Below are 72089 nucleotides of genomic sequence, written 5' to 3'. Positions count from 1 at the left end.
AGTACATACCATAGTTAGTATAGATGTTGTTTTATGGAAATAAGACTTGTGATAAGTCTATTTCCTATATTTGATTTCATGATCCTATATTCATGTATATGCATATGTTATGATTATAATAAGTACATGCATAACTTACACAAGCTTTAATACGATATGATATATGATGTACGCGAACATAAGAGAACAAATCTAAGCTATATGTTATAAGATAAATGATTATAGGTGTATATGTGAAATATGAGATGTGGTTACATGAGAAATAATAGAAGAGATATGAATATATGGAACACATCAATATTTAAGCCCATATTATGTGATATGAGATTTGTAGGTATAATTGGGATGCCAAGAGTCGAGGGTTCTATGTGGTCCTACGGGATATATATGCAATCCTTTGGAACATATATGCGGTTCTTCAGGACACATATTTAGTCATTTGGAATATATATGTGATCCTTAAGGAGTGGTCCTTCAGGACATATGTATGGTCCTTCAGGACATCTATGTGGTTCTCAGTAATGTACAGGGGCACACAAAAGATAAACCGAATTAAACACCTCATATGATATGTATTATTTGTGTATTCCATGATTATGCATGTTATGGTTGAGTAAATATATAGAGATTGTAAATTTCATGTTAGAATTATAGGATCGCATGTTTCATGAATTCATTATTACATGTTTATATTATAACTCACTAAGTCTGTGACTTAGCGTGTGAGTGTTTCACACGTAGATACCAAAAATTCGGAGGGTCAGAATTAGGAGTTACAGAGATAACCTACCTCTACCAGCAAATAAGATTAGAAGTAATTCGTAAAGTATGTATTTTGTTGTATCAAGTGTGTTGACATGTAGACAAAGTTGTGAATTACATATACTCTGATCTATTTTGTATTATTTTGGTCAAACTTATGTAACTTAGCTAATTTTATTTTAATGAAAGTTTAGATTTTCATGATTTTGTAGGAGTCAAAGTTTTGAAAAGTCAATGTGACACCACAAATTCATATCCCTAGTGTATTTAAAGGTATACATGCTAACAAAATAGTGAGAACTTCTAATCTGATAGAGTAACGAGTATACTGTTTTGATAATATAACTATATGGTTATGTCTTATTAGATGTCCGGACACGATAGCTCCCGAAGTGAAGCGGGAGATGATAGACCTGTTGAGAGTAGTAATTCACCTGCCCTGGCAAGGCAAGGTGAAGAACATGCCCCTTATGGAGTGCCTGTACAAGATCAAGATGTTTTCTTCAGGACGTTGGACGCTATCTTGACGCTTTTCCAACCTCATTCTTCTTTAACTCCGAGAATGAATGTAGCAAAAAAGTTGAAAGGACTAGGAGCTCTTGAATTCAAGGGTAAAGTCGATGAAGGTCTGATACTGTGGACCTTTGGCTCAATGATGTGAAGATAATGTTAGATGGACTCCACTGCTCTGAGGTGGAGAAGCTAGATGGAGTGATCTCCTTGCTCCGAGGGTAAGCGAGAATATGGTGGAAAAATGTCACCCTGAGGATGACAAGTGATCAAGTGACCTGGTCATTGTTTTTAGAGGAATTCAAGTACAAGTATATAAGAGATTAGTTTATCCGGTAGATGAAGCAAGAGTATATGAATTTGAAGCAATGGAATCGCACGGTGTATGAATATGAGTGTGAGTTCAACAAGTTAAGTCGCTATGCTGCCGAACTTATTTCGACGGAAAAGGATACTTGTGAGAGGTTTGTGGATGGCTTACATCCTCGATTGAAAGAGATGTTGGTTGTATTGAATCTGTCCTCATTCCAAGAAGTAATTAATTGTACTAAAGCTCTGGAAAGAGCCCATAATGAAAGGTTTGGAGATCAAAGAGCCCAGACATAAAAAAGAACGAATACTTCTTCGAGTTCCGCACCATCAAAAAGGGGCAGAGATGCTGGTTTTTAACCCTAGGTGATATCTAAGTCAGTTGCATCCTCTGCTAGGGGATCAAATACGATGAGAGCCAGATAGACTCAATCTGTAGGATATGGAACTGGGAGATATAACCAGGGTCAAGCTAGACAGTGTCAACATTATGGAAAGAATCATCTTGGGGTATGTAGAATGATTTCTAGAGCTTGTTTCAGATGTGGGGACACCGAACATTTTATTTGTGATTGTCCAATGATGGGTGGAGAGTCTGCACCGTCAGAGTGATCTGCTTCAATGTCTTAGAGAGGAAGGGGAAGAGGTAGAGGAAGAAGTCAACCTGAATCCTCTACTCAACGAGATACGCTCGATTGCTTGGGTTTATAATTTAAAGTCTAATGCCGATCGAGATGACCATGAGATTATTGCACGTATTTTTCAATTGTATGATACACGTGTTTTAGTATTGATTTATACGGGTTCTACATATTCATATATTAGTAGTAAATTGGTGAGAGAATTGAAAATTCAGTTAGAAGCCACTAGTAGTGATGTGATAGTGACAAATCCATTAGGGTACGGTGCTCGAGTAAATAGAGTGTGTCGAGGGTGTCCCATACAGATTTAGGGAATTGAATTCCCTGCTAATCTGATGGAATTACCCTTTGAGGAATTTGAAGTGATATTGGAAATTGACTTGTTATATCATTATCATGCTAATGTCGATTGTAGACTGAAGAGAGTAACTTTGATCAGTTCAAAAGGATTGAAAATTATAGTGTTTAGTGAAAGATGAAATCCATTGGCAAATGTAATATTAATGATGTCAGCCAAGAAGTTATTGTTACAAGGATGACAGAGTTTCATTGCTAATGTGATGGATATTAGAATCAAGTAGAAAGGGACGAGATTCCCATAGTCAGAGAGTTTAGAGAAGTGGAATTTCAGATTGAGGTAATGCCTGGAACAGTGCCCATTGCAATGGCACCATACAGAATGGCTTTGAAAGAGTTGCAGGAATTAAAGATTCAGTTACAAGAATTATTGGATAAAGGATTTATTAGACCAAGTGTATCGCTCTGGGGAGCTCTAGTGTTGTTTGTTAAGAAGAAAGATGGTTCAATACGTCTCTGTATTGATTATAGGCAACTCAACAATGTGACTATCAAGAATAAGTATCCCCTCCCTAGAATTGAAGATTTATTTGATCAGTTGAAGGGAGCTTTAGTTTTCTCTAAGATGGATTTGCGATATGGATATCATCAGTTGAAGATTCAGGAGAAAGATATTCCAAAAATGACTTTTAAAACGAGATATGGTCACTATGAGTTCATTGTTATATCGTTTGGGGTTATGAATAAACCTATTTCTTTTATGGACCTGATGAATAGAATAGTTCAACCCTATCTGGTCTAATTCGTAGTGGTATTCATTGACGATATATTGGTGTATTTGAAGTCAAAAGAAAAACATAGTACACATCTGAAGATAGTTTTGCAGATTTTACGAGATAAGAAACTATATGCAAAATTTTCTAAATGTGAGTTCTGGTTGAATGAAGTGACATTCGTTGGACATGTAATTTCTACAGAAGGAATTCGGGTTGATCCCCAAAAGATAAAATCCATTTTAGAATGGGAAGTTTCAAAGAATGCATCGGAAGTTCAAAGTTTTCTAGGGCTAGAAGGTTATTATCGAAGGTTCGTTAAGAACTTTTAAATGATAGCTTTACCCTTAACTAGGTTGATGAGAAAAGATGTAAAACTTTCTTGGACTCCTGAATTCCAAGAAAGTTTTTGAAACGTTGAAGAAAATTTTGACAGAAGCTCCAGTATTAGTTCAACCTGAGTCTGGCAAGAACTACGTAGTTTATAGTGACGCGTCCCATAATGGCTTGGGATGTGTACTGATGCAAGAAGGAAAGGTGGTGGCCTATACGTCTAGACAATGAAAACCACATGAAAAGAATTATTCAATTCATGACTTGGAGTTGGCTGTAGTAGTGTTCACTTTTAAAATTTGGCGTCACTACTTATATGGTGAACGTTGTTACTTATACACATATCATAAGAGCTTAATGTATCTGATAACCCAGAAAGAGTTGAATTTAAGGCATAGAATATGGGTTGAATTTCTAAAGGATTATGATGTGATAATCGATTTCCATCCTGGAAAAGCAAATGTGGTAGCAAATTCCTTAAATTGAAAAACGTTTGCAGCCTTACGAGCTCTAGATGCCAGGTTGTTAGTAGATGGAGAGGGTGTAATATGTGCAGAATTAAAGCTTAAGCTAACATGGTTGGATCAAATTAAAAAATTGCAAACCAAAGATAAAGGGTATTTGAAGAGGTTGCGACAAGTAAAGAATGGAGAGATTAAAGATTATGAGATTAAGTCTGATGGGAATCTATATTATTGAGGGAGATTGGTAACTCCTGATGATGAGGAATTGAAGAATGAACTGTTAACAGAAGCTCATTGTAGCCCATTAACGATGCACCCGGGTGGAAACAAGATGTATATGGATATCAAGAGTCGGTATTGGTGGCCGACAATGAAGATAAGTATTACAGAATTTGTGTCCAAGTGTTTAACTTGCCAGCAAGTTAAGGCTGAGCATTAGGTTCCGTCAGGACTATTGTAACCAATGTCTATTCCTCAATGAAAATGGGAGAATGTGACGATGAATTTTGTGGCGGGGTTACCCTTGACTCCAAACGAAAGAGATTCAATTTGGGTGATCGTTGATTGATTCACTAAGTCAGTCCATTTCATTCCTGTAAGAACTGATTTCCCTATGGATAAGTATGCAAAATTATACATCAGGGAGATTATTCGATTGCACAGTGTACCTGTTTCAATTATTTTTGACCGAGATCCTAGATTTACATTGAGATTTTGGAAAACCTTACATGGAGCGTTAGGAACTCGATTGAACTTTAGCACAATATTTATCCTCAGACAGATGGAAAGTCCAAGAGGACTATCCAAATTCTAGAAGATATGTTGAGAGCCTGTGTAATAGAGTTCAAGGGATTGTAGGAAAAATACTTGCCACTTACCGAATTTGCTCATAACAATAGCTACCAATCAAGCATCAAAATGGCTCATTATGAGGCTTTATAGGGGAGAAAGTGTTGTATGCCCTTAAATTTGTACGAGCTTAAGGATCGAGAAGTTCTAGGTCCTGAGTTAATTAAGGAAGTGGAAGTAAAAGTTCAAGTGATTCAGAACAATCTTAAAGCAACAGCTCACAGACATAAATCATATGTTGATCTTAAGAGGAAAGAGATTGAGTTTCAAGTTGGAGATAAAGTGTTTCTAAAGGTGTCTCCTTGGAAGAAAGTGTTGAGGTTTGGGCGAAAATGAAAGCTTCGCCCTCATTTATTGGACCCTATGAGATCATTAAGAGAGTAGTACCAGTGGCATATCAATTGGCTTTGCCACCGAAAAAGGAGCAAATTCATGATGTTTCCACGTTTTCATGCTTTGGAGGTATAGATCCGATCCCTCCCATATTGTTACACCAGAAGAGATAGAAGTTTAGCCTAATCTAACCTAAGAGGAATAACCGGTACAAATATTGGCTCATGAGGTTAAACAGTTACGAAACAAAAATATTCCATTAGTTAATGTGTTATGGAGGAATCAAAAGTTAGAGGAAGCAACGTGGGAGCGTGAAAAGGACATGAGGAATTCGTACCCTCATTTATTTGTGCACTGAAAATTCGAGGATGAATTTTTTAGGGGTAGATTTGTAACATCCCAAATACCGGGTTAGTGACCAAATTATAAAATTTTAGAATTTATTGGCTAAAGTAGATAAATTGAAAAGTTCATAGACTTATATGGAAAATTTTATGTATGACTGAATATCAAAGAAAGATGATTGGAAGGGTAAAATGGTCCTCTGATCAATAAATGAATTAAAAAAATGGGAATGAGTTAGGATATATACACGTGGAGATTGAAAGAAAAGGCAAATGAAATATCCAGAGTTCTCTTCAGCTTATTTCCTCATTCAGCCGTGAAACTCAAATTGTCAATGTGAGTTCTTGCTAGCTGGTTACTCATTAAATTTAAGCTTGGCGTATGTTCTTTGGGTAATATTTAAGCTTAAGGAAAGCTAAAGTTTTCTTAAAACCATAAAATGAGAAGTTAAGAAGGATTAAAGATAAGAGGTCTCTAAATGAAATCTTGGGAGAGAGTTAGCAAGTAGTGTTTAAGACTAAAATTGACTTGTCATCAGATAAATTAAGAATTATGAAGTGTTAGAATTGAATTTGGAGTATGTTGGAAAATTTGTAGGATTTTTGGTTTCAAGATTTAGGATGAAATATTGAAGATGAGGATGTGTTATATGAATATATGATAGGTTAAGTAAGTTGAGTTAAGTTTAGTAGTATGAAAGGAGTTCAAAATGGAAGGCATATATAAGTATGGGTGAATTTTTGAGCTAAAAATAAAAATTTTGGGCATTGGGTATCGGTACTTTTCATCCAGTACTGATACTTCCAAAAGATAAGGGTCAAAATTTGAGAGAGTATCAATATTATATGAATAAGTATCGATACCATAAACTAAAATTGGACAAATTATGCAAGGGGGTATCGATACCTAAAGGGTAGTATCGATACCAAGAGTACTGATACCCTAAGGCATGTATATATACCATTTTGAAATAAGGATTCCAGAACCGAGAAAGGGTATCGATACTCAGGCTCGGTATCGATACCACAATTAGGGAAGTATCGGTACCATACCTTGGGTACCGATTCTATTCAAAGTGGAAAATTGTATTAAGCCTTTCTTTTAGCTTGAGTTATTAAGGATTAAATTATAATACTTAGAATTCTTATATGCATATCAAACATATGATTGTGTAGATATTGAGCATAAGCTAGTTCTAGAACGATCGAAGAGTTAGAAACGATCAAGAGAAAGATAAAGTCATAGAAGTGGATTTAGATTAAGTGAGGCTAAGATGAGTGCATACCATAATTAGTATATATGTTGTTTTATGGAAATAAGACTTATGATAAGTCTATTTCCTATATTTGATTTCATGATCCCGTATTCATGTATATGCATATGTTATGATTATAATAAGTACATACATAACTTACACATGCTTTAATATGATATGATATATGATGTATGCGAACATAAGAGAACAAATCTAAGTTATATGTTATAAGATAAATAATTATATGTGTACATGTGAAATATGAGATGTGGTTACATGAGAAATGATAAAAAAGATATGAATATATGGAACAAATCAATATTTAAGCCCATGTTATGTGATATGAGAGTTGTAGGTATAATTGGCATGCCAAGAGTCGAGGGTTCTATGTGGTCCTTCGGGATTATATGTAATACTTTGGAACATATATGCGGTTCTTCGGGACACATATTTGGTCCTTTAGAATATATATGTAATCCTTAAGGAGTGGTCCTTCGGGACATATGTGTGGTTCTCTGGGATATCTATGTGGTCCTTCAGGACATATAAGTGGCCTTTCGGGATAAATTCTATGTGCTCCTAGTGGGAATTTATACGAGCTGTGGTGACAACATATGTGCACAACCTCAATGTACTCACATACCTCAAGTTCTCAATAATGTACATGGGCATATAAAAGATAAACCGAATTAAACACATCATAAGATGATATATATTATTTGTACATTCCATGATTATGTATGTTATGGTTGAGTAAATATATGGAGATTGTAAATTTCATGTTAGAATTATAGGATCACATATTTCATGAATTCATTATTGCATGTTTATATTATGCTTCACTAAGTCTGTGACTTAGCTTGTCAGTATTTCACACGTAGGTACCAAAAAGCAGGAGGGTCAGAATTAGGAGTTGCAGAGACAACATACCTCTACCAGTAGATAAGATCAGAAGTAATTCAAAACGTATGTATTTTGTTGTATCAAGTGTGTTGGCAAGTAGACAAAGTTGTGAATTACATATACTCTGATCTATTTTGTATTATTTTGGTCAAACTTATGTAACATAACTAATTTTATTTTAATGAAAGTTTAGATTTTCATAATTTTGTAAGATTCAAAGTTTTGAAAAGTCAATATGACATCTCGAATTCGTACCCGGGTTGGGTACGAGTTGGGGGTGTTACATAACATATACCACAAAGATAACAGATACCCATATTCTTACAAAACTCTCCCCTTTGTCAATTTCCACAATACTCACAATTCGGTATCGGAGTGAAACCTGAAGAATCTTCTCGACTAACTACTAGAGGTGGAGGTGACACAGGCCTCAAACCAGTATGGTTCCTTTGATGGGCAGCAATACGAGTTCTCTTATCATGGTGTGCAGAAGGCTCAGACTGACCAAAAGATCTCCTAGATCGCTCTTGATCTACGCTATCTCTATCAGAAGCAAAAGCCCTGACTTCTTCAGTGTCTTTTGGTCTCCCTTATACAACATAGAACACCTCATCCTGATGAGTAACACCTGCCGTTGCAACTCGTATATGAGTCCCTGAGCAAACTTTCTACACTTATCCCTCTCGGACGATGCCAAACTAGAACACATATCTCCCTGAACCAGGTCCAAAAAATATTGTTGTCTCTGCGCTAAATATCGCTCTTCAATAAAACAACTCCTAAAACGCTCCCTAAAGAAGTCCTAGGTTAAACGATCAGTTCGAGCACTATTCACCGTATACTCTCACCTCGGTATAGATCTAAACCTAGCTGATCAATATGTCACTCGGTATCACAAAGCTAATCCTCAGCCTCATTCAGAGTTCCACCAGTAGGGTCTTCAAAAGTCCTGACTCCATTAGCAAGCAGAGTCTGAAAGATAGAAACTATGGGTGTAACGCCAGCAGATTGAACCACTCCCTTAACCAACTAAAGGAATTGCCTACCGAGATTTTTATCTAATACTACCCTTCTAGACTCAGACTCAGAACCGGTCACTACTCTAACCGGATTAGTCAAACCTATACCATGGGCAGGCGATAGATCCAAGGGGTCGTAGGGGCATAATTATCTACCGGAGGCGGGGGATCTACACGAGTCTCATCTATGGGGTCTGCAAATCTAGTCGCTCGACCTCGCCCACGGCCAGGTCAACGACCACGCCTAGCACTCATCTTGGAAAACCTCTAGTTCACTACAGAAGTGTAAAACCTAGGATTAGATTTGGCACTTGGAGTTCCGTACTACAGAGGGGTAAAACCTAGGATTATATTTGGCACTTGAAAAACCTCTAACGGTATGAATTTTACTGAAAATGAACTAAAAGTTCGGTGACTGTATTACAAATTTTAAAAGTTAGATTACCAAAATACAAGTGCCCTAAAAATTTGGAAACTATTTATATACCTTACCCTAAAATTATTTTACTGGAAGACCAATGAAGTCATTAATTTTGATCATAGTAAATTATTAATGAAAACTGTAAACATATGGGAAAAATGGTTATTTCATTTTTGATGTGTTTGGTTGGAGAAATTATTTCATAGATCATTTTCATCTTGTCATCAATGGTCCTAATCAATTAAATAAATTCACATCAATTTTTTAATATCATTTACACATATGAAATTTATTTTTCAAATCAATTTCTTCATTGATACATATCAAAATTAAACTTAAATTTATGAATTATTTTTAGGATTTTCATGCATGCTCTTTTTCGCCGCTCATAAAACAATCTTAACTTTTGTCAGTGACAATCTGTTTAAAACAGGGGCTAATTGCCATTGCATAGAACTGCATAAATTTGATTGCTTTGAGCATAGAATCTTGCCCAAAGATTGGTAATAAAGGCCTCTAAGTTATTGGAAAGTTTGCCCCTAGCTACAAGCCATATCTATCAAGGATCGCCCACTTGTTGGGGATCATGGAATTTCAAGTCTGTTGTCATCAACTTCTTCTCTCCCTTCAAAGGTTAAGCTTCAGGGTTTATGCATCACATATTTTTCTATTGATGTGATACACATTAAGGTTGTTATGGACGATAAACCGTATCGTTTAGCTTAAATGGTCGGTTAATTGTTGTATCGATTACGAGATTTTTCTAACTGTAATCTAATCCTTAAGAAACGATTAACCGTTACGATTAACTGTTATTAACGGTTCATGTTGAACTATGTTTTGATATAACAATTTAAGGCAAAATGGTTTTTGGACTTGAATTTACAAAATGGTTTTTGGACTTAATTGTATTTATTCAAAGTTTTAAAAGGTTTCAAAAATAATTCAAAGTCCATTAAATTCATATTTGAGCCAAAATGCTAAAGGGTGTCAAAGTGCATCCATGCACCCCTGCAATGCATCCATGCACCCCTACAGTGTATCCATGCACCTGCACTAGTGCATTCATGCACTCTATTTCGAATGCACTTAGTGCATCGATGTATCCTGATGTGCATCGATGCATCCTGATGTGCATCGATGCATCCTGCTGTGCATCCATACACGAAGGCTGCAACGGCTAGTAACATCAAGTTTATTTGAATTTAATGAAGGGGTATCAATGCACCATGATATTGCACCGATGCATTATGTTATGGGCAGCCTTTATTAGTAGAAAAATAATCCCCAAATGGCTCCAAAACATCCCCAACGGCTATATACAACATCAAAAACATTCCAAGCTATAAATACAAGCTAAGGACACTTGAAGAAGTAAGATAACAACTATCCAAACAATCAAACACAAGAGAAGAGTTTTTCATTCTTATTTCATCTTTCTCTTGTAAATATTTTGTTCTTGTGAGCTCAATCTTGTAAACACCTACCTTAGAGAGGTTTTCTTGTTTACTTATTTTATCCTTTTGTAAAGGGTAAAGGTTCTAGCTTATCCCGTGTAAAAGCTAAGGAAAGGTTATAGTTTAGCTCGGAAAAACTAGGGAGTTGTAAGGTTATCTCTTTGTCCTCAAAAGAAAGAACAAATTAGTGAATTTGTTGGAAAATCCTTGGTGAGGAGCTAAGGTAGTGGACGAAGACTTTGGTTTAGAAAGTCAAACCACTCTAAATCGCTGTGCAATTTTCTATCTTTCAATCTCCTTGCTCCCTAAACTCAAAAATCATTCCGACCCCTCTTTGCAAACCATTCCGACCCCTCTTTGCAAACCATTCCGGTTGTTGATTCGAGCTTCCGAAAATCCCAACAATTGGCATCAGAGCCTAACTCGTTAAGAAGGTTTAACCACCTTGAGACGATCCTCGAAGAAGCTCTACCAATTTCTGATGCAACCGACAAAGAAATGACTTTTTCCTTCGGTGCTTATTATCTTGAAGAGTATCCCATTATGGATTCACAACTGGTCAACAAGCCACCCTTCTTCAATGGAGCAAATTATGCACATTGGAAGAATAAGATGATGTACTTTATTCAATCCTACAATCTAGGAGCTTGGAACTCAATCATGGACGGTTACTCCTCTCCACCTGGCAAGTATAGCGATTGGAGTAGAGAAGAGCAAAAAAATTTCCAACTTAACTCTAAGGCTATACATATTCTATTATGTGCTTTAGGCCCAAATGAATATGGAAGAATCTCATCTTGTTCCAGTGCCAAAGAGATTTGGGATAAGCTCTAAGTCACTCATGAAGGAACCGACGAAGTAAGGGAATCAAAGAAAAGTCTTCTCAACCATAGCTACGAGAACTTCAAGATGAAACCCGATGAAGATATCAAAGCTATGGCGGATAGATTTTCTGTGATTGTCAACGGTCTCAAGGGATATGGAAAAGTAATCCCTAATGAGAAGCTTGTGAGGAAGATGATCTATTATCTTCCAAAGGAGTGGCAATCGAAGAAGACAACCATTATCGAAGCAAGAAACTTAAAGTCTCTCACTCTCGACGAGCTAATTGGTTCCCTTCTCACTCATGAGATGATGGTGAATGAAGATGATGAAAGGGAAGATAAGAAAAACAAGAAGAAGAAGGAGGTAGGCATTGCCTTCAAATCCACCAATGAAAGCTATCAAGGTTCAAGTGATGAGGTGGATGAAGATGATGATGAACAAGAAGAAGAGATGGTCAAGCTCTTGAAAGAACTCAAGAGATTCATGATTTCTAATGAAGTGAAACATGAATCGACCAAGAAGAAGAGTCCCCCGATATGTTTCAATTTTCAAAGAAAGGGTCATGTCAAGTATGAATGTCCTCTTCTAAAGAAAAAGGGGAAGAATACATTTGTTGCATCTTGGAGTGATGAAGATGATTCCAATGATGAAGATGAAGTAGTCAACCTATGCCTCATGACCACTCAAGAAGAATTCGAGGTATCTTCTAACTCAAATGAATTTAATTCATTTACTTTTGATGAGTTACAAGATACTTATAATAGGTTGTATTTGGGATTTGAGACCATGAATTCCAAATATACGAAATTAATTTCAAAACTCAAAATTAAAGATAATTTGATTTTGAAAGCAAAAGTTGATTTTGAAAATCAAAATGAAATTTTGAAAAATGATTTAGAGTTTTCAAAAATCAAAATCAATAATTTAGAAAAAGAAAATTTAGATTTGAAAGTTAAGCTTGAGAGCTTAACAAAAGAAAAAGAATTAATTTCTCAAAACAACTCATTATGTTTAAAAATGGCAAAATGCTCACATTGCCATTTTCATGGTCATTTGGAACATGCTTGTCCTATAAAGAAAAGAAAATGTTTTAAAATTAGACAAGTATGGGTTCCTAAAGGAACAAGGGACATTGAACCTAACGTCCAAGGATCCAAAGCAATTTGGATACCAAAATCAAAATAAATGTCTCTTGTAGGTGTGTGGGAGCAATGGTGATGAAAGTGATGATATTCAAGATGCTCTAGCCACACATGAAAAAGGAATGGGTAACCTCTAAGCTTAATGTTTTTAATTTTGGTTATTTGGTTGCTCATTTGATTTTAAACATGCATGAGTTTTGGTTTTAAATGGTTATGCATTATTGTTTTAATCTCATGTATGTTGAAAAAATGTTTATGATGAACAATTTTAAAGTTTTAATAATTTTTCATAATTTTTAGTTCATCATAATAAAATTTTGGTCAAAATTGGTTTTAATGCAAATGATATCTTCTAACAATTGATATCAAATTTTAAAATTCTTTGATTTTACAAATTTTAATTTTTGACCTAAATTTGAATGTTTATGCATATGGTTTAAATGAAAATGATATCTCTCTAACAATTGATATCAAATTTTTCAAAATGCATAACATTTTTGGAAAACTTTATGCATATGCACTTAATTTCAATAATTAATATTACATAAAGTATTTTAGACTTGGATATATTGAATTTCATTTACTACTAACATGTTTGTTATACTTTGTTGAAATACAATTTTGTTTAAGTGCCAAGTTCTTAAAGCTAAATTTTGTTTGGAATGCATTTATTGAGGGAGAACTTTGATTTTTCAAATGATTTTTAAAATTTCAAAATTACTACTTACTCTCCAAAGTTATTTTGAACTTCAACGATTGAATTATTTTTGATATAACAAAAAGGGGGAGAAGTTTTGGTTTGAAAAATTCAATTTCTTAATGAAAAAGTCAATTTCTTAATGAAAAAGGGGGAGCTTAGCATTTTCATATATTTTTAAACAATTGGTAACAATTGATATCTTTTTGTTAACAATTGATATCTTTTTCATTAAACAATTTATTAAGGGGGAGTTTTGCCAAAAAACAATTTTCAAATGTTTTGTTATATAAAAAAGGGGGAGATTGTTGAACTATGTTTTGATATAAAAATTTAAGGCAAAATGGTTTTTGGACTTGAATTTACAAAATGGTTTTTGGACTTAATTGAATTTATTCAAAGTTTTAAAAGGTTTCAAAAATAATTCAAAGTCCATTAAATTCGGATTTGAGTCAAAGTGCATCCACGCACCCCTACAGTGCATCCATGCACCCCTGCAGTGCATCCATGCACCTGTACTAGTGCATCGATGCACCATGCAGTGCATCCATGCACTCCATTTCGAATGTACTTAGTGCATCGATGCATCCTGATGTGCATCGATGCATCTTGTTGTGTATCGATGCATCCTGCTGTGCATCATGCATCCTGCTGTGCATCGATGCATCATGCTGTGCATCGATGCATCCTACTGTGCATCGATGCATCCTGCTGTGCATCCTTGCACGAAGGCTACAACGGCTAGTAACAGCTAGTTTATATGAATTTAATGAAAGGGTATCGATGCACCATGATAGTTCACCGATGCACCATGTTATGGGCATCCTTTTTTAGTAGAAAAAATCATCCACAAACGGCTCCAAAACATCCCCAACGGCTATATACAACATCAAACACATTTCAGGATATAAATACAAGCTAAGAACACTTGAAGAAGTAAGAGAACAACTATCCAAGCAATCAAACATAAGAGAAGAGTTTTTCATTCTTATTTCATCTTTCTCTTGTAAATATTTTGTTCTTGTGAGCTCAATCTTGTAAACACCTACCTTAGAGAGGTTTTCTTGTTTACTTATTTTATCCTTTTGTAAAGGGGAAAGGTTCTAGCTTATCCCGTGTAAAAGCTAAGGAAAGATTCTAGTATAGCCCGGAAAAACTAGGGAGTTGTAAGGTTATCTCTTTGTCCACAAAAGAAAGAACAAATTAGTGAATTTGTTGGAAAATCCTTGGTGAGGAGCTAAGGTAGTGGACGTAGACTTTGGTTTAGAAAGTCGAACCACTCTAAATCGCTGTGCTATTTTCTATCTTTCAATCTTCTTACACCCTAAACTCAAAAATCATTCCGACCCCTCTTTGCAAACCGTTCCGGTTGTCGATTCGAGCTTCCGAAAATCCCAACAGCTTGGTTACAAATTAACCTATCACAATTATTTTTCGAAAATAACACAACATGAACGTTTGAAAGTTTCATAATTCATACTATAAAAATGCATCACTTAACACATACATACACTGGTGTAAGTATGTACATCTCCCAAAAAGTGTAGCATTTAACACATACTTACACCGGTGTGAGTATGTTCATCTCCCAGTATAATTATAAATTTAACTTATTAACGGTTAACCGTTTATCAAAATTCATAACCGTAATTTTAACTGTTAACCATCATTTTTAGTGGTTCGGTTAACCAAAATCATTTAACATTAACAGTTCGGTTAGTTAACCTGTTAAATATAACTATTATACCAATTAATGATTACAATTTCTTTTAACACCCTAATACGCATGGGGTTCCATTCCATGTTGAAGGTTAAATTTAAAGGGGCTACTAACCTATAACAATACAAATCAACTATCAAAATTGTACGCATACGCCAGAAAACAACTAATAATGACTACAAACACAAAAAACTGATCAAATTGATATATAACGTATTTTCAATTTTGAACTGTCTTCCCCTCCAAATGGAGCATTCGGGTAAGTCATAGTCGAAGGTCGTCTATTAGATTGATAAGGTTTTCTTCCAAAGTCGTAAGTGCTTCCTTAAGATTCTTTTCGGACTCATAAAACCAGAAAAGAGGAAAAAAGTAAAAGTAAAATAAACTTTTATCCCACCGAAACGACGGTAACATCCTACATTCGGCCTCACATTATAACCACAAGATGACTGAAGCAACTAAGAGGAAGTAAGAGAAAAAAGATTGTTTTGTGAGTGGAGAAGAAAATAACATTAATGAAGATCCTAAAAGTAATATCTAAATTTAATTTTAATTTTAATATGTATTAATGAAAAAAAATTAATTTGGAAAATAAATCCATGTGTATAAATAACATAGAAAAAAATTGACATAGATTTATTTAATTGATTGAGGTCATCGATAATATGACAGAAATGGTCCAATTTATCAGTTGAAAAGTCAAAGAGTGTTATTTTCATATTAAGGCGGTTGTTTGTTTAGTGATTGCTGTAGAGATTAGTTTTTTGCCCATTTTTTATTTTTATTTTTATTATTATTATTATATTATTATTATTAATAAATAAATTATTATTACTATTGCAGGCCCAAAATACAACAACCCAACCCAATTACAAATACCGAAAGCCCAACAGTGATCCAAAAGCTCAACCCAGTCCAGACAACCCGAACCGGTCCAAGTTTGTAACCCTAAACCTGATTAGGGTTTTCATCTCATGCACCAGCCGCCAACACCATCAGTCATTGGATCTGGAGATATCCAACGGCCACAGATAAGGCAGAAGAAACCCTAGGGTTATGATACCCTAGGGACTACGCCGGTCGCCGCCTCTGACACCTCACTCCAGCCGCTGCCACGCCTTAACCGAAGGCTCCATAAGTCCCAACGCCAATCGCACACGTCGTCACACTCTTCGGTGAGTCACCACCATAGGTTCAGTGACTCACTGAAGTCTATTCTATTACCTGGTCCAAGAACCGTATCATGGTGGCTATAAAAGCCATCGATCCCTCAAAGAACAACACATACAACAAGCAAAAATAAAAAATACAACCACCAAATATTAAACAAAAAAAGAGAAAAGCTTATCGACGAAGACCGCACGGTGACCAGAGACTCAACGCGCCACCACCCGCCACCAAAGAAGTCAAAATATCGAAGGTATTTCTTTAGATCTACTAGAATCTGAGGCTTTTTAAGGGAAAATAAGGTCGGATTCGACCTTAGAACACTCGGATCTTTAATTTAAGGGGAGTTTTTAATTTTCAGTGGCCGGCGACGGTGCTGGCGGCGGCGTAAGACGGTCGGCCGACGACTGGTTTCAATCCGGCGAGGAAAACCTAGAGAGATGGCAGAGCATTTTTTCATCTCTCTCTTTTAGAGATAGAGTGAAAAATGAAAAATGAAAGAAAATTGGCATATAGGGTCGATTTTGGGGTTTATATACCCCTCCCCGAACGACGTCGTTTTGGGAAGGGTGTATTGTAATTTTGAAAGATGGGTAAATTATACCTGCAATCCCTCTAAATTTGTAACTTTGCATTATAGTCACTTAAATCAATTTTTGAGCCTTTAATTTGATCTTTTAATTTTGTTTAATTTATAATTTAGTCCGTGCCATACTTATATATATTTTAGGGTAAATATCATGATTAATCCTTTTAATTTTATTTGTTTATATTTTAACCTCGAATAATTAATTATGGTTAAACTACACTATTAATCCCTAGACTTCATAATATTTAAAATTAGGTTCTTTAGCTTTAATATTTTATAATTTAATCCATGAAGTTTTAAATATTTTTATTTCTAATAGTAAATTTTATTACTTTTTAATTTAATCATATAATTTTATATTTTTAAGTATAATTTGATATATTTAATAATTTAAGGATAATATTTATTTATTTTTTTAATATTAAGAAAGGGCCAGTCTTAAAGTAACTAGATGTCCTTTTCTGATATTTTTAAATAAATAAATATCTTACTTATAAAAAATATATATTTACTTTAATTTTTTTTAAATGATTTTATTAGGAAAAATTATCATATTTTTATTATTATTTATTTTTTTTAATATTAAGAAAGGGGTTGTCTTAAAGTAACTAGATGTCATTTTTTTATATTTTTAAATAAATAAATATCCTATTTATAAAAACCTAAAACTATATATATATTTACTTTAGTTTTATAAAAGTTATTTTAATATATATTTTCTTAGAATTATCCTAGTAAATTTGAAATAACAGGATCATAAATTAAATTTATATTCGAATTCTTAAACTTCCATTAATATAGACAATTTATAATCGATGGGTACCAATTTTAGGCGTTATAGGGGTGCTAATCCTTCCCTAAACGTAACCGACCACGAATCCCTTTTTTTACTAAAAAGAATGATTTTTTTGGTTAAACGCATATTCCAACACCTTGATATGATGCCAATTAGAATGCAAGTGTATGAAATTCTAACACCTTGCTACAGTGTAGAAGAAGAGGCAGATGGTAATCCATGGTATTATGATATCTTGTAATATATCAAGTATCAAAGTTATCCACAAAATGCATCTGAGATTGATAAAAGAACACTAAGAAGAATGGTTGTTGAATACTTTCTCGATGGTGAGACTTTGTATAGAAGGGGTAATGATAAAATGCTATTGAGATGTGTAAATATTAGGGAAGCAAGAAGTATCATTGAGGAGGTACATAATGGGATATGTGGAACACATGAAAATGGTATTTCTATGGCTAGAAAAATAATGAGATATGGGTATTATTGGGCTACCATGCATACAGATTGCATTGATTATGCAAGAAAATGTCATAAATGCCAAATATACGTAGATAAGATTCATGCACCTCCATCTCCCTTACATGTAATGACATCACCTTCGCCATTTTCTATGTGGGGAATAGACGTAATTGGGGCAATCACACCAAAAGAATCAAATGGACATCGTTCAATCCTAGTGACAATCGACTATTTCATTAAGTGGGTTGAAGCTGCTATATATGCCAATATTAAGAGGTCTATAGTTTGCAAATTTATAAAGAAATAAATAATATGCCGATATAGGCTACCAGAGAGAATCATTACGTATAATGCTCTGAACTTGAATAACAAAATGATGACTGAACTTTGCGCACAGTTCAAGATAAAGCACGCAAATTCAGTGACATATCTCTCAAAGATGAATGAGGCAGTTGAAGCAGGAAATAAGAACATTAAGAGGATCATTACAAAAACCACTGAAACTTACAAGGATTGGCACGAAAAGTTACCTTTTACCTTATATGCATATAGAACTATTGTGCGAAAATCTACTGGGGCAACACCTTTTTCTTTAGTCTATGGGATGAAAGTAGTCTTACCAATTGAAGTTGAGATCCCATCACTTCGAATCTTGAAGGAGATAAAATTAGATTAGATTGAATGGGTCCAAGCTCGGTTTGATCAATTGAACCTCATTGAGGATAAGAGATTGAAAGCTATTTTCCATGACAAATGTATCAGAAATGGATGATGAAGGCTCATGACAAAAAAGTACATCCGAGAGAATTCCAAAAGGGTGATCTAGTGCTGAAGAACATCTTGCTTATACATAAAGATTTTCTTGGAAAATGGATGCCTAATTGAGATTGGCCATATGTTGTAAAAAAGGCTTTTTCCGAAGGAGCATTGATTTTGGCATAAATGGATGGAAAAGTTCTGAGAAACCCAATAAACTCAGATTCTGTCAAGAAATATTATGCTTGAAGAAAAAAAAAGAAAAAGAAAAAGAAAAATAAAAAATAAAAATGAGGGTCAAGATGAAAATCCGCAAAGGACGTCTTGTAACCAAATGAAGGATATTAGTTAAAAACCTGAAAGGGCGGCTCAAATGCAAGTTGATATTAGGCATCTGGCAATTAAATCCTCTCGAGAGCTTGATACTTTGGGAGGAACTTCACATCTACAAACATTCTGATAACATTTGAGATCTTTCAAACATAAACTTACCTTAGTGTTCTAAATTATACCAAGTTGATTAATTTAGAAATACTTATGCTAATGAATTGTTGAGTCATATGAATCTTTTATTTCTATATTTCTATCATTCTTATGGTTGCCATGACTTTGAACAAATTTCCATATATTTATTAATAAATTCCAAGTTTATCTTTTCGAAATTCAATTTATTCTTTTATAAACATCTTATAAGTGGATTAACATAATTTCGAAATAAGCAAAAGATTTCTGGTTATCACTTTATGTTAATACTTTTGAGTACATGGAATCCAAAGTAAGTCTTAATGTCAACAATTACAATCGTTCTTGAAAATCGAACAAGTTTTTACTACCGTAGAGTCATTTGAAGACAAATAAAGCAAAAAAGCAACAAAAGAAATTCTCAGTAAGGAGAAATTGCAGAGTGCTTTCAGAAAATAGATCTGAGTGAAGAGTCTATGAAAAAGAGCAAGTCAAATCCAAGCAAAGAGCAAAGAAGAAATCTTAGCAAAGATAAAGACTCAGCAAAGAGAATGAAACATCAATCGATGAGAATACATAAGCTCACAATTTTAAAACTATACCATGCATCATATTTAGGCATTTGTAAAAATAGGGGCATTTTTATTCATTTTATCAATTTGAATATTTAACAGGAATTTCAAAGATTAGCAAAGATTTCAGTAAAGATTCGAATCCATCACTCGATGGATCAACATGTCTAGAGAGAGTTCATAATGAGAAGAACTCATCTGAGAATGAAGAAGAATTTCATAATGAGAAGAACTTGTTCAACCTTTTGGTCGACTCTATCACAAAAGGAGATAGATCAACATCAATATTGCCACATAGAGTTCATAATGAGAAGAACTCATCTGAGAAGGAAGAAGAAGTTTATAATGAGAAGAACTTGTTCAACCTTTTGCTCAACTCTATCACAGAAGGAGATAGATCAACATCAACATTGCCAGGTAGAGTTCATAATGAGAAGAACTCATCTGAAGAGGAAGAAGAAGTTCATAATGAGAAGAACTTGTTCAACCTTTTACTTGACTCTATCACAGAAGGACATAGATTAGCATCAACATTTCCAGATAGAGTTCATAATGAGAAGAACTCATCTGAAGAGGAAGAAGAAGTTCATAATGAGAAGAACTTGTTCGACCTTAACTTGATTCGTCACTTATGGAGTTAAATAAGAAAAGAACCTCATTCGAGGGATCAATATTTCCAGAGGAAGTTCATAATGAGAAGAACTCATCTGAAGAGAAAGAAGAAGTTCATAATGAGAAGAACTTGTTCAACCTTGCCTTAATTCATCACATATAAAGTTGAATCAACGACACCTCTTTTGAGGATCAGTATTTCCAGAATGAGTTCATAATGAGAAGAACTCATCTGAAGAGGAAGAAGAAGTTCATAATGAGAAGAACTTGTTCAACCTTTTGCTAGATTTCATCACAGAAGGAGATAGATTATCATTCCAGTGGAAGAGTTCTTAATGAGAAGAACTAGTCCCAAAGAGGAAGAAGAAGTTCATAATGAGAAGAACTTGTTCAACATTTTCATCCTAATCAAGAAAAGTCAAATGGACAAAAAACTTATTGTCTTTGCCCTATTATTGTTAACACAATAATGAGCAAAGAGAGGCAGATGTAGACATTAGTTTTTTACCCATTTATTTATTTATTATTATTATTATTATTATTATATTATTATTATTAATAATAAATAAATTATTATTACTATTATAGGCCCAAAATACAACAACCCAACCCAATTACAAATCCTGGAGGCCCAATAGTGACCCAGAAGCTCAACCCGGTCCAAACAACCCAAACTGGTCCAAGTTTATAACCCTAAACCTGATTAGAGTTTTCATCTCATGCACCAGCCACCAACACCATCAGCCATTGGATCTGGAGAGATCCAACGACCACAGATGAGCCAGAAGAAACCATAGGATTATGATACCCTAGAGACTACGCCGGTCGCCGCCTCTGACACCTCGCTCCAACCGCTGCAATGCCTCAATCGAAGGCTCCAGAAGTCCCAACGCCAACCGCACACGTCGCCACACTCTTCGGTGAGTCACTACCATAGGTTCGGTGACTCACCGAAATCCATACTATTACCCGGTCCGAGAGTCGTATCATAGTGGCTATAAAAGCCATCGATCCTTCAAAGAACAAAACACACAACAAGCAAAAATAAAAAATACAACCACCAAATATTAAACAAAAAAGAGAGAAGCTTACCGATGAAGACCGCATGGTGACCAGAGACTCCACGTGCCACCAAAGAAGTCGAAATATCGAATGTATTTCTTAAGATATATGAGAATCTGAGGCTTTTTAGGAGAAAATAAGACTAGATTCGGCCTTAGAACACTCAGATCTTTAATTTGGTGGGAGTTTTTAATTTCTGGCCACCGACGGCGGTGGTCGAGAACGGTGCTGGCGGCGGCGTAAGACGGCCGGCCGACGACTGGTTTCTCTTTTAGAGAGAGAATGAAAAATGAAAAATGAAAGAAAATTGGCCTATAGGGTTGGTTTTGGGGTTTATATATGTCTCCCTGAATGGCATCGTTTTGGGGAGGGGTATTTGTGTAATTTTGGAAGATGGGTAAATTATAGCCATAGTCCCTCTAGATTTGTAACTTTGCATTATAATCACTGAAATCAATTTTTGAGCCTTTTAATTCAATCTTTTAATTTCGTTTAATTTATAATTTAGTCCATGTCATACTTATATATATATTAGGGTAAATATCATGATTAATCCTTTTAATTTTATTTGTTTATATTTTAACCTTGAATAATTAATTATGGTTAAATTACACTGTTAATCCCTAGACTTCATAATATTTTGAATTAGGTTCTTTAGCTTTGATATTTTATAATTTAATCCCTGATGTTTTAAATAATTTTATTTCTAACAATAAATTTTATTGCTTTTTAATTTATTCATATAATTTTATATTTTTAAGTATAATTTAATATATTTAATAATTTAAGGATAATATTTATTTATTTTTTAATATTAAGAAATGGGTTGTCTTAAAGTAACTATATGTATTTTTCTGATATTTTTAAATAAATAAATATCCTACTTATAATATATATATATATATATACTTTAATTTTATTTAAATTATTTTTAAATGATTTTATTAGTAAAAATTATCATATTTTTATTAATATTTATTTATTTTTTAATATTAAGAAAGGAGCTATCTTAAAGTAACTAGATGTCATTTTCTGATATTTTTAAATAAATAAATATCCTATTTATAAAATCCTAATATATATATATATATATATACTTTAATTTTATAAAAGTTATTTTAATATATATTTTCTTAGAATTATCCTAGTAAATTTGAAATAATAGGATAATAAATTAAATTTATATTTGAATTCTTAAACTTTCATTAATATAGACAATTTATAATCGATAGGTACTAATTTTGGGTATTATAGGCGTGCTAATCCTTCCCTAAACGTAATCGACCACGAATCCTTTTTTTACTAAAAAGAATGAATTTTTGGTTAAACGCAGACCAATTTATCTTTTAACTGATGTTTTCTTGAAAACTCTCTTAAAAGGTGATTTTGAGATATTCGACCTAGCTAACCCCAAAAAAATCGATGGCGACTCCCAAAACATTTCCTTAAAAAATCATTTATTTATTTACCTTACTTTTCCATCAAGAAAATTTATACCCGAGCGAAAACCAGTTACGACAATTGCAATTAACTTTTTGCGATTGAGTTAGACTTTCATACTTCTACAATTCCTTGGCAAAGAACTCATAGACAGCTAAAGGCAAACACCATATATATATATATATATATATATATATATATATATATCTCAGGTGAGTTTTACTTTATTAAAGAATAAAATGATTACCAATAATTAGTTCGTTTAGGGGATAAGGTACTACATCTATTAAACAATAACCATGATTCAAATTTTGACATTTACAAGTGAAGTAAATTGAGTTAGGAGAGTCACCCTTACCTCTATAATATCTGATCCAGATTAATCAATTAATAAATCAGATATTGATTATCATAAAAAAAAAAAAAATGGTTTCTTCTAACCACGTCGAAGGGTCAGTAGCCAAATCTAACCCTGGCCCCTCACCATTATGTGGTAAATAAATGAACCACCGAACGGGCTGGCCCTGATTTTATGATTCCTGCATCAATTTGTTAAACAAAACTGGTTAATATTACGATAAATTATATCATGACTATTTAATGATGAAGATTTTAATTTGATTTTTAATTATTTAATTTTATCAATTAAATTATTTAAATAACGTTAATCAAATTGTTTGATTTTAATAGTTGATAAAAGAGTTGATGTGATAGTCAATAAATTTGATTACTTACATATCCTATCAATTTAGTCTCAACTTTAATTTAATTAATTAAATTTGATTCTCTAATGCTATCACCACATGATTAGAAAATAAATAAATAAACTAAAGAAGAATTGGATGCACTCGAACCATTAGGTTAAACCTTACATTTATAATATGAATTATAACATTATGTATATATCTTAGGGTAATCTATGTCAAATACCACTCATCTTTATGCTCGGGATAGAAAATGTCGCTGACGTTTCAATTTTGCCAATTTTAGCACAGACGTTTATTTTCACTGCAATTTTGCCACTCCGCCGTTAATCCGTTAACGGGATGATGACATGGCAATTGTATTCCGTGACGGCGATGACATGGCACCCTCATCAAAACGACATCGTTTTGGCACGATATTTTTAATGCTCAAAACGACGTCGTTTTGTTGATGAAATTTTATTCCTACTAGAAAACACTAACACAACGAAATTTATCATTTTCACACTACTGAAACACAAAATAGAAAGAAAAAGAAGTCTCTCCTGGAGTTTATCTGCTGAAAATTTTCACTTTGCAAGCCAACACTCATCGTATTGTTGTTCCTCTACCATCGTTATAGGATAATCATTCGACGCCGAATTCTCACATCTCCAAGACCCACATTCAGACAAACTCGGTGACAGCCAGTCGTTGCTTAAACTGTCACTCAAAACCACCGGCGATAACGTTGAAGATGACGAACACGGTTCACTTACCTTAACTTCAGGGGAGGAAGAAGCAACAGGGCTATTGGAGTTGACCTTCTTGGATTTCTTTTTAGCTCTCTCTCTTTTCAGCTTTTCATAAATGGCCTGAATCTTAGAATCCACCGCGTTCTTCAACGCATTCAACCTAGCATCGTCCCTACCCACATAAGCTTATAAGAAACTTTTCAAAACCCAATTTACTTAGATCCGTGAGGTTTTGAAAATTCAACCTCGCGTATTCCCCTCTAAGCTTATAAGCAGCACGATTGTACACATAAGAGGCAACTTCAGCTGTTTCGTAAGATCCTACCCACACCCATATTTTATTATGTGGGAGTCTAATTTCGGCCACCCATTTCCCCCACTGTCTTTGCTTCACCCCTCTGTATTTGATAGGGAAGCGGTGGCGGGTTAATGAATGTTGCTCTTGTTGAAGAATCAAACCTAGAAAGCTCTAGACTCGATGAAGAACAATGAGGAATGAATAGAGAAGGTGGCGATAATAGCTAGGGTTCTTTTAAGGTTTCTTTGAGGTACTAAAAACAAGGGTCTGCTTCTGTTCTGATCTTCTTTTCCAATGCTTGGACGAGTGTATCATTTGGAAGAGTTATTACTTCTTCTTTTGATGTGAGTCTTGTGATGTATGTATCAGTATTGCTTCTTTTTTTGAGGAGTCGAGTAGTTGCTCGTCGACACCAGAGAAGGAAAAGGAAGCGTATTGTAGGAAAAGAAATCGTTCCGTTTGTTATGTTGGCTGAACTTTTGAAGAAGGTCTCGCTGGTGGAGATAGACTGAAGAGCCTAATGGCTCGGTGGTGATGGTTGTGGATGGTGTGCAATGAGAGAAGATTGAATCTAGATAATGAGGGTAACGGTGGTAGTGATGAACATTTATAATAGGTTTGTCAAGATTATACCAGGTTCTTAAGTTAGCTGGGTGGTTGGGTATTTAGTTTTATAGTTTAAAGGTCTACTATTCGAATCCCATGAAAAACATTTTTTTCATCAACAAAATGACGACGTTTTGAGCTTTTTGAGCATCAAAACGGTCGTGCCAAAACGACGTCGTTTTGATGAGGGTGCCACGTCATTGCCGTCACAGAATAAAATTGCCATGCCATCGTCCCGTTAACGGATTAACGGTGGAGTGGCAAAATTGTAGTGAAACATAAACGTTCGTGCTAAAATTGGCAAAATTGAAACATCAGTGGCATTTTCGATCTGAGCATAAAGATGAGTGGTATTTGACATAGGTTACCCTATATCTTATATCATAGTTAACTCTAAAAAAGAAATAAATAAAAATGGTTAAGTGTAGATTCGAACCCAAACCAATTAAAGAGTTTGAGGGTAACTAAATCAATAAAGCAAATTTAATAATTATTTTATAATTAAATAGTTAAAGCATGAACCAACTTATCTCAGCAGTTAAAATAATCATTGTTATTCTTAGAGGTCACGGGTTCGAACACCAACGGATGCAAGGGTAATTGAATGTTTATTGTCAAATGGTTGAGAGTATTTAGAAGAGATACTACTTTATAATCACCTTTAGCTTAATAAAAAAACTAAAAATAAGTGTAAGATTTTTATATTTTTAAACTAATTTCAATATTTTTTTCTCTTCCATGGTTAGAGGATTAAAATTAAGACCAAATTAACAGAATATATAAGTAATTAGGATCAAATGTTTACTTATACTATTTTGTTAATTATCACATTGGCTCCTTCATCAATTATTAATGAAATTTGACATGATTGACATAATTGAAATAGTTAAATGATTTGATGTACAAAATTAACAAATAAGTGGATTAGAACTCGTAATTAAGGGATCATGAGTGTAGTTTACCCTTAGTATTATATATATTCATTCACATTTTGTAAGGTGAGAGTTAATGACATTGTGTTTCTTTTCTAATGTGCAATTTTGTTTATTTTCAATTTCCATTTTGCATTATCCTTGAATGACATGATCCATGGAGTATCTGGCATGACCAACTGACAATAGCCGTGGAAATGAATGAATGGCAAGCAATGCAAGGCCATATGTGCATAATTGCATCTGATGAGACTTTTGGGATTACAGTTTTATTCGAAATCGAAAGATTTCGACCTGACTCGGTTTAATAGGATTGATTTATTTTTTTTAAAATGAGTTCAGGTCAGGTTGGATTTTATAAAGGAGTTGTTGTCACGCATTTTCGTCTGGCTTTAATACATGGCATTAATTTTTCAATTTATGCTATATAGTTAATGTGTTATGATTTAGGGTATATAGTCTATATGTATTATATTATATAATATATGCATATTATGTTATACTTTAATTATATAGCATATATTAACTTGTTTTTTTATTTGGTTATAGATCCAACAATAATTTACAGAACCAGGCCCAAAGCCCAAGTACAAATAAACCCAACAGCGATCCAACAAGCAGCAGCCCGGATCTGGAACTTGACCCGAGACCCGAGTCCACTGAAGCCCGACCCGAACCAAAATAGTTAGGGATTTCAAATCCTAACCCTTGTTTCCTCAGCGTTATTCCATTTGCAACTCCCTTCTTCGAAGACTCCTCGCCCCAGTCGCAACCCACGATCGCTTTTCTCGACACAATACATGGATTCAAAGAACTCACCAAAAAACAACAAAGCAAGTGGTTTGTCCAAAAGGAACTCTAGAAACCGAACTAAAATATATATTTTTAGACTATAAGTATTCATGCAAATACCAAGAAATACACAAGAAATCATACAAAGAAAATACAAAAGAAAAGTAAGGCAATCGGAAAAAAAAACTTTGTAAACTTTCGAAAGTGGAAATAAAGAAGGTATATTTTCTTTATTTTTTACCTCGTTCGGTTTTTGGTCTTTGCATGTGGCTTGTTCTTTTTTCTTTTTCTCTCTTTTTGGGCTCGAAATGCCGATGAATATGGGGAGGGTTCCGAGATTTTTAATCTCAGATCTAGCCCTCCTCGAGGCTATTTTGGAAAAATGGGGATTTTCCAACTAGGACGGCATGGGCTTTCGAATGGTGTAAAAAAGGTAAGGTTTTACTGCCGATGAGCGGTGGTCGGCGCCGATCAACGGCGACCGGCATCGATCAACGACGGCTAACGAGGCGACGACTGGCCGGTTTCTGGGTTGGATGGAGGGGTTCTTCATCAAATGAAGAACACCAAGAACACAAGAGAGAATTTCTTTGGGGCTCGATTTGATATGTTTTGAAATAAGGGGAGAAAATGAAAATTGTTTCTGAAAAATGGCTTTTATATGTGACCCGTGGAGGCCCGATGACCCGACCTGCGGATCATATGATCAGCATGTTTTATCGAAAAAGAGGACTAATTACATTTTTGATCCCCGTGTTTTCTAAACATTTATTTGGCCCACGAAAATTGAATTTTACCCCGAATTGCTTTAAAATTAGCTGCCCAATTTATTTTTATTATAATTTAGTCCTCTTCTGAACTCAAGTTTTTATTTTTATTTATTTAATATTACATTTTATATATATTATTTTCTTTATTATTATTATTATTATTATATAATTTTCCCTTCTTTATTTATTTTATCTATTTTAACGTTTATTTTTATTTTCCTTTTTTAAATATTTATTTCTTTTATTTTATTTATTTAATACTACATTATATATATATATATATATATATATATATATATATATACTTTTATTCTTTAATTTATTTTCTATTTTTAATTTATTTCTTTTTTATGTTTTTGTTTCTGTTTTTTAATTCCATTATTTCTTCCCTTTTTTTTTATTTTATTTTATTTATTTATTTATTTTACTTATTTTGTTTATTTTGTTTTATTTTTCATTTTCATTTTTTTTAGATTAGCCTTTTATTATTATTTTTTTTGTTTTTTATTATCTTTTTATATATTTATTTATCTAGCTATTTTTTGGGTTTTTATTTTATTTCTTTTCTTTATTTTAGTAACTGTTTATCTTTAATTTCGCAATTAGTTTTTTTTTAAACATTTTTTCTTTCACATTTTTGTGCTATGTTTTTTAATGCATGATTTGTTTGTTGTTCTATTTATTTTATTACGTTAATTTCTTGACGAGATTACATTTTTTGTTCTATTTAAAGTACTATAATTTAACTTTTGCCTTTTCTTTTGTTCGATTAAGTGTTTTTATCTAACGTCTTTTTGACCTTTTAGGACTATTTTAATCAATCGAAGATAAGTAATTTGGATCATATTTTGCCTTTTACTTTAACTTGCAATTTTCTTAATTAAGACAACTAGAAATTAATTAGTACCGAAAGGGCAGTTCAAGGGTGCTAATCATTCCTTGACTGTAACTGACTCCCGAATCCAACAAATCTTTGGTAAGATACAAATTAGGTAAGAAATCCAGGAATCCGATCAACTCATTTTGTTCTTAAAATAAATGATCGATGGCAACTCTAACCCGCTTTTTAAGTTGAAGCCCAATTCTGGGCCCACTCGAAAGACGACAGCGACACCTTGGCAACTCCGCTAGGGACAGGTAAGTGAGTCAGGCTAAAGGTTAAATTCCAGTTGTCTTTTTAATTGAAAAGGGTAAGTTTAAATTTTAAGGTAACTTTTTTCGAACCTTATTACTTACTTTTGATTATCTTTTCAGATAAATAGTTGTACTAACGATTTATTTCAATGGTTTCATCCTATTAAGCTTTTTCATTTATGGCTCTATACCCGAGCTCTGAACCCTTTTAAGTGGGGGTGAAAGCGACGCCTTCGTGAGAATTTATTCTCCGTATAGGCCTAGCAAGTAGCATTCGGGATTCATATACATTATGTCTTCGTGTGAATTGATTCACCACACAGACATAAGGGAATGTATCCTCTCGAGTTTAACTTAGTCAATACAAGCTTGTAATGGGCTTAGGACTATGGGTCTAGTAAGCCTAAGGGAGCACCAACAAGGAGAACTTGGGTACCTTTTTTAGAACCTAAACCGGGAGACTACATGGAATCAGAACCTACCCCAAAACCCCATTTCAAAACCTAAGATATTTTTACTCATGCAGTTTTGTCACATTTATTTTTACTTTCATTATTTATATTTTTATCTTACTAACATTTTTCTTTCATGTTTTTCTTTTTAGCATTTGCATCATAAAAAGAGGCTAATGATCCATAAAAAAGGTGTTAGTTACACAAATAATCTTTATTAATTGACAAAGGGGTTGTAATGCAAGAGATAAAAATACCGAGGTACGACTATGGTCTGAAAAGACTCAGAAAGATAAGGAAGATAGTCTGCAAGGAAGCTATGTGTTAGAGTTGGTTAGCTATGCCTCTGTCAGCCTAAAGTATAATGGTGTTCAATAACTACGGAGCATTTGGGATAGTTGGAAGAGTGACCAGAAGCAGAAGTTCAGCCAGTGGTATGGTGATATCTCTCTTCTTCTCTATGTCAGGACGGATAAGCCTCTAATTAGAGCCTTGGTACAATTCTGGAACCCGAGGTATAGCTGTTTCACCTTTAACCAGGAGGACATGGTGCCCACAATCGAAGAGTATACAACACTGCTACACTGCGAAGGCATCAGACTGGAGCGGGCCTACATCAAGCACATCAAAAGTCAGCCTTTCAAGAACGGACTGGCAAAGGTTACAGGGGTAGATGACAAATGGGTAACTGATAGGGCTCGACACAAAGGTAGCGGGGAAGGAATTGTTTGGATCCATATCAAGCAACTGATGAAGAACCATCCCAATGAATGGAAGGCAATAGATCTTTTCGCACTGGGACTTTATGGTTTGGTCATATTCCCAAGGACTTTAGGGTACATTGATGCAGTTGTAGTGGAACTGTTTGAACAACTCCTAAGGCGAATAAATCCAGCACCGGCAATTTTAGCTGAGACCTTTCGTTCTCTCTACCACTACAGAAAGACTGGCGGAGGAAGATCTATAGGGTGTGCTCAACTTCTCCAAGTTTGGATTCACAGTCATTTCTGGAAGACTAACGAGATTGCTTACCGCTGATTCAGCACCACTTATTCACCTTTGGGAGAATTAATTACTCTGAAATGGCATGAAGGCCCCTCAAAAGAAAAGTGGATAAAAGTATTCATACATCTTCATGACAGGGATATTACCTAGAGAGCTCATTGGTTGATCCATAGTGACATTCTCTTCCGATATGGGATTCAGACACTATGACATTGTTTGGACTATGGGGAGGAGTCAGATATTCTCCACTTTTAGCACTTCGACAATATTGGGCACGCCAGTTTGTCCCAGTGACATACTGAATATCTGGATCAAAATTAGCATACCATGGGGACAACTACAAGAAAATGGTCAAGAAAGTAGCTGAATCATGGAAGAAAGTGTTCCGAATGGATGTCGTGGTTGCCAATGACATGCTTACTCTGGACTATTTGGTATGGAGGATGTTAAGGAAAAATGACAACATCCCCGTGCCAAATCATGAGGAAACCCAGACCATGGAAGAACATCTTAAGTATGTTCCTTCTGAGCTGGAAATAGCAAGAGAAGAATTTGAAGTTGTAAAAAATGAGCTGAAACAAAAGGTAAAGGAACTTGAGGCTGAAAGATACCAATGAAATTGGATGTCGATACTTAGAAGGATCAGGCAGACAAATTAGAGAAAGAACAGAAGAAAACTTATTTTGAGCTTGAAGACTTGAGAAAAGGATACCAAGAACAAGTTCAAAGTAACTCCAATCTGAAAAGGACTTCAGAGTACTGGAAAAGTAAAGTCAAGAGCCTGAAAAGGAAGTTTAAAGGGCATGATGAAAGAGAGACTCTGAAGGAATCATTAAAGACTGCTCATAGGTGTTTGATAGACAGTCAGCGATTGTGAACGGAATCAAGAAACAAGCAAGCGAGCTTCAGATAGTGCCCTTTGATGGAGGGTTACAGTGGCGTTTTCATTGGGAACAAGCTTAGCAAAAGGTGAAAGCTAGAGATACAGTCATCTATAATTTCTTGGAACAAGTACAAAATGCAGCTCGTCATTTGCATGGTTTAGCAAGGGAAGCCGAAGTGGTTCGACAAGGTATTCAACCAGTGACAGATGAAGGAAGAAGACTTTTCAACCTATTAGAAGTTGTTCGGGGTCTAGAGGATTTAGTCCGGATGTACGTTTGATATATTTTTTGTCTCTTAAAAGATAAAACACTTTTGTTTAAATAAGGATTATTTATAATAACAGACACATTTCTGGATCAATGCCTACATCATGCATTTCATACTATGCATTTTTATTTTTCCATGTTTATTTTTCTATTTTCCATGTTTTTACATTCATATTAATTAACAAAAAATATCTCATTAGAAGAAAGAACAAACATCGAGTTTACCTCCACAAGCTCTGGACACGTATCATCCTCACAATACCCACACCAAGAAAAGACAAATGGAAGCCAAAATCACGTAACTCGAGGAGAATATATTGAAGTTACAGAGAGAGCTGGAAGAAAAGATAAACCAGAATAATAAGAGTACTCTGGATACAATTACGAATAGCCAAGAGTCCTTGGTCGATCAGATTGTGGCCAAGTTATCTGGTTTAAATCAAGTGAGTGCACCAAGGGTAGGTTCGTCTGACGGGGTAACTATATCACCCACCTCACAAGTGGTTATCTCACCCGGAATCTTACCCGGATTACAAGGGGACTCATCTACTGCTAAAGGGAAAACCTCATATATTGTTAAGATACAGACTTATGTATCCAACCCTAATAATAATTCGGACGATTACCACATATCGAATTTTGATGAGGAAGAAAAAGCAAAAAAGATGGAAGAGAAAATCAAAAAATTGGAGGACCAAATGAAGGTAGTTAAAGGAGACCATGACTATTATGGAGTCGATGCCGCAAAACTCAGTCTAGTCCCGGATTTGGTACTTCCACCAAATTTAAAATCCCCAAATTCGAGAAATTCGATGAAAATACTTACCCCTCATCCCACATCAACATGTTATGTCGGAAAATGATGGGATATGTGGGAAATGATCAACTCCTGATTCATTGCTTCCATGAGAGCCTGTCTACTTCAGCTATCCGATGGCACAATCAGCTGAACCGATCTCATATCAAGACCTAGAAAGATTTAGCCAAGTCTTTCTAGGAATAGTACAAGCACATTAACAATATGAGCCCAGACCGAGTTATGCTAAAAAGCATGGAGAAGAAGCATAACGAAAGTTTCTGACAGTATGGACAGAAATGGAGGGATTTGACTATGCAAGTTCATCCACCCTTGGATGAAAAAGAAACCAGGAAGCTCTTTGTTCAGACTCTAGAGGCTCCTTAGTTCGGGCAACTAGTCGTAATCACATAAGGAAGTTTCTCATATTTAGTTATGGCAGATGATTGAGTTGGCCATAAAACAAGGTAAAATTGACCAAGAAATTATACCAACAACTTTTTTACACTCATGTAGTGCCATCATACCCTGTGGAACCAATGAAGCCCCTATACCCGCTCACTACGAATACCATGGTGGTGTGTCAGGGCATACGATTGAAAATTACCTCGCATTCAAGAGGATTGTACAAAGAATGCACAACAAGAACTGGATCCACTTTAACTCTGCACCAAATGTTGCACAAAACTCTTTACCTAACCATCAGGATAATGGGATTAACGCAGTCAATACCGAGAAGGGCAGGAGTGTCAAAACTAGTGTTTCAGAAATAAAATCTCCTTTGGCTTGGGTATGAAGCCAAATGGTGAAAGTAGGGCTTCTCGCGTCATATTCTGATACATCAAGGAATAGAGATGGTAACTACTGTTGTTACCACAATGAAGAGGGGCATGAGGTGTAAGATTGCCCAAAATTTAAAGCTTTGGTCCAACTCATGATGAATAGGGAGGAGCTGAAGTTCTATAAAGAAGTTCAAGATTCTCCGGAAGCAGATGTTTGCGCTACCGGAGAGTCGTCTGAAAGAAGATACAGTAGGGGTAGTCCTTTGATAATTACCCCTAAGGTGAAAATAGAAGAAAGAACACAAGCGAAGGTAGTGATCACAGTACCCCGACATTTTCACTACAAGGACAGCCGATAAGTGCCATGGATGTATGAATGTCAGATGATCACTTCAACAGAAGATGATAGCGAAGTAGGGTAGGTTATGGGGAAACGCTACTCCCAAGAGGCTAAGTCCCCCTAGAGACCACTTGAACCCTTCAAAGAGGATGTGTTAGCTATCAATGAGGCCATAAAGGAGGAAGAAGCTAGAGAGTTCCTCAAATTCTTGAAGCACGGTGAATACAGCATTGTAGAATAGTTATATAGCCAATCGACACGCACTTCAATATTGGCATTATTGTTGAACTCAAAGGCACACCGAGAGGGACTTTTGAAGGTCCTGAATCAGACGTTTGTGCCACAAGACATACCAGTCGGCAAGTTGGATCGACTGGTTAACAATATTCAAGCTGATAATCTCATCTCATTTTCAAATTATGAGATTCCGTCTGAGGGAAGAGGTCGAGCTAAGGTATTGTACATCACCACCCATTGTAAGGGGCACGCTTTACCGAGTGTATTAATCAACAATAGTTCAGTCCTTAATGTGATACCTTTGGTTACGTTGAAAAGGCTGCCAATGGATACCTCTCATATGAGAACCTGCCAGAGCATGGTCTGAGCCTTTGATGGGACCAAGAGGGAGGTAATTGGAAAGATTGAGGTGCCTTTAACCATCGGACCTGCCACTTACAACATTTAATTTCTAGTAATGGACTTCATGCCTTCCTACAACTGTTTTTTGGGAAGTCCTTGGATTCGAATTTAGATCAGTTTGGGCTTGGTTTTCAGCCCAGTCAGCAACAGAAGATGAGAGAAATTCAAAAGAACCAAGAGAGACGATTAGCCAGATTGATTGGAACTAAATTTCAATAAGAACCCATGGTATTCCCACCTCTTTACGACACATTCAAGTCAGGTGGTTATGTGTTTGAGACTACCTCATCATATTTGGAAATGGCTCTAAAAAATTTGAGTATCAACGTCGTAATCACAGAAAATGCTGAAGATGCGGACAGATCCGGAATCTGCCCACTACCACCTGGGTCTGTGCTTAGCAACTGGTTGGCGGAAGAACTAGCTATGATTTTCAAAGTTCTTTCAGAGTAATATTCAAACTATCCCTATTCACCTATACCCGGGGCAATAGGTGATCTTTTGTAAGGGTGAAAAAATATTTTGATTTAAATTCAATAAAAGATGTAATTTCTTTCATGGCAAACAATTTTCTTGTTTCATTTCTTTTGAATTTAGTTTTTTTCTTTTCTTCATTTCAGTACTCCATTTTATTCTCTTTCGAATTTAATTTTTTGTTGTTCCGTGTGGGATATTTTCCTCTCACGCATACGCATTTTCTTCTTTCCTTCAGGTCCCCAGATAACGATAATGCAGGCATAGATGATCCTAATCCGGAAGTGGATTTTTAATCGGCCATTTGTCTTGGGGAATTTGATGAATACAACAATGAAGAGGAGTGCAACTTACCTACCGAATTATCGAGAATAGTAGAAAGAGAAGACAAACAAATACTGTCACACGAAGAGAAAATTAAAATCTTGAATCTGGGCACCGAATATGAGAGAAAAGAGGTTAAAATTGGCACAACTTTTTTAACTGAAGCAAGACAAAACTTGATAATCTTACTTCAAGAATACAGAGATGTGTTCGCATAGTCGTATCAAGATATGTAGGGGTTAGACACATATATGGTAGTCCACAAACTACCTATTAAACCAGAATACAAGCCCATACAACAAAAACTGAGGAGAATATGACCTGAAATGCTCCTTAAGATCAAAGAATACGTCAAGAAGCAATTCGATGTTGGTTTCCTTCAAGTGGCTATGTATCCGGAGTGGGTGGCCAACATAGTGTCATTCTAAAGAAAGATCGAAAAGTGCGCATGTGTGTCGATTACCGGGACCTTAATAAGGCAAGTCCCAAAGATAACTTTCCTCTGCCGCACATAGACACTTTGGTGGATAATACAACCAAGAACGCTTTCTTCTCTTTCATGGATAGATTTTCGGGATATAATCAGATCAACATGCATCCCGAAGACATGAAAAAGATCATAATCGTCACAATGTAGGGAATCTTCTGCTACAAAGTTATGCCTTTCGGATTGAAGAATGTTGGGGAACGTATCAGAGAGCTATGGTGATCCTTTTCCATGACATGATACACAAGGAAATCGAAGTTTATGTCGACGACATGATTATCAAGGCACAAACCAAGAATGAACACGTCAAGAATCTGAGAAAGTTTTTCCAGAGACTAAGAAAGTTCTAGCTAAGAATGAACCCTAACAAGTGCACATTTGGAGTAATATTTAGGAAGCTGTTAGGCTTCGTGGTCAGCAGGAAAGACATCAAAATTGATTCCAATAAAGTTAAGGCTATCAAAAATCTACCTCTTCCAAAAACACAAAAAGAAGTTCGAGGTTTTCTGGGCAGATTGAACTACATAGCACGGTTCATATCTCAGTTAACTGACAAGTGTGACTCAATCTTTCGTCTTCTCCGAAAGAACATTCCTAGAGCATGGGATGAAAACTACCATATTACATTTGAGAAAGTAAAGGAATATTAGTCTCACACTCCTATCCTGATGTCCCCCATCCTGGGCAAACCTCTATTTTTGTATCTATCCATATTAAAAAATTTAATTGGGGTGTGTCCTAGGTCAACATGATGAATCTGGAAGGAATGAAAGGGTCATTTACTACTTGAGTAAGAAGTTCACCGATTGCGAGGTCAGATATCCTCCTATTGAAAAGGTTTGATGTGCTTTAGTCTGGGTTACACGAAGACTCAGACAATACATGTATCACACTACTTGGCTGATTTCCAAGTTAGATCCACTAAAGTACATGATGGGTGTGTCTGCTCTCTTTGGAAGATTAGCCCGATGGCAGATGTTGTTATCTGAATTTGACATCGAGTATGTGAGCTAGAAAGCCATAAAAGAAAGTGTCATATCAGATTTCTTGGCAAGCAGAGCTGATGAAAATTAAGAGCCGCTGGACTTTGACTTCCCAGATGAAGACTTGATGGCCATGTCCTTAAAAGAAGCAAGTACTTCCACAGACAATTCCCGGAAAATGCATTTTGATGGTGCATCAAATGCATTAGGACATGGCATCGGGGCTATATTGGTCTCCCTAGAAGGGAATCATTACCCATTCACTAGTAGACTGAATTTCGATTGCACCAACAACATGGCAGAATATGAGGCTTGTGTTTTGGGGATTCGAGCTACAATGGGGCAAAATATAAAGACCTTGCCAGTATATGGAGATTTGGCCTTAGTGATCTATCAACTCCGTGGAGAATGAGAAATGAATGATGTAAAGCTGGTAGAATACCATAAACTAATATTGGATCTACTCGAAGAGTTAGATGAAGTCACATTCCATTATGTGTCTAGAGAATAAAATCAAATGATTGATGTTTTAGCTACCTTGGCAACCGCATTCAAGGCTGGCGGGAGTATGAAATGATGCTAATTGACATGCATTCGTATGAGTACCCGACTCATTGTTACCAAATCGAGGAAATGAAAGACACTAAGCCCTGGTACCACGACATTCTACAATACATCAAGAATCGAAGTTATCCAGAGGAAGCCACCGAAACTGACAAAAGAACCATTATAAGGATTACAGCTTGATATATCTTTGATGGGGAGGTCTTATACAAGAAAATCCATGATCAATTCCTATTAAGGTGTGTAGATACAGAAGAGGCAAAGATGATAGTGGAGGAAGTACATGACAGAGTTTGTGGAACACATGTGAATGGACATATGATGTCAGGACAAATAATGAGATGCAGATATTTTTGGTCCACAATGGAAAGTGACTGCATCAACTACGCTAGAAGATGTCATAAATGTCAAATTTACGGGGATAAAATAAATGTTCCACCTCAGACCCTTCATGTGATGACATCACCATGACCTTTCTCTATATGGGGCATAGATGTTATCGGGCAAATTCATCCAAAGGCTTCAAATGGTCACCAGTTCATTCTTGTGGCAATTGATTATTTAACCAAATGGGTATAGGATGCATTATATGCCAGTGTCACTCAGTCCACTATTTGTAAGTTTTTGAAGAAAGAGATCATATGTTGGTATGGTTTACCTGAAAGGATCATTACCTATAATGCTACAAATCTGAACAGTAAGATGATGGATGTTGCATGTGAGCAATTCAACATAAAGCATCACAACTCTACTGCTTATAGACTGAAGATGAATGGAGCAGTAGAAGCAGCAAATAGAAACATCAGGAAGATAGTGGAGAAAACAACTAAAACCTATAAGGATTGGCATGAAAAATTGTCTTTCGCTTTGTTTGCTTACCGAACCTCAGTACGAACTTCGACTGGGGCAACCCCCATTTTTATTAGCATATGGGATGGAAGTAGTGATGCCCATTGAGGTAGAAATTATGTCACTCTGGGTCTTGTCAGAAGTCAAACTAGATGATGCAGAATGGATGTAATCTCGATATGATCAGCTGAACCTAATAGAGGAAAAGAGATTAAAAGTCATTTGTCATGGTCAAATCTACCATAAACGAATGATTCGAGCACATAACAAGAAGGTGCACCCAAGAGTATTCCGTGAAGGAGATCTTGTGTTAAAAAGAATTTGGCCAATTCAGAATGACATTAGAAGGAAATGGATGCCAAATTAGGAGAGACCTTATGTCGTGAAAAGGCCTTCTCCGGAGACGCACTTATCCTGGCTGAAATAGACAGGCCAAATTTGCCAAATCCCGTTAATTCGGATGCAATCAAAAAATACTTTGCTTAGGATGAAAACTCGAGAGGCCATCCTAAGTCGAAAAAGAAAAAAGAGAAAAAACGTTTAGGGTGAAAACCCGAAAGGGCGCCCTAAATTAAAAAAAAGAAAAATAAAAAAGAAAAGAAAATAAGGTGAGTCCAAGATGAAAACCCGAAAAAGGTGTCTTGAAACCAAGGATGGGTCCAAGTTGAAAACTGAAAGGGCGATTTGGATAATAATTCAGAAAAGATCCCTAATCCAGACAGCGAAGTATCCCGGCATCTGAATCTTCTACAGACTTAACGAGTCGGAGAAAGGTTACATTATCCTGAACATTATCGCATCATCGAAGATCCCTTGACAAAGGCTACGTTTAAGGTCACTTAACGGCTTATCAGTTTAGAAGTGCCCACATTATTGAAATTTAAGACTTTCATTCATACTTCATTTATGTATTTACCTTTCAAAATGTTTGTCATATATTGTTGGTTATTTTTCCCTTATAAATAAAAACGACCATTTCTCTAAATAGTGGCATATATACATAACTTTGCAGATTCTTGCTAGAGTCAATTTCAACTTCACAGCGGAGCTATTGAACTCATAGTAATCAATTTACAAGATAGGATATCAACTTCACAACGAAGGATATCAAATTCAAAGCTCAACTTCACAACGAATGAGCCATCCACGATTTCAACTTCACAAAGAAGGATATCATGCCCAACGGATCGACTTGATTTCACAATAAATGAGTCATCTACAATAACAGGGGTTTATTCCCCAGCAAAGTACAGCGTAACTCAAAAGTGAGAAGAGTTTTCTGTCAACAAGAACTTTCGAGATCGATTACATTCAGCTCGAGAGCATATTTACCTCAAGATAGTGGTAAGGAACTACTTTCCGATCAAATTTTCACACCATGGTCTTTATGTTGAGAAAGGACTAAGGTCAAGATTGGCAAGAAGAAGTCACTTTCTGATTTTCCTACGATTTCAACTTCACCACGAAGGATATCATACCCAAAATATTGACCCAACCTCACGACGAAGGAGTCATTTGTTACACAGCAACACCGAAGTCTTCAGGTCAAGTTTTAGCTTAACAACGAGGTATATTGGGCTAGAAGACGATCCAGGAGCTACTTTCCAAAACTTTGAGTTCAGTTTCAACTTCATGACGAAGGATATCATACTCAAAATTTTCCAGTTTAACTCAACCTCACTGTAAGGGAGTCATTTCGTGATTCAGTCCGAATTAACAAACCAATAGTCGGATCTCAACTCTACAACAGAGGATATTCGATAATATGGGGATCGATCCCCATAATAAAGGATGTTAAACAGTGATGCATATGTGATAGACAAAAATTGTATCTTGTAATCTTTGCTCTATCCTCGTTATATGATAATGGGAAAATAGGGGTAGTTGTCGACACGTATTTTCGTCTGACTTTATTACATGTCATTTATAAGTTAATTTATGCTATATAGTTAATGTGTTATGATTTAGGGTATATAATGTATATGTATTATATTATTTAATATATACATATTATGTTATAATTTAATTATATAGCATATAATAACTTGTTTTTATTTGGTTATAGATCTAACAATAATTTATAGAACTAGGCCCAAAGCCCAAGTATAAATAAACCCAACAGTGATCCAACAAGAAGCAGCCCAGATCTGGAACCTGACCCGAGACCCGGGTCCACTAAAGCCCAACTCGAACTAAAATAGTTAAGGTTTTCAAACCCTATCCCTTGTTCCCTCAGCGACGTTCCAGCCGCAACTCCCTCATTCGAAGACTCCTCTCCCCAGCCTCAACCCACAGCCACTTTTCTCAGCACAACGACATGGATTCAAAGAACTCACCAACAAGCAACAAAGCAAGTGTTTTAGTCCAAGAGGAACTCTAGAAACCGAACTAAAAATAGATTTTTTTAGACTATAAATATGCATGTAAATACCAAGAAATACACAAGAAATCATACAAAGAAAATATGAAAGAAAAACAAGGCAATCGGAAAAAATCTTTGTAAACTTTCGAAAGTGGAAATAAAGGAGTTATTTTTTCTTTTTTTTTTGCCTAGTTCGGTTTTTGGTCTTTGCATGTGGCTTGTTTCATTTTCTTTTTCTCTCTTTTTGGGTTCGAAACGTCGATAAATATGGGGGAGGTTTTTGAGATTTTGAATCTTAGATCTAGCCCTCCCCGAGGCTATTTTGCGAAAACTATGGGGATTTTCGAAACGAGGACGGAATTGGTTTTTCGAATGGTGTAAAAAAGTGGGGTTTTGTCGCTGTTGGCGACGACTGGCCGGTTTCTTGGTTGAACGACAGTGTTCTTCATCAAATGAAGAACACCAAGAACACGAGAGAGAATTTCTTTAGGGTGCGATTTGATCTGTTTTGAAATAAGGGGAGAAAATGAAAATTGTTTATGAAAAATGGCTTTTATACGTGACCCGTGGAGGCCCGATGACCCGACCCGACCCGAGGATCTTAGGATCCGCATGTTTTATCGAAAAAGAGGGCTAATTACATTTTCAGTCCCCCCATGTTTTCTAAACGTTTATTTGGCCCTCGAAAATTGAATTTTACCCCTAATTGATTTACAATTAGCCGTCCAATTTGTTTTTCTTATAATTTAGTCCTTTTCTAAACTCAAGTTTTTGTTTTTATTTTTTATTTATTTAATATTACATTTTTTATATATTATTTTCTTTATTATTATTATTATTATTATTATTATTATTATTATTATTATTATTATTATTATTATATATATTCCCTCCTTTATTTATTTTATCTATTTTAACGTTAATATTTATATATATTTTATTTTTATTTTTATTTTTATTTTACCTTTTGATTGTTTCTGTTTTATTTTTTTAACATTATATATATATATTTCTTTTATTTTATTTTATTTTATTTTACTTTATTTTATTTATTTAATACTACATTATATATACACATTGTATTATTAATTTTATTTTAATTTTTTATTTTATTTTATTTTTTATTTTATTTTATTTCTTTTTTTATGTTTTTGTTTCTGTTTTTTAATTCCATTATTTCTTCCCTTATTTTTATTTTTATTTTTATTTTATTTTATTTTATTTTGTTTATTTATTTTGTTTTGTTTTGTTTTGTTTTATTTTTATTTTTATTTTTATTTTATTTTATTAATTTTTTTTGAGATTAGTCTTTTATTATTATTATTTTGTTTTTATTTGTTTATATATTTATTTATCTAGCTATTTTTTGGGGTTTTATTTTATTTCTTTTCTTTATTTTAGTAATCGTTTATCTTTAATTTCACAATTAATTTTTTTAGACCTTTTTTCTTTCACATTTTCGCACTATGTTTTTAATGCATGATTTGTTTGTTGTTCTATTTATTTTATTACGTTAATTTCTTGACGTGTGTATATTTTTTGTTCTATTTAAAGTATTATAATTTAACCTTTGCCTTTTCTTTGGTTCAATTAAGTGTTTTTTATCTAACGTCTTTTTGACCTTTTAAGACTATTTTAATGAATCGGAGGGAAGCAATTTGGATCATATTTTACCTTTTACTTTAACTTGCAATTTTTTTAATTAAGACAACTGGAAATTAATTAGTACCGAAATGGCAGTTCAGGGGTGCTAATCCTTCCTTGACTGTAACCGACTCCCAAATCCGACATCTTTGGTAAGATGCAGATCAGGTAAGAAATCAAGGAATACGATCGACCCATTTTGTTCTTAAAATAAATTATTGGTGGTGACTCTAATCCACTTTTTAAGTCGAAACCTAATTTCGGGCCCACTCGAAATACAACAGCGACAGGAGTGAAGTCGGGTCAAGTCGAGTTCAAGTGGAGGGTGAAAACATTTCGATCTGACTCGACCTGATTCAATAGGATCAAATTATTTTAAAAAGAATTCCGAGTTTTGGTCGGGTAGGATCGGATTTTATAAAGGAGTGAGGTCGGATTCAGGTGGAGGGTGAAAAAACTTCAATCTGACAACCCGACCCGAGGGTAATAATGTAATTTTTTCAAATACATTTATGGATAATTGCTATAATATGTCCTCTCTATTGTTTTTTTAATTAAGCCGTTATTTTATATTGGGTCGAGTAGGACCGAATTATGTCAGATTTATAATTTAAAAGTTCGGATCGAGTTGGAGCCTAATGAAAAATATATATTTTTCGAGCCGGGTTGAATTAGATTCAGATGGAGTGTATATATTTTTCGGGGCAGATCGAGTTGAACAAAAACCCGACCCAACCCGAACGGTTGACATCCTTAAATATTGTACTTTTAAAGCAAACCTACACACACAAAGCGAAGTGAAAAACATCAGAATGATTTTGTCCATTGAGAAAACACCATTAAAAAGTATAGGCCGATCTTCCATTCTATAATCTTCCAAATTATTCCTCAACCTCTCTTTTTCGTCCACCACAACCAAGAAAAGAAAAAGAGTAGTAATTTGTATAAAGACACAAAAATGACAGAATAAAGTGCAAATGGTGGGACTTTAAAAAGTTAGTATAATTCCGGAAGGAACAGTAGTGTTCTGAATATTGGGGAATGTGTTTTCCTTTTTCCACCAATGGAGTTGAATCACAAGAAACTGCAGACTCTCATCCAAGAAATTGAAAACAGTATCATCTTCTGCAGGCATTGTTCAAAGCAGATTCCATTTGAGGAAAGGAAGGGGTTGATTGCCATCAGGAATTCAGTGAAGGATGTTGACAACACCCTTTTGCATTTCCAGGTTTTGCAACTTTTTTCGTCTCCTTTACTTCCCATCATATTTCCCTTTAGATCCCAACATCAAGATAACAAGTAATTGCAGGCCTTTTTAGAGGTTTATGTTCATATCTACATGCAGAAATTGCAGGCTCGGCAGCTGACAGAGAGGCATTCGGTCCTCAGTCGATTGGAACAAAGCAGAATATTTCTCATAAAACAAGTAACACAGTATGAAGGAAGACCCCTGGATGTGGCTAAAGAGTTGAGTGCTTGTTTCAACAATATGGAAGAAACTGTGAAGAAAAATGAAGGTCAAAGCACGAGGAGAGGGCTTTCAGGTTTTCTCTTTTGCTGGTTTACAGTGTTATTCAAGCCCTGGAAGTGGAAAAATATTGTTGGAATTACAGTCAAATTGATTCTTATTTCATCTACAATTCGTTTTTATCATTCCAAGGAAAATTCTTTTAGTAATTCACAGAGAAGATTGCTTGTTTCGGCTATGTATTCAAAAGAAAAAGCAGAAACGTTGGATAGTTTATTGACTATCTCAAAGATGCCTCTGGATGTTTTTTGTGGCAGAGGATGATTATTACATCATTAATATGATATGAAGTTACAACTCAATTTCTTACAGAACATGCTTGAGTTCCTTCTTCTGTTTTATAAATTTGTTGTTGTTGTTGTGAATTAGGTTGGCATTCACATGCTTTGTTATGACATTTTCTTTAGCAATTAAATGGAATAATTCACAACTAATAATGATCCAACATTGACCCCATAAGTCCAATTAGTTGCAGGCATAATTGCACGTCTTTTAGCATCTGCAACTCCTTAATATGTTGAACTGGAAAATACCCTTTTGCAAGTAGAAACTAGGGTGATTATCCAGCTAGTCGATCGATAGTTGAGTAGTGCTCGTTAAAAAATTGTTGCTCGACTCAATTCTTTGCTCATTAAGTCCGATAACCTTTTGCTCGATTCATTATTGTTAAAATAATTTGTTACTCGACTTATTGCTCATTAAGCTCGATAAAATTTTGTTCGACTCGTGTTCGTTAAAATAATTTGTTGTTCGACTAGATTCGTTGCTCGTTGCTCAAGTCGACTCATTGATCGTTAAGTTCACCAGAATCTTTACCTTATTTTTAAATTATATGTAAAATCTAGTAAATTGATAATTATTGTATTAATAATTATTAATAAATAATTTATTATCTTTCTTGTTTATTAGAAAATTAATAAATTAATAGTAACTATTAATTAATAATTTAACATCTTAATAGAAACTAACGAATCAAATTCAAGTAACTAACGAGCTGCTGAACCCATTAACATCCTAATAGAAACTCTTGCACGGCTTTTCTATAACCAATAAGTACTGTAATATTCTTCAGTTTGATAAAATTCACTGAGACGGTCATCGTAGCTGATATATTCTTTACAAATGTTCAGAGCTCCTGCATCTTATGGACTTGCCTTGAACAACAATTTGGATAGTGAGACTTTCTTTTCCTAAATCTTTAGTTCTTTTCGTTTTAGAAAATACAAATTATTTTTACTTTATTATCTTAAAAAGTAGAAAATATTAGGAAAATATATTTGATTGTAAAATTAAAAAATGACTTTGGAAAATGAAAAAAAAAATGAATGAAAATATGAAAATATTGAAATTAAAATTGTTTTGAAAATTCGAAAAATAATGAAACATGAGATTTAGATTTTTAACTTAACTTACAATGGTTCAAATTATTCTAACAATAATTTTTTGGTTTAATGGTATATGAAACCTTCAAACTTTTTCAAACAAAATCAATATAGTCCCTAAACTTTTTTTACACTCAATATAATCCTTAAATTGAGTTTTTTAATAATTTAATTTTATAGTATTTTTGTTTTTAGGCTCAAGGGCTATTTTTGTTCTTGTAGTAGATTTAATTTATCATTTTCGCCCTTCTGATATTTTTGCATTAATTTAGCCCTCGAAGTTGTTTAGGATCAACATCCTAGCCTACACAGACAGTTTTGACTAATAGAGCCGTTAGTCTTCTGAGTTTGTGGACGCCAGCAATTTTCACATTAACCAATATTACTGACGTGGCTTGATGATGACGTGATAATTACTAAAAATAAATAATAAAATATTTACTAAACACAACGGTTGGAAAAAAATCCTCAAAATTTTAACATAATCCCTTAACCTCTTTGAAATAAGTAATAAAATTTTGAGATTTTTTTCTAACCATTGTGTTTGGTAAATATTTTAGCGTAATCACTTAATCCACAATGTAGAAGACTCATGGTTCTGTTAGTCAAATTTGTCAACAGAATTCAAGGGCTAGGATGATGCCCCATGCGAAAATACCATTAGGGAGAAAATAATAAATTGGATATACTACAGGGATAAAGTAGCCCTTAAGCCTTATATTTAATTTATTGAATATCTTAATAATTGTTTATATTTTATATTTTTAATTTAATTAATTTTTATTTAAAAAATAAATTACGCCATCAAACTTCCAAAAGAATCAATTAAACTCATCTACCACATCATCGTCTATTTTGTACTATCACAATAGTATCATAAATTGTCACATCAATATTGTATAATGTCATGTAAATTTATTAACTTTCACGAAAACGTCGCGACAACCAATGTTTGATTATGTTCTTCAAAGGGTTAGATTAATTTTGTTTTTAGTGCAAAAAGTGTACAAAGACTACACTAATTATTTTTTCTAAATGTTTGAGGACCTCAATTATCATTAAACATATGTTTATTTTAGTGACATTTTTGTGTGCTCCTACATATAACAATATTTTTTGTATTTTAATAATTTAATTGATATCCAATATAAAATAACATTAAATTCTTATGATAAATTAAAATGGAATTTCTTATCAACTTTATTGTTTTATATTTTTATAACTCACATGTTAAATTAATGTAATGATTTTTTTAATAATTATAATTTAATTTACTTTTTAATAACTATTCATTCATTTCTATTTTTAAAAATTAGATATTAAATACATTTTTACTATTTTATGTTTAGATTCAAATTTTTATTTATATTAACTAAGCATGTTTTCTAATTTTACAAAAACTGAAAATAAAAACTATTTTCTGAAAACAAAACACAAAAAATAGAAATAGAAAATATTTTTTATAATCAAACGTAAGTTTTCCTATGGTTCATTTTCAGATATGTTTGATGCTTGTTAAAGCAATTTTCTTTTGACCTTTTCATCTCAGGTGAAAATTGCTTGCTAATATAGTGATGAAAGCTCGTGCAAGTATCGTCCTTGATACAAATTTTGCCGTTGGTTTTGTGGCAGGAAGCATTGCAGTCAGTGGCGGAGCCACGTATTGTTGAGGTGAATAGTAATAATGTTGAAATTCGAATTTTTTAATTAATAAATTATTTTATTAATGGTATCTTTCATAAAATTTTATTTATGTTAATTTTATCTAAAAAAAATTATATTATTAACATATATGTGCTCAACTTAAAAAATATTTTTAGATCTACCACAAATTATATACTTAACAAATTTTGAACAAAGTCGTCTGCAAAACTATTACAAGCGGGGAAGAGAAAATCTTTAAATAAAAAGAAAAAGGTAAATTACAAATTTTGTCTCTGAACTTTACTCTCTCTTATTTTGTTCATTAAATTTTAAAAGTTTTCAATTTACTCATAAACTTAATACATTGAGTTTTTTTTCACTACGCCGTTAAATAATTAACGGCATTAAAACGCTGCCGTTTAAAAAAATAAAACTTTTACCAAAATGACATCATTTTGCACCTATATACAACTCATTTATAATGATGTTAATGAGAAAATGACTTAGTGACAAAAAAAATCTTATGCATTAAGTTTAATGAAAAAGTTGAAAAGATTTAAAGTACATCGAGTAAAATAAGAGAAAATATAAAGTTCAGTTACCAATTTATAATTTACCCTAAAAAATGTGAAGCTGGAATGAAAAGCAGCAGATAAATTCCGAGGGAGAGAGTTTGCATTAGGAGTGAGGGGCCTTGAAAATTTCTAAAATATTAAAATTTTAACGGCAAAACTATGGATGTTTTGAGAATGGGCCAGGTTTATTATCTTTGGGGTAAACTACACTTAGTAATTAAATTATTATTTTTATTATGTTTTGGTACCTAAACTTTATCTTTTTTCAAAATCATACCTAGTTTAGTTTTGATTTCAATTTGGTATCATGTCGTTAAAAAATTAATAGAACTCTTGACGTGATATTTTTTTATCTTTTTTAATGATGACATGTTATTATCTTATTGTGACACGTCAACATCACCATTAAATTTTTAACGACAGGATATCCAAATATAACTTTTTTATGTTACTTGTTAGCCAGAACTAGATTGGTGAGTGAATCATGCGAATCGGGAAGAAGAAATTGAAACCACCAAACATTATAAGCCATTGCTTTTGCGGTCGAGATCAAGTCGATACCCATTGCTGGTGAAACCTTGAGATTTTAGGGTTTAGAGATGTGAGACTATAATAGGAAAATTTGGGTTTAATCGCTATGCTATTTAGGATTTTAGAATTAATCTAAATTGCAGTTTAAAATATATATTATATATGTTAAAATAGCTTTAAAATTACAAATTGTTGTAGTGGTTAAGTGTGTGCTATAGAGTTAAGGTGCCCTTAGTTTAAAATTAGTAAAGAGCATAATTTTTCTTTAATTTTTATTCAACAAAATGACATCATTTTTAATTTTTTAAACACCAAAATAATTGAATCAAAGCGATGTCTTTTGGGTGAAGCGTACATGTTAGTATTCATTAGTCACATTATTGTGTCGTTAACGATTTAACGACCAAATGGTATAATTAAAACAAAATTCAATCATTGACAAAATTAAAAATTCAGTGGTATAAATGGTACAATGCCTAAAGTTCAACGATATCTAATATTTTTATCCTAATATAAAAACTTCCATAATACTTAGGATCATTAATAATAGCTACCCAATGAAAGTAAAATGAAATCTTCTTTGCAAGTTTAGATCTTCTATACAAACTTTGCAAAGAAATATGTAAGCATAAGAAATCAAAAGAGAAAAACTAAATGAAGAATAAAATTAAAAATGAAAAAGAAAAAGGAAGAAGAGATCATGAGGATTGGGAGTAGGATGGGAATGAGATATGGACTCAATAGGTTCTGATTCGACTTAATTCTATTGGATCGAGTTTTTTTTTATAAAAAACGATTTTGAATCGAGTTTTTTTAGAGAGTATATTCGTGTCGAGTTGGATTTGAGTTTAGGGTGAAAAATATCTAATTCGGTCCGACCCGAAAAATAATGTAATTATACCTTATATATTTAAGGACAATTGTAATAGTATCTCTCTAAATTATTATTTTTCAATTAGATCCCTATTTTAATTTATAAAAATAATATTTTTATAAATATATTTATTTCATATCAAATTAGGTTCAAATTTTATCTAAAAAATTTAAAAATAAACGGAGTTAAATCAAATTAGAGAAATTTTACCATAACCTTTTTTAAAAAAATCTCTCTGTTGGCTCGGGTCCAAATAATTATGTTGACTTCATATCTATCCCACTTGTCATGTTCACCTATAAGTTGCTTAGTCCACGTTTGGTCCACTTGTTTGACTATAAGATGACAAAATAGTTCAGATTAAAAAGCGTTTTCTAATTAATTGATTGTTAGTAGCGGTAGGAATAGGCCAGGCCAGGCCAGGTTTTAATAGGCCTGAGTCAGGCTTTAATAGGCCTGAGCCTGGCCTACGATGAATTTTGTAGGCCTGAGCCTAGCCAATAGCCTGTCAAAGGCTTTTATTTTGGCTCGGCCTGGCTCGATAGCCTGTTTAAAAGCTTGTTTAAAAAAATAACACACATTCTATAAATTAATAGGCTAAATTAATTTTTAATATAAACTGAAATCAATATAAAATAATCCAAAACAAAATAGAACCTCATACTTGAGGTAGCACCATCCAAGTCTATCAAACCAACATATTAACTATTACAAACAAAAAATAACTCCTACATCTCCATTCCATTTGAACAGAACTGGTATATCAAAACTTCAATGTGATTTGTATCTCTTATTTTTCAGCCTTCAAAATAAGAAGAAAAGTACATAAATATTAGTTACTGGATTGAAAACACTACAGAAATAAATGAACAAGTTGCTAAAAATGATTAAATATTACTTATAAAAATTATAATAATTAATATTAACCTTTGATTTTTTTCTTTACATTATATTTATGATGAAACCAATCTCCACCACAAATTAGAGCTTCAACAAATTCTTCGTTTAACTTAGAGCGAAATTCATCAATTACTCTACTTCCAGCACTAAATGTGGACTCCGATGCCACAGTTGAAATTGGAATAGCTAGTATATCAGCAGCTATCTTAAACAATATCTTATATTTCATGCTATTGTTCCTCCACCAGTCCAAAGCACTGAAGGAATTAGTGTTAGGAACATAAATACCTTCATCAAGATAATCCTGCAATTCTGATTTTATAGGAGAAACAGCTTCCTTTTCACGTAGCATGCTCATAATTTCGTCAAAACCAGTGACAACTGAAGTATTCAATTGGGAGGATGATGAAATATTATCATCTAAATTAACAACACTAGACATAGACTCTTGTAAACATAGACCTACATACTCATCATACAATTCTTCAAATGAACTTTTCACATTCTTTATATTCTCATTAGCAACTTCTTTAGAATATATCAAGGGAAAACATATACTCACCATATGAAATTTGCACCTAGGATCCAAAACACTTGCGATAGCCATCAACATATTACATTCCCCCCAATATTTTTCAAACTTTTTCTTCATTAGACCTACCATTTCCCTCATGAAGAGATCTTCAGCTTCAATCTCCTTATCAAGTATTTGTTTAACCTTCCAAACTTCTGTCAAATACAAATTTGCAGTCGGATACTCACTACCTGCATTTAAATAATAGTTATATCAAAGACATTTAGGGATAACAAAATGATCTAATAAAATACAAAAACATTATTTGTTATTGTACCTAAGATGACATGAGTAGCAAGATTTAAAACTTCCAGCAGCTTACAAACTTTCTCAACTTGATTCCACTCCTCAAGTGAAGGTGCATAATTATAGTGAGGCTCTCATTCTTTGTAAGAAGAAAATGCAATCTTAAATTTCAAAGCAGTTGACAACATATTAAAGGTTGAATTCCATCTTGTTGGACAATCAATAACAAGTTTCCTTTCTTTCAAGCGTTTTTGCTCAACAACATCACAAAATACTTTTAGTCTTGCATCGTTGTGGCTAATATATTTGACACTTTCACGAATATTGAAAATGATATCCTTAATTGTATTAAGGCCATCTTGCACTAACAAATTCAATATGTGAGCACAACATCTAACATGAAACAAAGAGCCACGAAGGAATAACTTACTACTTAGAGATATATTCTCTTTGAGACATCTTATGCATGAGTCATTGTAAGAAGCATTATCCACATATTGAAAAAACTTTATTTTCAAATCCCCAAGTTTTCAAACACTTAAAAATAGCATCAGCAACATCAATACCACGCCTTGGAGCAGGCACTTTCACAAAACTTAAAACTCTTTTTTGAAGATTCAATCTCGCGTCAATGAAATGTCCATTAATAACCATATATTCAACTACTTGATAGCTAGATTTCCATATATCTGTAGTTAAACTCATCTTGCTCACACTTTATAACAATTTCTTCAATGTTTTCTTCTCCATCTCAAAAAGTGCCAAACAATCATTTCTTGCAGTTTTATGAGTAACCTTATGAAAATCAAGGTTTGCATATTGGAAGGCCCACATCCAAATAGAATCCTCAACAACACTAAAAGGATACTCATGAACCATGATAGTAGTTGCAATTATTTCCTCATCTTTTAGTTAGAGTATCTAACATCGGGAATCATAAAAGGGTTATTTGAATATAAAGGCTGGAATGGAATGGTGGGTTGTCTACTTTCAGCAGTTGTTTTAGCCTTCTTTTGAATGCAACTTTTGGAATGTCTTTTCAAATGGGTAGTACTTGACCCAATTCCACCAATAGCAAATTTACTTTTGCAGTATCTGCAAACAACTTTCTTCACCCCAAGGGAGATTTCCATTTCATCAAAATCATTCCAAACAACTGAAGTTCTTTTCCTCCTTCTCCCGACAACTGGTTCTTCATGTTCATTTTCTTGATTGTTAGCTTCTACTTGAGTTGAATCTGTAGGAACTTGTATATTCACCTCATTATCATTTGTATGAGTGGATGCTTTTGGTTCACTAATTTTCAAGGGAGAACACATCTTCTAAACATAGTAAAAATATAAATTAAAACATGATACAACATAGGACAACAAACAACAAGAAGAACCATTAAAATTGACATGCAAAATTAATAATGCATCACATAAACGACATCATTTTGGTAAGTTATTAAATACAATTTTAGGTTAAAAAATTAACCCTAGCCTCACTTTATTATATCAACCGCTTCTCTTATCCCACCGTTTCCTCTCTAACTCTCCCTCTTCATCTCCCCATCTTCTTCGAACCCTAGACAACACAAGCCTTACATCTTACCAGCACCGCCATTATCTTGCTATGATGAAGAACCAAGAACCCTAAACTCTTAACCAAATCCTACCCTATAACCCCGACCGAGAACCTCTAGACCCCTAAATCAACCTTATTTCACTCGACCGATGAAGCACTCTGACGAAGGCTCAACTACTCCCTAAGGTAAAAACGATATTTTCCTCACTCTCCTCTTTCTGTCACTACTAGAACACATGCAGACTAAGAAAGAATTACTAAACAAGAAATACTTCCAAACATGCTTGTTGTGTTATTTGTTATTTTCCTTTCGAAAATGGGTAAGAAAACCCTTACATTGATTGTTTCCGTCGAATGGTTGTAGCTGTTTTCCCCCAAATCTTGATGAATGCTCTCGCCTCTTCTGTTGAAAAACCGAGAACCCTCTCTGTTATTGTCGTTACCCCTTCGAATGGTTGTAGACTTGTAGCTTTTTTTAATTCTTCAATCCCCCATGTTTATCTTCACTGATCCCTATTTTTATTTCCCCTCCCCTTTTTTCGTGAATCGTGATGGCATTGGCTGATGAAGTGATGATTCTTTTCGTTTATACGGTTAATCGGTTATACCCCATTCTTGGAAAACAAAAACATCCTTAATTTCCACTGATGCATCGAGTTGTGGGTGCTGCAGGTATGGGTGTGGTCAGGGCGAGCATGGTCGAGAGTGATGGCTTCGGTGGGTGGCCGACAGGCATGGATGGGCTCGGTGGATTCGCGCGCCGGTGGCGCACTGTTTTGGGCAGAGTGCTGGCATGGTCTGCTGACTGCTGTGTGTTCTGTAATCTGTTCTGTTCAATGCATATGCCACGTTAAATTATTCTGTTCGATGCATATGCCACGTTAAATTGTTCTGTTCAATGCGTATGCAATGGTCTGATGTCTCAATCCCCCATGTTTATCTTATACAATTATACCCTCTTCATGTGAAGAAGTGGTCAATGATATTGATAACATCGATGGTTATTACCCCTCCTCTCACTAGTCACTATCCTATATTTGCCGAGTTTCTTCTTCCCCGTACCGTGAAATTGATAGAACCACCTACACATACACAAGAGTACAATTAGAATGTCATTTGTTTATATTCAATCTATCATGTTTCCCCCTTCTTTGAAGCTTGTCATATTGTCATTTCATTCAGGAATATATGTGTGTTTCGACTCTCGATCATGAATCATTTATGACTACAAGTATTTTCAACTGATGTTTGCCATTGCCTTCTCAATCCTCATGGCCAGAATAGAATGAGAAAAACCATTTGGAAACTGATTCCAGATTGTGATTTTGTGAACCTTTACTGATTTTATGCATTTCATTCTTTTGGTTCTTAAACTATCAACATGAGCTTGAAATAAAAGCTATCAGAATCATACACGTTTTTTGGAAATTGATTCATGTCATGTTCTCTGTTTTTTTTTTTTCTGGAATAGACTGAAAAGGAGACACACATGTGTAATTTGTAAACCATATGGGTCCAATTTCCTTCTCTTTTCTCACTAATAATGATTTATAGTTAAACCAATCCAATTTACATTTTTTCCCAACTTTCACTGCAAGATAATAGTTGTGTATTTTAGAGAAAAAAGAATGTAACAAATAACAACGAGCCCGAAAACGTTGACAACGTTGGAGACTTGGTAGTTGCGGCCTGCGATTTGTCAACTAAACTGGACAATATATATTTATCGTACCCAAAAAATATAATAAGTATATATTTGTATAAATAGGCCGGTCTATCAGGCTTATAAGGTTTTATAATAAGCCTGAGCCTGTCCTATTTAAGTTAACAGGCTTTTAAAAAAAACTCGAGCCTGATCTTTTTATTAAATAGGTAAGGTCAGGCTTTATGTAGGTCAGGCCGTAGACCCTTGTAAGCCGGCCTGGCCTATTCCCACCCCTAATTGTTAGTTAGTGAGCGTGAAAACAACATAAACGCTAGAGGTATGCTATGTCAGAACCCGTAAATTTGAGTCTCGTCTGTTTGTCGTAGAAATCCTCACAATGAATTTTAGGGAGTATTTTGGACTTGCCGAAGTCATCAGACTTAGTTTGATCCTTGGAGAATGTCGAAGTTAAAACATATTCTCTTAATTTTAGAAGATAATTATTTAAATTGAAGAAATAATGTAGATAGAGTTTAATTTGAATTCAAGCCGATCAAAATTTTGTTGTTGAATTTTAACATCAAAGATAACTGAAATAAGCCCTTCAAGAGAAAGAGGTTCTTGACTGGCCGTAATAACGGTGAAGCCAGACCGATATTGAGAGGGGAGAGCGCCCAGAATCGTGGCAACTTGTTCATACTCCGATATGGGACTGCCACATGCGACCAACGCATCGCTGACCTCTTTGACTTGAGATATGAAAGCACGTTTGCTTAAATAGCCTTTCCGAAACATTTTAAGCTTATCATGGAGATTCATGATCCTGGCAGCCATTTTGCTTGCAAAGAATCTATCAATAGTTCTCCATATGTCAGTCGTCGTTTCAGCACCAACCAGCTAAGGCAACAACGAGGTACTCACGGTGGAGAGAAACCAAGAAGCTAACGCGTTATCTTGGGGAATAAATGCCTCAAACACCTCATTTGGAACCCGAACCATTCTCGAGAGTCACCGTTGAGCTGGGTGGAGAGACAGCATCGATGAGCAACTTTTCCAGCCAGTCACTGCGAACTGCAAGAAAAATCTGTTGTTTTCATTACAGAAAATTAAACTTATCCAATACCACATTGATTTTCTTATTAGTGAAAATTTTATCCCCAATGACAGAGGCACCACAAACAAGAAAACCAAGAACAAGAAGACCAAAATGCTCAAAAAGAAAACCACATAATCCCCAAATTTTGATACCATGTTGAATTTAGAGGTCGCAAACGGGTCATTTAGATCGGTCATTCAGACCGGGTCATTTCGAGTCCGGTCATTTCGATTTGAGACTTGATTCGGTTTAGGTCATGTCATTTCAATTTCAGTTTTAATTCAGGACAATGATAAGTAGAGTCGGATCAGGCACTGGGTTGGGTCAAAATTAAATCGGTTAGTTTTCGGGTCGGGTATCACATCGATTAGTTTTCGGGTTGGTCAAAACCATATCGGTGGGTTTTCGGGTCGAGTTAATACCAAATCGGTTGATTTCGGGTAGAGTCAATATCATACCGGTTGATTTTCGGGTCAGATTAGTATCAAATTGATCAGTTTCGGTTCGAGTCAATTTTTAGATGTTTGGGTCAATTCGAGTTGATGAATTAAGTATAAGTCCAATCAAGTATATATAAATTATTGATATATTCTTATAAGAAAAAAATATGATTTTGTCATTCAATCTTTATCATTTAGGTTCAAGTTCAACTTTCAAGCATTCAATGTTTCAAATTACACTATCATTTATGGATGACAAGAACGTATAAGACATTAGATTTGTGACTTGAATTTCATATTGTTCTAACCTAAAAAGTATGTGGTGCAACCTATTTGGTGAAATATTAAATTATAAGTTATAAATTTTGATCTCAATTATTATAAATAAAAATAAATATTTATATATTATAAAAATAAGATATTTATTAATTTTGTTTAAAAATGAATATTTTAATTCTTAACATTTTCTTTTAAAAAACAAGATCAAAGTAAAGTAGTCTAAACACAAACCCTAATTATATTCCTTCTCTTTATCTATTAATCCTTGCACTGTGGACCTGAATTATTGGGTATATATAATGAAATATTAAACTATTGTTTTTTTTATAGATTTTTAAATCGGGATCGAATCATAAAATATTACTTAATCGAGTGCCTAATGATATGATATTCAATTCTTTTTTAAAATAATTTATTTTTATATTATTTTATGAAAGCAACTCCCTTTCATATTTTCAAAGTTTCACGTTCTCAAACCGCCAAACACAAATCAAACTCGCCACTAGCACGTCCCCAATTCTCAACCCTAAATTTCAAAATTGAAATCCCTGGTTCATAACTATCGCACCAGCCGCACTCTCTCATCATTGCCTCATCGATTCATCTTCATTTTTCCCTCGCCACAAACAGTCAGAGACCCAGAGCCAACTAGACGCTGTTTACGTCAGTTATTTTATGAATCTTATCGTTCTGCTTGCTGGGAGTAGTTTGAGTGATTTTGCAGGTTATTTTCACATGTCTGGTCCATGTTTTGTTGGCTTGTTGCTTTGCCGTTTGGGATTAGTTGATTATGCCTGCTTTATGTTGCTGCCAACCAGAGTCAATATCACTTATTTCATTGATCTATAATGCACAATTGGGCGTTCAATTAGTGGCAATCATCGTTATGTGTTTGTATGGCCTTGGTATTGAATCTGCGGAGAGAAAAAGTAAATAAATATAAACGCAATAGTTAATATTTAGAAAAAGCAAATATTTAGAAACATATATAAATGTATGCGTGTTGAATTTGTGCAGAATTTGCTAAAGCATATAAATATAAAAACAATAGTTAATATTTTTTAGTGTAATTTATAGCTACTTTACATATGTTCAGAATTTGCTAAGGGCAAATGTTAATTCTATAAATTTAAATGCTAGAAAAAAAAATATAAATGTATGTGCATGATCTTGTAGGATGTAACTGTATATGGTTAAAACTTAAAATAGGTTTAAATTAATACTAACAATATTTTTATTTGTTTTGATAGTCATGGAATCAGATGATAATATATGTTATGTTCAAATTGATACAAACAATGTTCTTATACCAGAATCACCATGCTTTTCTAAGAGACGAAGTAAGGTTTGGACACATTTTCTCAGTCTTGATCCGATAGAAACTAATGATGGAAAAGAGAGGGCACTTTGTAAATATTGCGGAACGGCTTCCTTTATTTCTATCTCACACTATGGAACATCTAATATGCAAAAACATTTTGCCAAATGTAAAACTATTTTGCTTATAAGAATAGTTTGAGAACAAAGTGAGAAGAATCAAAAGATTATGATCAAAAGGTCTACAAAGATTTGGTGGCTAAAGCAATTATAAAGCACCTATATACTTTTACTTGGGTTAAACATGAAGGTAATAGAAAAATTCATGCATATTTGAACAACCAAGTTAGAAATATATATACAAACACTCAAAAGCTGATTGCTTGAAATTGCATAAAACTTTAAAAAATAACTTAAAGGAGATTCTTCGTAATGTCTCTGGTCGAATTTCTTTGACATATGATATGTGGACATCTTGTCAAACAGAGAGATATTTGCACTTGATTGTTCATTATGTAGATGCTAACCGGAAGCTAAATAATAAAGTTTTGAATTTTTATTATATTGATTCACCGCACACTGGAAGTACTATATGTAGTGTTTTGCTAGACTTACTTTAGGATTGAGGCATTGATTATAAGATTTTTTGTCACCACATTAGATAATGCTTCTAGTAATAATAAAATGCAAGACTATGTGAAATGAACTTTTAATGCTAGAAGAGCGTTATTATGTGGATAGACTTATTTTCATGTTCGATGTGCTGCATATGTGTTGAATCTTATTGTTAAGGATGGACTTAAGATTATTGAGCATAGTCAATATAAGAGATTGTGTGAATTCTATTAAATGGTTAGAATCAAGAAACAATACTTTTGACACAATGTGAAATTAGCTAAGATAGAAGAAATTAAAGTGTTGTGGCTTGATGTTCCTACAAGATGAAACTCTACATATATTATGATTGAGAGGATTATTTTGTACCGTGAAGCTTTTAAGCAAATGGTTGTAGTTGATTTTTCTTTCCACCATTGTCCAAACACCGAAGAGTGGGAAATGCTTGAGAAAATTTGAGATATTTTAAAATCATTTTATGACATAACTAATTTATTTTCAGGAAGTTATTATCCTACTATAAATTTGTACTTTGAAAATGTTTGGAAATTTTCTATGCTTTTAAAAGCATTGGCAAGAAGCAATGATGCAATTTTGAAAACAATGGTGATAGAAATGAAGAAAAAGTTAGATAAGGATTGGTTCAACTCGAGCAAGGATGATTATGACACATTATTTGTCTTTGCGGTGATTCTTGATCCTTGTTGTAAGTCATCTTTTCTCAAGTATTGTTACGAAAATTTATTTGAGAATGAAACCGAAGCTATTTTAAAGATTCGTGATGTCAAATTTAAGTTAGAGATGTTTTTTTAAAGAATATGCTCCAGAAACATATGGCTCACATGAAACAACATTATAATTGAGCTCAAACTCAGATACTTTGAGCACATCATCTAAAAATACAAGCGTAAATTTAACCCTTTTTGCAGTAAGTTTCTTAATTTTTAACTTTATGTTGTTTTCATATTTTTTCTTTATTTTCTTTATTAATTTATGTTTTTTATTTCATGTATTTTGTTTTTATTTTCTACTTTTTTTTAACATGTATTCTATTTTTATTATTTTTTGGGTTTATTGAATTTTATTTTCTATTATTTATGTATTTATTGTATTTTATTTTCCATGCATTATTTTTTCGTATGTGATTTTTATTCTCCCTTTTAAATAATTTTTCGTTATGTGATTTTTTCGTATGTGATCTTTAAATAATTTAAAATCTTCTATGTATTTGATCCACTAACTTTTAAATTATTAAAAAAAAAATTGATATGAAAGATTATAAAATAAATTTACTCATACCCAAAATTCTTGATTAAGTGATTAACTTTAATTTGCATCACTTAGATGGTTATCTATAAATAACTTTAAAAGAAAATAAATTTTGTTTTTTTACCAAGATAAATTAATATGAACACAAGTGTTAAATAAAAAGTTCTCATTTAAAAGTGATATGAAGATACAAACCAAATCAAATACCTGTACTCGACAACTCCTGCATATCAAACTTGATTATATTTTCTTAGTAAAGAATTTATTAACAAAATTTAAAAAAAATCAATAAAATTGTCTGAAAAACTAAACTCAACCTTCCTAAATCTTATAATACTGGTAAACACAAATACCATATGCATCAACTATTAGATTTTGTTACATTCCAATCCACATAAGAGCCAACAAACTCATCATCTTCCGTAGCTGCACAAATAATAACGAGAAATTATTAATTTTTTAATATTATTTGTGAAATAAAAAATTAAATAATGTCATTTTAAATTCAAAATAAACAAATGTAATAGACTAGTAATGCAAGATAATGTAGAAACAAATTTTACTATAGGAAATTAACAATAAATTCAAGAGGTAATAAAAAAACTTACATTCATAATCGAGCAACCAACTATGAGATGTTAGCAAAGCCTCCACATTTTCAGAGATGTAAGAACTTCTCCATTTATTCAATATTCTACCTCCTATGCTGAAGGTGATTGTGAAGCAAGAGTTGTGAGGGGCACAATCAATATATCTCTAGCAAGATGAGAAAGTTTTTAGTATCGATGCTCATTTTCTTTCCAAAAATTAAGGATGTCTAACTCCACTTTCTTATCCATTTTAGAATTGTCCAAGTAAACATCCAATTGTGTCTTTGCACAATAAGAATACATGGCCTCTTTGTCATAGTCCTAGAAAAACATAAAATGGAGAATAAAAATCACAAACAAAAAAATAATGCATGGAAAATAAAATACAAAAAATAAACAAATAATAGAAAATAGAAAATAAAATTCAATAAACTCAATAATAATAATAATAAAAGAATACATGTTAAAAAGTAGATAATAAAAAAAATACATGAAATAAAAAACATAAGTTACAAAAAGAATAAAGAAAAAATGTGAAAACAACTTAAAGTTAAAAATTAAGAAACTTATTGTAGAAAGGTCGAATTTGTGCTTGTGATTTCAAGATGATGTGCTCAAAGTATTTGAGTTTGAGCTCAATTCTAATGTTGTTTCATGTGAGCCATGTGTTTTTGGAGCATAAAAGCATCTCTAACTTAAATTTGACATCACGAATCTTCAAAATAGATTATGTTTCATCCTCAAATAAATTTTCATAACAATACTTGAGAAAAGCTAACTTACAACGTGAATCAAGAATCACCACAAAGGAAAATAATGTGCCAGAATCATCCTCTCTCGAGTTGAACCAATCTTTATAAAACTTTTTCTTCATTTCTATCACCATTGTTTTCAAAACTGCATCACTGCTTCTCTTCAATGCTATGAAAAGCATAAAAAATTTCCAAACATTCCCAAAGTACAAATTTGTAGTAGGATAATCATTTCCTGAAAATAACTCAGTTGTATAAAAAAATGATTCTAAAATATCTCAAATTTTCTCAAGCATTTCCCACTCTTCGGTGGTTGGACAATTGTGGAAAGAAGAATCAACAATAACCATTTGCTTAAAAGCTTCACGGTAAAAAATAGCCTTATCAAGTATCATATATGTAGAATTCCATCTTGTAAGAACAACAAGCCACAACACTTTAATTTCTTCTATCTTAGCTAATTTCACACTACGTCGAAAAGTATTTTTTCTTGATACTAACAATTTAATATACTTTACACAAACTCTTATCTTGACAATAATATGCTTAATGATCTTAAGTCAATCCTTAACAATAAGATTCGACACATGTGCAGCACATCGAACATGAAAATAAGTCCATCCACATAATAATGCCCCTCGAGCATTAAAAGTTCATTTCAAATTGTCTTGCATTTTATCATTATACTAGAAGCATTATCTAATGTGATGGAAAAAAATCTTATAATCGATGCCCCAATCCTAAAGTAAGTCTAGCAAAACACTAAACATAGTACTTCCAGTGTGCGATGAACCAATATGACAAAAATTCAAAACTTTACTATTTAGCTTTCAGTTAGCATCTACACAATGAGCGGTAAAGCACAAATATCCCTCAGTTTGACAAGATGTTCACATATCACATGTTAAAGAAATCCGGCCAGAGACATTACGAAGAATCTCCTTTAAGTTATTTTTCAAAGTTTTATGCAATTTCAAACAATCAAGTTTTTCAGTGTTTCTACATATAGTTCTAACTTGGTTGTTCAAATATGCATGATTTTTCTATTACCTTCATGTTCAACCCAATAAAAAGTATATTCGTGCTTTATAAATGCTTTAGCCACAAAATCTTTGTAGACCTTTTGATCATAATCTTCTGATCCTTCTCCCTCTATTCTCAAACTATCCTTACATGCAAAACAAGTTTTACATTTGGCAATATGTTATTGTATATTAGAAGTTCCATAGTGTTTGTTAGAAATGAAGGAAGCCGTTTTGCAATATTTTCAAAGTGCCCTATCTTTTCCATCCTTAGTTTCTATCGGACCAATACTGAGAAAATGTGTCCAAACCTTACTTCGTCTCTTAAAAAAGCATTGTGATTGCAGTATAAGAACATTGTTTGTATCAATTTGAACCTCACATATATTATCATTTGATTCCATGACTGTCAAAACAAAAGAAAATATTGTTAGTATCAACTTAAACCTCTTTCAAGTTTTAACCATATGCAGTTACATCCTACAAGATCATGTGCATACATTTATATTTTTTTTCTAGCATTTAAATTTATAGAATTAACATTTGCCTTTAACAAATTCTGAACTTATGTAAATTAGCTATAAATTCCACTATAGAAAATATTAACTATTGCGTTTATATTTATTTGCTTTAGCAAATTCTGCATAGATTCAACACGTATACATTTATATATGTTTCTGAATATTTGCTTTTTCTAAATATTAACTATTGCGTTTATATTTATTTATTTTTTCTCTCCACAGATTCAATACCAAGGCCATACAAACACATAACGATGATTGCTACTAACGCACGAGGAATAGAATTCCTATATCCCAAGATAGGTCAATCAAACTGAACGCCCAGAAGCAAGAGGAACAAACATTATCAACACAAAATGACAACGCCTAATTGGCCATTATAGATCAATGAAATAAGTGATATTGGCTCTGGTTGGCAGCAACATAAAGCAGGCATAATCAACTAATCCCAAACGACAAAGCAACAAGCAACAAAACATGGACCAGACATGTGAAAATAACCTGCAAAATCACTCAAGCTACTCCCAACAAGCAGAACGATAAGATTCATAAAATACCTGACGTAAACAGCGTCTGGCTGGCTCTTGGTCTCTGACTGCTTGTAGTAAGGGAAAACTGAAGATGAACCAACGAGGCAACGATTAGAGAGTGTGGCTGGTGCAATCTTGAGGAACCAGAGATTTCAAATTTGAAATTTAGGGTTGAGAATTGGGGACGTGCTAGCGGTGAGTTGGATTGTATTTGGAGGTTTGAGAACTTGAAATCTTGAAAATATTAAAGGGAATTGTTTTCATAAAATAATATAAAAAATAAATTAAATTAAAAAAATTGAATATCGAATCATTAGGCACTCGGTTAAGTACTATTTTATGATTCGATCCCGATTTAAAAATCCATAAGAAACAATAGTTCGATATTTCATTATATATACCCAATAATTCAGGTCAACTGTGTAAGGATTAATAGATAAAGAGAATGAATATAATTAGAGTTTACGTTTAGGGTTTATAATTTAAGAATTATAAAAATAAATTATTTTTAAACAAAATTAATAAATAACTTATTTTTATGTTTTATACAAATAAATTATTTAAGAATTAAAATATTTTTTTAAAAAAAAAATAAATAACTTATTTTTATAATATATAAATATTTATTTTTGTTTATAATTTAAAATTAAAATATTACCATAAGTGTTATATCATTTATAAAATTATTTATATCAATATTCATTCAAATATAATTATTATATTATTTTTAAAATTCAATAAATGTTATATTTATAATTAGACATCAAACATCAAACTAAAAATTTTAATTTAGAATAAAATTTATAATTTATAATTTAATTATTCACCAAATAGGTTGCACCACAAATTTTTCAAGTTAGATAAATATGAAATTCAAGTCACAAAATCTAATATGTCTTATATGTTCGGGTCAAATTGTCATCCATAAATGATAGTGTAATTGAATGTTTGAAAGTTGAACTTGAACCTAAATGATAAGATTGACAAACAAAAATATATTTTTTCTTATAAGAATGTATCAATAATTTTATATATACATGATTGAACTCATAATTAATCAATCCAAATTGACCCGAAAACCTAAAGATTGACCCGAACCGAAATTGATTAATCCGATATTGACCCAACCCGAAAACCAACGAATTTTGTATTGACCCAACTCAAAATCTAATTGATCTGATATTGACCCGACTTGAAAACCAACCAATTTGATTCTGACTCAACTTGATACTTGACCCAATTTGACTTATCATTGATCCAAATTAAAATCGAACCCGAAACGACCCAAATCAAGTCTCAAAGAGAAATGTCCCGACCCGAAATGACCCGATTCGAACCCGATTTGAATGACATGTTTGCCACCTTTAAATTCAACATGGAAATAGGTTCTGGGGATTTTGTGGTTTAGGTCTTCTTGTTCTTGGTTTTCTTTTCTATGGTATCTCTGTCATTGGGGAAAAAATCTTCACTAATAAGAAAATTAGTGTGGTATTAGATGAGTTTAATTTTATGTTATGGAAACAACAAATGCTGTCTCTCCACCCAGCTCAACAGTGAAACTCGAGAAGGGTTCAGAGGTTCCAAATGAGGATTTTGAGGCGTTTTTTTGCTCAAGATAATGCAGTTGGCTTCCTGGTTTCTTTCCACCGTGAGTACCTCATTGTTGTCACAACTGGTTGGTGTTGAAACGCGGTTGATATATGAACTGTTGATCAATTCTTTGCTAGCAAAATGGCTGTCACGATCATGAATCTCCATTACAAGCTCAAAATGATTTGGAAAGGCGATTTAAGCATGCGTGCTTTCATTTCTCAAGTCAAGGAGGTCAGCAATGCGTTGGACGCGTGTGGCAGTCCCATAGATGAGTAAATGACAACATCACAGAGCGTAGCTAGGAGAGTCATTCAACTATGGCTGAGCAGTTAAGGAAGGTTCCAACCGAAGCTGAGCTGCTTAGGAAAGAGTTGAGTAAAATGAGTACCGAGTGGGGCAATGATAAGAGGAAGTTCGATGATAAAAGATTCATGTTGAAACTCAATGTGGAAAAGCAAGATGGAGTTATAAAACAATTAACGAAGGAAAAGCATAAAGTCCAAGAAAGCTTTGAGGTCATGGACAGGGATTATCGAGAGTTACACAAGAACTTGAAAGCTCGAAACTTGCAGTGTACAAATAGGGACTTGAAAATTAAACTAGATAGAGATGAAAGACATGCCAGTAGGAGCGACGAAGACAAAAAACGAGCTAGCACCTGAATCAAAAAGCTGACTGAGCAATGTGATAGGGCTAGACATGAGTTGAGTCAAAGACAAACACAAGTAGAAGAGCTCGAGGCACAAGTCATTCATTTAGAAAAGCCTTTTCGAGGGACAGTGCAATGAGAGTGGTTTAAGACTTCAAGAGGAGAATGAAGCCTTGAGAAAGAGAGTAATTGAGTTAGAAGGGGCTGAGTTGACCCATTCTTGTTAAAATAATGGCTCAAAATGAGATTTAGCACTGACTGAAAATATAAACAGTAATTAAGAAGAACAGATTCGTAAAACCGTGTCGTGGTAAGAACACTGCCTTAGAACGAATTCGCCTCGATGTGTGTAATCGCTGCAGTAGGCGGACCGTCCCCCGAGGTTAACACGGTCGCTCCGAATTCCGTACACCCGAAAACCGGAGTGGACTGTGGTGGTATTGCACTTCTGATCGGAAAGCACTCAGAGAGAACTCACAGAGAGAACTTTAGAAACACTTTGGTAAGTGAATTGTGAATGTTTTGGAGTGAGTTGAGAAGCTGAATATAGCTCTCTATTATAGGCTAGAAATAGGGTTAAAGTCGTCCATAAAATTTCAGGATAAACCTCTTATTTGTAACAGCTGAAACGACTAGATGAACCTGACTCAGAAATAGTCCAGGTTCATTGTATCATTATTCAGCTGTTATAACTCCCGAAATTATATCATGTAACCCCTGGAATTAATCAAATAACTCCTGTACTCCTGATATTAACAGCTTGTCTCCTTTGTACAAAGCTGTAAATCAGTCCAGGTACATCTTAACGTTCTGATTTAATTTAGGAATAAACTGTTTAATTCTGATAAAAAATAATTCAGCTGTTATTATTTGAAATTCAAACAGTCCTCAGCAGCCTATAAATATCAGTTGATATCTTTCACATTTTCCATTTGTTTCTTTCAAAGAGAAATCCTCAAGAATTTTCTCTAAAAAGATAGTATCCGCGCGGACGTGTCGAAGACACGTATTACCACGACCACGACCACGACCACGACCACGACCTCGACCTCGATCGACCACGACCACGACCCGAGCCGAGACGAGACGGACGGACGCGGCGGCGGTGCGCGAGAGCCCCCCTTGTTCTCTATCACTCAACAAGGAAGTGGAATGTCAAGCCTTAATACCATTCCCAATAGTGTTTCCAACACTATGTGGGATTGAGCATTACCAACATTCCCCACTAATGCGAAAGAAATCTTCTGAAACTCGAAAACAAGCTTTCCAGAAGAGTAATAGCGAGATTAGTGGCTTAAGCACTAGTGAACATATCTGGAACTAGTACATAGTGATGATGAGCAATCCTTCTCTTAGATAAGTGAAACTAGTCTGGAACTTTCTAAGATCAGGGTAAACTCATAACACACAACTAACCCCTTCATCCACCTGAGTCCTCGATGTGTAAGATATATATACAAAAGTATATATTTGGCCATCTTACCTCAGGATTCTAGTAAGTGTGCTAGAAAAATAGCCAACATTTTCATAGAAGGCGGCTAACCCTTCTCACTTACATAGGTTATTTCATCAAGTTTATCTCAACATAAACCACCCTTTAAAAAGGAATATGAAATAATTAAGAGCTTTATAATAGCTCAACCTCACAAAGGGTATGGTGACTTTTTCAAGTTCATTATAAATGAACCACCCAAACTCTGGGCTAAGAAGTCATTAAGAATAAATATTCAACCTCATTTATCGGTAAATTCATAAGTCCTTCTCACTAGAACCATCCAAATACTTGGATTGAATTTATTAAGAGTTTAACAAACTCAACCTTTCTGTCGGTAAGTTCATCATTTCCTACCCACTCACTCTGGGTTATGAACTTATTAAGAATAGATATTCAGCCAAAATCGGTAAATTCATCAAGTCTTTCTCACTAAGACCACCCAAAGCCTGGGCTATGAATTTATTAAGAGCAATTAAGCTCATCCTGGGCATGCACATTATTCATCATAGGGATAGGCAGTAGGAATGTGCACTATGAGTCTTTCCATGGTTTCGTTTGACCACATGGAACTTAGATAACTAAGTTGGGTATCCACCATGAATTCCTCACCAATGGGCTTTAGACCCATCCCCCTCGACGAATCTAGGACCAGCTTCCGACTTAACCCTTTGGTAAGTGGATCTGCTAGGTTCCTTTCCGACTTCACATACTCTAAAGAGAGCACTCCATTCTTTATCAAGTGTCTAACTGATTCATGTCTTATGCGAATGTGTCTTTTCTTACCATTGTAAGCTTGGTTCTTAGCCACACATATCGCAGCTTGTGAATCACACAACAATGAAACTGGAGGAGTCGGTCTTCCCCACAACGGAATATCTGCTAACAAGCTCTGAGCCACTCGGCTTCTTGCCCAGCTAGGTCAAGAGCTATAAACTCTGACTCCATGGTAGAACGAGCAATACAAGTCTGCTTTGATGATTTCCACGAGATCGCTGCTCCACCAAAGTAAAAACATACCCGCTCGTAGAGCTTACCTCATCATTATCAGAAACCCAGTTGGCATCACAATATCCTTCCAATACCGCAGGAAAGCCAACAAACTCAAGTTTCCAATTCACAGTACCCTTAAGATACTTCAGTAAGCGTTTAAGCGCAATCCAGTGCTCACCACTCGGATTATGAGTATATCTACTTAGTCTACTCACAGCATAAGCAATATCAGGCCGAGTATAGTTCATTAAGAACATTAAACTTCCGATTAATTTAGCATATTCAGTTTGGGAAACACTACTTCCTTTATTCTTAACTAGATGTATGCTAGGGTCATAAGGAGTTCGAACAGGGACGACATCAAAACTGTCAAATTTCTTTAGCACTTTCTCTATATAATGTGCTTGACATAAAGAAAATCCCTTCTCAGTTTTGGTAATTTTGACTCCTAAGATTACATCTACTTCTCCCAAATCTGTCATCTCAAACTTAGTGGACAAGAAATTTTAACTTTGTTAATGGACTCAATGTTAGAACTGAAAATCAACATGTCGTCAACATAAAGACTTATGATAACACATTCAGTTTCAAACATCTTCGAATACACAAGCATCCGAACCATTCACAACAAAACCAAAACTAAGAATAGTTTTATGAAATTTCTCATACCACTGTTTAGGAGCTGCTTAAGTCCATAGAGTGACTTTTGAGTCTACAAACTTTGCCTTCCATACCAGGTGCCTCAAAACCTAGTGGCTGCTCCATGTAAATCTCCTCATCTAGATCCCCATTCAAGAAAGCAGTCTTAACATCCATTTGATGTACCTGCAACTTATGAATAGAGGCTAGTGCAAATAATGCACGAATCGTTGAGATTTTTGTAACGGGAGAGTATGTATCAAAGTAGTCTAAACCAAACCTTTGAGTGAACCCTTTGACGACTAACCTTGCCTTGTATCGCTGAATCGAACCATCTGGCCTTAGTTTCTTCCGGAAGACCCATTTGTTGGAGATTGGTTTGAATCCCTTAGGCAAGTCAACTAATTCCCAAGTATGATTAGACATTATCGATTCTAGTTCATCATTAACAGCGCTTTTCCAAAAACTAGCATCGATAGATCTTATAGCTTCTTCAAAAGTTTTAGGATCCTCATCTAATAGAAAAATTTGAGCTATAGGATCTGAAATGAAGTCTAAATCATTTATCTCAGAAATAAAGGAAGTAATAAAATCTGGTCCAAAAGAGGTTTCAACTCTTTGCCTTTTACTTCTTCTAGGCTCAAATCATTTTGTTCAGAAGACCTAGCAGGTTTACTAGAAGAAGTTGATGGAATATATTCTATTTGTGTTTCAATATTTATTCTCGGTTCCTTTAAAGGAAAAGTATTTTCAAAGAAAACAGCATCTCTTGATTCACAAATAGAATAATCTTGTAAAAGCATGAATCTGTATGCAGCACTATTCGTAGCATACCCTATAAACACTGCATCAACGGTTTTAGGTCCGATGGTGAACTTCTTAAAGTCTGGCAAGCCCACTTTAGCCAGACACCCCCACACTTTCAGGTATTGTAAATTAGGAGCGTATCCTTTCCACAATTCATATGGGGTAGAATCTAATTTCTTATGAGGAACTCGGTTCAAGATATGAGTTGCCGATAGAATGGCCTCCCCCCACATGTTATCAGATAACCCAGAACTTATTAGTAAAGAATTCATCATCTCTTTTAAAGTTCTATTTTTCCTTTCGGCTATACCATTCTGTTGAGGAAAATAGGGGGCTGATGTTTCATGAATTATGCCATTCTTTTCACAAATATCTTTTAAGAAATTAGATCCATATTCACCACCTCTATCAGATCTAACTCGTTTGATTCTCCTATCTAACTGATTTTCAACTTCTGCCTTATAAATAAGAAAGAAGTTTTCAGCTTCATCTTTAGTTCTTAGGAGATAAACTTTTGTATATCTTGAATAATCATCTACAAAAGTTATGTAGTAGTGTTTTCCTCCTTTACTTTCAGTGTTTCTAAAATCTGCTAGATCAGTATGAATGAGTTCTAACAGTTCAGTCTTTCTATTAGAAACAGTCTTAAAGTGAGGTTTAGTATGCTTAGCTTCTACACAAATCTCACATTTGTTAAAGCTAGTTGTGTCTAGTTTAGGCAGAACATTCATATTCATTAATTTCTTTAAAGCATGAATATTCACGTGTCCTAATCTAGCATGCCACATATCAATGGATTCAACAATATAAGCAGAAGTGGTAGCTTTATTTTCATTAAATTGAGTTTCTATGACAAATAAACCATTGCTTAAAAACCCTTTCCCCACATAATCACCATTTCGGGAAAGTACAAGTTTATCTGCCTCAAAAACTAACTTAATGCCTGCCTTATTCAGAAGCCCACCACTTATCAAATTTCTACGCAAGGCAGGTACAAACAGAACATTATTTAAAGCCAGAGTTTTACCAGAAGTCAGCTTGAGTAAAACCTTGCCTTTGCCTAGCACTTCAGAGCTGCTAGAGTTCCCCATGTACACACGTTCACCAGTGTTTCCATCCTCGAACTCAGTGAAAAACTCCTTCCTTGCGCAGAAATGCTTCGAAGCGCCAGTGTCAACTACCCATTCTGAACTGTTCTCCACCAGATTAACTTCTGAGACCACCGCAGCAATGATCTCATCATCTTCTTCTACAACGTGCATCTGTGGCTTGTTGTCATTCTGGCGGTCTGAGCGGTGTTGGCATTGGTAAGCCTTGTGGCCAGGTAAACCGCAGACATAACACTTGAACGTCTTTCCTTCCGGTTTGGCCTTTCCTGACTTCTTGAAGTTGGTAGCCTTCTGTGGTTTCGTCTTTTTGTCTTGATTCCCACGTTTCATGATCTTCTTAAATTTGGACTCAACCAAGTTAGCTCTAAAAGATAAATTACTCATAGAATTAGTAAGCTTATCTTTTAAACGGTTGGCTTCTTCAATCTTCATATGGCCCACAAGTTCTTCAAGCGAAATGTCTCTCTTCTTATGCTTAAGAGAGTTACGGTAATCGGACCAGGACTTGGGCAGTTTCTCAATGAGTACATTGGCTTGCAGCACCTCACACATTTGCATCCCTTCAGCGATGATGTCAGCGACTAAGTTCTCATAGTCATGGACTTGATCCATTATTGGCTTGTCGTCTGTCATCTGGAATTTGAGCCATTCGCCGACAACGTACTTCTTGATCCCCGCATCATCCGCACCATACTTCTTGTCGAGAGTGTCCCATATTGCCTTGGCACTCTTTTCTCTAAGGAACATATCAAATAGTTTATTTGACATGTGGCTGAGCAGATGTCCTCGTACCGTCTTGTTATCCTTCTCGAATTTCTCGTAAGTAGCGAGAGCGGCGGCGGCAGTTGCTAAGGCATCATCATTGAGGACCGCATCAGCATCATTACCAACAGCTGGGGTTGGCGGCATGGTAGGTGGTGGCTTGAGCAACACGTAATCAAGATCAAGTTGCTCGAAGAATATAAGAATTCTTTGGGACCACCTTCTATAGTTCTTTCCATCAAGTGCATCGAGCTTGGAAAGATCGGGAATGAGTTTGCTCAAAGGTGTCGACATGATTGCAGTTTATGGGAATTCGTTTCTAAATTGTTGGATATATGAACTGCAAAACTACACCGTTAGCACTGACTGAAAATATAAACAGTAATTAAGAAGAACAGATTCGTAAACCGTGTCGTGGTAAGAACCACTGCCTTAGAAACGAATTCGCCTCGATGTGTGTAATCGCTGCAGTAGGCGGACCGTCCCCCGAGGTTAACACGGTCGCTCCGAATTCCGTACACCCGAAACCGGAGTGGACTGCTGGTGGTATTGCACTTCTGATCGGAAAGCACTCAGAGAGAACTCACAGAGAGAACTTTAGAAAACACTTTGGTAAGTGAATTGTGAATGTTTTGGAGTGAGTTGAGAAGCTGAATATAGCTCTCTATTTATAGGCTAGAAATAGGGTTAAAGTCGTCCATAAAATTTCAGGATTAAACCTCTTATTTGTAACAGCTGAAACGACTAGATGAACCTGACTCAGAAATAGTCCAGGTTCATTGTATCATTATTCAGCTGTTATAACTCCCGAAATTATATCATGTAACCCCTGGAATTAAATCAAATAACTCCTGTAACTCCTGATATTAACAGCTTGTCTCCTTTGTACAAAGCTGTAAATCAGTCCAGGTACATCTTAACGTTTCTGATTTAATTTAGGAATAAACTGTTTAATTTCTGATAAAAAATAATTCAGCTGTTATTATTTGAAATTCAAACAGTCCTCAGCAGCCTATAAATATCAGTTGATATCTTTCACATTTTCCATTTGTTTCTTTCAAAGAGAAATTCCTCAAGAATTTTCTCTAAAAAGATAGTATCCGCGCGGACGTGTCGAAGACACGTATTACCACGACCACGACCACGACCTCGACCTCGACCACGACCACGACCACGACCACGAGCCGAGCCGAGCCGAGCCGAGCCGTGTCGTGCCGAGCCGAGACGAGACGGACGGACGGCGGCGGCGGTGCGCGAGAGCCCCCCTTGTTCTCTATCACTCAACAAGGAAGTGGAATGTCAAGCCTTAAATACCATTCCCAATAGTGTTTCCAACACTATGTGGGATTGAGCATTACCAACAGTAGTAAGAGCTCGTCAGGTTGCTTGACAAGTCTATGTTGTGGGAGAAGAAGTCGAAGCTCTAAGGATTTTTATGGTGCCAGAGTTTGAGGAAGAACAACGCATCATTCAGTTAGTTATGGAATTGAAGAATTTGGAGATAGGGCTAGATTTTATTTGTAATATTTTATTCTCACTTTCCCAATGTACTAAGACGTGTGTTCTTCAAGAATTGTTTTATGAAGCAGTTATTTTGGGATCAATGCCTTTTACATACATGCCTTTTACATTACATATGTATTGCTTTTATTTGCTTTAAAATCATATAAAACATCAATTCATTTAATAAAACACTAAATAATAAAGTAAGATTTTCGGTCACAGTGACACTGGCCCCTACTAGTAGCAAAAATACTTTTCACCTATACGGCACTAGGAAACTGAGTGAGCACAAAACCGAGACCAAAATCTCGTAAAAAAACCCCGAAAAGAGTAGATCTACGCCCAAAGTTTCGATTTTTACCTTGAAACCGGTGTCCCTTCAAGTTCCGGTGACTTTTGGTTTTCCACCGTTGTGCTTTCCTTCGCGCGACCTCAAAGTCGAATGCTTTATATGATTTTTCTTGTTGTTTCGAGTACTTCGTTTTTTTTTTGTTGCTTGCTTTTTTGCTCGGTTTCTTTTGTGTTTTTGTTGGTTGCCGTGGTATTTTTCCGTTGTTTGCTGGGTTTTTCATGGCTATCGTTGTGTTTTTTACAGATTGGGTGGGGGCATTTATACCCCACCGTCGGTGATTGTTGTTTTTGCTCCCCACGGTTTGTTTCTCTCGTTCCCGTTACTTTCGAGCCGTTCGGTCGTTCGTGTGACCGACCATCCGGGATGGTTCAGTCCCGAGTCGTTTGGCCAAGAATCTCGGTCGGTTGGAAACCACGTTGGCACGTGACCTTTACGCGCGCTATTTGCTTCTTCGTGCGGCGCCCTTTGCTTAGTACGAAACCCTAATTCGACTTGG

General features: G+C 34.4%; 2 protein-coding genes, 1 long non-coding RNA gene and 1 pseudogene across 3 annotated transcripts; 2 read left to right on the top strand and 2 right to left on the bottom strand.

The window, feature by feature from the left end:
• Window positions 1–24246: 24246 nt before the first annotated feature.
• LOC120165230 lies at window positions 24247–27527 on the bottom strand (annotated as a pseudogene).
• A 15218-nt stretch (window positions 27528–42745) lies between these two features.
• LOC120165229 lies at window positions 42746–43587 on the top strand. The gene is made up of 2 exons (XM_039174790.1): window positions 42746–43023; window positions 43141–43587. Exons 1-2 carry the CDS (start codon window positions 42859–42861, stop codon window positions 43585–43587), a joined length of 612 nt encoding a protein of 203 aa, XP_039030721.1. The 5' UTR covers window positions 42746–42858.
• A 5532-nt stretch (window positions 43588–49119) lies between these two features.
• On the bottom strand, window positions 49120–51368 carry LOC120165228 (zinc finger BED domain-containing protein RICESLEEPER 2-like). Its single transcript, XM_039174789.1, has 3 exons — window positions 51104–51368; window positions 49276–49994; window positions 49120–49131 (listed from the first exon to the last, which is right to left on the bottom strand). The coding sequence occupies exons 1-3, from the start codon at window positions 51366–51368 to the stop codon at window positions 49120–49122; spliced, it is 996 nt and encodes a 331-aa protein (XP_039030720.1).
• A 176-nt stretch (window positions 51369–51544) lies between these two features.
• LOC120165353 lies at window positions 51545–52824 on the top strand. The gene is made up of 2 exons (XR_005519808.1): window positions 51545–51804; window positions 52291–52824. It is a non-coding gene; the product is annotated as an uncharacterized LOC120165353 (long non-coding RNA).
• The last annotated feature ends 19265 nt before the right edge of the window (window positions 52825–72089 follow it).

Source organism: Hibiscus syriacus, unplaced genomic scaffold, assembly GCF_006381635.1.
Source record: "Hibiscus syriacus cultivar Baekdansim isolate YM2019G1 unplaced genomic scaffold, ASM638163v2 tig00111582_pilon, whole genome shotgun sequence".
Lineage (NCBI taxonomy): Eukaryota > Viridiplantae > Streptophyta > Magnoliopsida > Malvales > Malvaceae > Hibiscus > Hibiscus syriacus.
This window is presented reverse-complemented; position numbering and strand designations above follow the sequence as displayed.

Coding starts and splice junctions, on each gene's coding strand:
- LOC120165229 (XM_039174790.1), top strand. CDS start 42,859: ATGGAGTTGAATCACAAGAAACTGCAGACTCTCATCCAAGAAATTGAA. Junction 43,024..43,140: donor ACACCCTTTTGCATTTCCAG/GTTTTGCAACTT, acceptor ATCTACATGCAG/AAATTGCAGGCTCGGCAGCT.
- LOC120165228 (XM_039174789.1), bottom strand. CDS start 51,368: ATGTGTTCTCCCTTGAAAATTAGTGAACCAAAAGCATCCACTCATACA. Junction 49,995..51,103: donor TATTGGTGGAATTGGGTCAA/GTACTACCCATT, acceptor ATTTAAATGCAG/GTAGTGAGTATCCGACTGCA.